Here is a 72,089-nt window from a genome sequence, read left to right on the forward strand (position 1 = left end):
TTGTCAATGGTTCTTCATAGTTTGCGGCCGCACATAGTATTGTGTGGTCCGCACTTTGCTCTTTTCTGCTTTGTTTTGGTCCTTGTCCAATTTTACTCCTTGAATTGATTTTCATCTCTTTTGCTCATTTCCCAATATTCCTTCAAGAAAGCATATTTCATTAGTTCTCGGGAATACCTTTAAGTATTTTGAGCTAAAACGAAAGTAAAAGAGTGCAAATAAGTGGTCAAAATCCCTACTTATCAACTCCCCCAAACTTAAACTTTTGCTTGTCCTCAAGCAATTAAGGTAATTCCCACCTCCACAAGGAAAGAGCTATTTCAACTGGCCTAAGTTGAATCAAACACACATCAATTGGGACCAACAATTACCCACACACTCATGAATCATCAACAAGCCTATGTTTTGAATGTTAAAGCACAAATAGCTCTAATGTGACGCTTGAGCATCAAGAGTTGACTTTATTCATCAAGGAAGTTCGCACTTTCATGTAGGTCACTGTGGGTCCCAAACTCCTCCTCCTATACTCTCCGAAAGCTCATCTCACTCAAGAATGAAACACTCAATGCAATGATTCGAGAAAGGTTCGCTCATCACTCTCAAAAGAATGTCACAAGCTCGGCTCTAAGTACCATATGCTTGCCCCTCTTGTAAATTACCACTAATGTAAGCTTACTCGGCCTGAAATCACGTAGGTCTTTTTTGGCATGTAATGAAGGCTTTTGGACTAAGGGGGAAATATTGAAATGGAACTGGTTCATCTTTCCTTTAGCACTCCATTTTCTCTTTTTGGCTCATACTTTGCCGACTCTTTGAGTCATTTTCTTTTTCCATAGGGGAACTAGAGAGACTTGACATCACTCTTTCTTGGTCATGTTATTCATATTCTCCTTCTTTGTTTTTTCCATGCTTTGCACTTTTGCTTTCTTTTGATTCTTTTCAACCCTTTCACATTATTCACTTTCTTTTTATGTTTTTCTTTTGTTCTTTCTTTTTTTTCTTTGCCTTTCCTCTTCTTCATTTCTTTTCTCTTTTTGTAACTTGATACCATCTTCAAACTCCTCGTCTCTCCCCCAAACTTATGTTTACGCCATTTATTTCTCATGAGTGCTAAAGAAAGCTCGGGTGCCAAGAGAGGGTCACTATAAAACGGCTAAAGGCTTGTAACATGGTTATCTAATGAAAAAGACTTTAGGTTCAAAAGGGTTGACTAGGAATAATATCACTGGTGGTTGATGGAAGGTTTCAAAACGGGTCAAGGAGAGCCTATAATCACTTCTCAAGCCAAACTAACTTAGAATTTCGCCTAGAAACACATTCGGGGCAAGTTCTAGACCATTCGCACGGGTACTTGGACTTGTAACAAAATACCTCACCTCTCACACAACCGGTTTGTTAAAGAGAATAGAGTCGAGGGCCCACAACAATCGCATTCAAGATTGAAAATCGCTAATGGTTCAACTAAACCTCCGGATGATTGCTTAAGTCAACACAAGAGTCACAAGGTCATTAACTAGAGCCATTTCTTTCCAAAAACTTATTTTTAACCATAAGCGTGTAATTAAGTGTGTTGGTACCAAGTGAAGCATGCTTGACCCTTATTCATTCATTAATACTACTGTTTCTACCTAAACATCAAGAACAAACTCGATCCCTTAAGAAGGTTGTCATGCCATCCATGGTCGGGAAGAGCCACCCCGTTCACACAAAACCCATCTTTGGAAAGAACCATGACATTAAGAAAATCAAAGGCTTATTGTTCACTCAAACATATGAAGAAGCTATGAAATAAACTACTGAAAGTAAGGCAAATGATTTTACAAACCGAGGGGAATAGAATATATACATCAAAAGAGAGGGAGGAATATATACATAATGAAAGAGAAGATAAAGATAAAAGAAAAGGAGTATTAAAGTTATTACAGGCCAATGTCATCAAATGTCATCAAATCAAACCAAAATAAACCACCCCCCTGAATAAAAATAAGTATTGTCCTCAATGCTTAGCAAAATCAGAATAAGGAAGGGTAGAGAGTAAAGAAAACTCCCTATGTGGTCTCAGGTTGACTGGCAGCATCACCACCCTCGGGCTCCTCTAACTGGATCTCATAATCATCTGGCTGGGGAACAACGGGGTTGGCTAACATCTGAAGCATCTCCTCGGCAGTGTGGGCAGCAAGGTCTGGCTCGTCAGACTGGCCAGCTGGTGCCTCTGCTGATGGTGCTGCTGGGTCTGCTGGTACTGATGGATCTGTCTCCATCAGTTGCTGCAATCTTTGCCACCTCCTTTCTCAATCTCTCCACTTATTTCTTTGAAGCCTGGGATTTCCTCCTCTTCTTTACCTGCTTGCCCAACTCCTTAATAGCTTCCCTATGAGCCACCAGTGTATCCATAATGGTCTTCTGGTTCTCCAGAATTTTCTTCAATGTTTCCTCCACTGACGGAGGAATTATGGTACTGTTGGGGTAGAAGATTGTGCTGCAACAACACTGGATATGTCAGACAGCTTAGAAGTGTCTGCCTGCATCCAGTTGTTGAGACTCACTAATGTCTAGGAGACTCGCAGCGCAGTGAGTAGATAAGTGGATGAGGTCGACACTGGTACTGATGCTGATGGTCTAGAAGATGAAGGTGGTGGCATGTCAGCTGTCCCGGTGGAAAGCCCAGCTGATGTGGAAGGCATGGGAGCTGTAGATGGCTCAACAGCAGACTCTGTAACCACAACCGATGGCTCATCAGACTGACCAACAGTGGTAGTGGCCTTACCCTTGAACTTTGGGTTGTCCGCACCTTACAGGGAGTACCATGAGAAGGGCTTTTTGTCCCTCACTTTTGTATCAAAAGTCCTTGGCTCCACCTTTGCATCGTTGAAATATTCTGTGAGGGTGTTGGGATATGGGTATGAGCTTTCACCTTTTCAGACAACCACTGTCATATTGGCCGACATGATGGCACCCACATTGATTGGGTACCCGGCCATAATAGATGCCACCAGAATTGCTCGGGGAATTGGAAGATTGTTCTCATTCAAGCTTGGATCAGTACGACTGCATACAAAGGTTTGCCACCCTTTTACTTCAAAATTTAGGGTGGCCCGTGTGATAGGAATCCCTGTTGTGATCCACGGTGGTGGTGGTCCTGGAGCAGCCAAAATCTCTGCTAACCAGGGGCGAGCTGCATCACCCATAGCAAGAGTTTCCAGGTACTGGATTGCCTCTACCTCCTCAAAGCCCAGGTAAGTGTTTAGAGTGCTGGGGTTGAATATGACTTTCAAATTTCTCACTTTGGTTATTTTGGTACCCTTCTTGATGTGAGCCACATTGGCATAGAACTCCCATACCAAGTGCTAATTTGCATCTATGACACTTTTGGTGAACCACTTCCACCCCTTTCGCACCCGGAAATATCTAAGGACATTTGGATTGTATTTATCCAAATCCTTCATTAAGAACTGTCGCTCAAGTGTGAGGGATCGCTGGGGACACCACTCTCTGAACCTTGTGAAGGCCGTTAAACTCACAAATATCCTCACACGCTTCCTTCTTCTTCGACCTCTCTAGGCCGCCCACTCAAGTGTCACCTCCTCTACCATCATCCGGGACATCGTCATCATCATCTACTGCAACTGGTGCAGGAGGAGTAGGTGTAGAGGAGAGCTCTGAACACTGGCTACCGGCATCGGAACCCTCAGAAGAACTTGCTGTAGTGGAGGGTTCGTTGCGCAATTGATATCTCCCAGTGGTTTATGGTGGTTGGGACTGGGCCTTAGGCTGTACCTCCACTGAATGACCCTCGGAGGCTTCCCTAGACGGGGCATATGAACTAGATTCTGAGGACTCTGTGGCCCTACCTCTCCTAGTAGTTGGCATTTTGGCGATGGCTTTTGATTGCACTCCAGTGGGTGAGTGCCCTTTCCTCGGCCTCGGGAGGGTTCACCTCTCCCTTTAGATGTATCGTCTCTACCTCGTGACCGAACCATTGTCTGCAATACAAGGCACATAAGTCAGTTAGAGTTCAAACCAGTGTAAACAGTTGCATTACAGTTGCAGGAAAATAGTCTACAGAAGAGACAGTGCGGACCGCACAATTTTGAGTGCGGCCGCAGACTGCCATGTGCGGACCGCACAATTTCAAAGTGCGATCGCACATCCTGAAGTGCGGACCGCATAATTTTGAGTACGGCCGCACATTCCCAAGTTCAGAACACTGGTTCTCTGAAGTTCCAAAGTGCGGTAGCACAATTTTTCTGCGGACCGCACAATTTTGAGTGCGGTCCGCACTTTTCATGCAACACATTTGCCCTAATTTAAGATCTGCGGACAGCACAATTTTGTATGCAGCCACACAATTTGAAATTAAGCGGCACTGACTTTAGGTTTTGTAGTTTTTGCACAATTTAGACATGGTATTTGCAAATAAACATGATTAATGATCTACCAGTCCCCAATGAACACACATGATATAACCCATACGATTTTAAACACACATGAATAGCATTTGAGATTTTAGGCCTACAAATAACTATACTAATCAAGAACAAAAATTAAGAAAAATGGAAAAATCTAACATGGATTGAACATACCAGTGATGAAGGATGCAAGTGAGAATCTAAACTTGATGAAATGAGTATGGAGTGTGAGCTATTTTGTGGTGCACTGTGTTTGCTTAGGTCTCAAGAACTCAGAGTGTGTAAAGTTGTGAATAGTGCTTAGAGGACCTATTTATAGGTTGACCAAATCAGTCAAAAGTTGCGCGGAGTGCGGCCGCACAATTTTGAGTGCGGTCCGCACTCTTTACCTGGACCTTTGCTGAGATTCTACGATCCGCACAAAAGTAAGTGCGGCCGCAGAATGGCCTATTCTCTGCAACTCAAAACTTCAGAGAGTTCACATTTTTGGGTCTCCAGTTATGCGGCCGCACAAAGAATTGTGTGGCCGCAGACTCCTTTCTGCGATTGCATTCATTATTGTGCGGTACGCACTTTGTTCAACACTTGACCAAATTTTTCGAACACAGTCCCTGCAATGCACACTCATTCCTGCAATTCACTTCAAAACCAGTTAGCTCAAAACAAAACCTATCTAACAAAGAAGAAAATGAAAAATGAAATGAAACATGGGTTGCCTCTTAAGAAGGGCCTGATTTAATGTTGCTGCACGATGCAGATTACTCTCAATCACTTGAAATGAACTAACACCACGACGTGGCCATCATCAACTTTGCCAAGATAATGCTTCACCGATGACCATTGACTCTAAACACTTCATCATTTTTATTTTTCAAGTCCAATGCACCGAAGGGTGTGTCATATGCACAACCTCAAATGGACCACTCCACTTAGACTTCAACTTTCCCGAAAACATTCGTAATCAAAAATTGAACAATAACACAAGATCACCTTCTTTGAACTCCTTGTTCCGAATGTACTTGTCATGGAGGTACTTCATCTTGTCCTTATATAAGGACGAACTTGAATATGCATGGTACCGAAATTCATCAAGCTCATTCAATTGTGCCACCCTCAAGTTGGCGGCGACATCCCATTCAAGATTAAGTTTCTTCAATGCCCACATTGCTTTGTGCTCAAGTTCCACCGGAAGGTGACAAGCTTTCCCGAACACTAACCGGTACGGAGACATACCAATCGGTGTTTTGTAAGCCATCCTATAAGACCAAATAGCATCATCAAGTTTCTTTGACTAATCTGTCTGGTTGGCATTCATTGTCTTTGACAAAATACTCTTGATCTCTCGGTTGGAGACTTTCACTTGCCCGCTTGCTTGAGGATGATAGGGGGTCGACATTTTGTGAGTGACACCATACTTTGTCAGTAAGGTATCAAAAGCTTTGTTGCAAAAGTGCGATCCCCCATCACTAATAATGGCCCTTGGAGTACCAAATCTCGTGAAGATGTTATTTTTCAAAAATGCCATCACACTTCAAGTTTCATTGTTGCGTAAAGCCATAACTTCAACCCACTTTGACACATAATCCACCGCTACCAAAATGTAAGTGTTCCCACAAGAGCTCACAAATGGACCCATGAAATCAATGCCCCACACATCAAAAAGCAATCTCCAAGATGGTGGTGAGAGGCATCTCATTTGTTTTTGAAATCCCACTGGCCCTTTGACATTCATCACAACGCTTGACGAGATCGCTAGCGTCCTTGTAAAGAGTAGGCCAATAGAATCCACAACTCAACACTTTTGTTGTTGTTCTAGCTCCCCCATGGTGACCACCATATGGTGAAGAGTGGAAAGTCTCAAGAATTTCCACTTGTTCCTCCTCCAGTACATATCGTCGAATCATACCATCGGTACAAATCCGGAAGAGATATGGCTCATCCAAATAATAGTCAAGGCAATCCCGTTTGAGCTTCTTCCTTTGGTTTGAAGAGAACTCATTCGGTACAATACCACTCCCAAGATAATTGGGTAAATCGGCGAACCACGACATCCCGGTCATTGGAATGGCTAGAAGCTTCTCGTCGGGGAAGGAATCATTTATCTCAAGGCCGTCATGTGGCCTCCCCTCCTCCTCCAAACGAGACAAGTGGTCCGCCACTTGGTTTTCACTACCCTTGCGGTGTTGAATCTCTAGATCAAACTCTTGCAATAGAAGCACCCACCACATTAACCTTGCCTTTGAATCTTTCTTGCTCATCAAATATCGAAGCGCCGCATGATCGGTGTGGGCAATCACCTTTGTACCCATCAAGTACGGGAGAAACTTCTCCATAGCAAAGACAATAGCAATGAGCTCTTTTTCCGACTGTGTAGTTGACTTGGGCATCATTCAAGGTCTTACTAGCATAGTAGACCAGATGGAAGATTTTGTTGTTACGTTGCCCCAACACTGCTCCAACCGCCATATCACTTGCATCACACATGAGCTCAAAAGGCAAGCTCCAATCCGGTGCGGTGATAATAGGAGTAGTAGTCAATTTAAACTTGAGCAATTCGAATGCCTTCATACAATCCTCGTTGAAATGGAACTTGGCATCCTTCTATAAAGGTTTACACAAGGGATACCACCTTAGAAAAGTCCTTGATGAACCGGCGATAGAACCCCGCATGACCCAAGAAACTCTTCACTCCCTTCACGGATGTAGGGGTGGGAGTTTAGAGATCACCTCTATTTTGGCCTTGTCGACCTCAATACCATGCTTTGAAATTTTGTGGCCGAGGACAATGCCTTCCTCGACCATGAAGTGACACTTCTCCCAATTCAAAACCAAGTTTGTTTCCTCACATCTTGCCAAGACCTTATCCAAGTTGTTCAAGCAATCATTAAAAGAGTTCCCGACCATGAAAAAGTTGTCCATGAAGACCTCAAGAAAGTCCTCCACTATGTCGGTGAAGATGGCCATCATACATCGTTGAAAAGTTGCCGGTGCATTGCATAACCCAAATGGCATCCGCGAGAATGCGAAAGTACCATAGGGACAAGTGAAAGTAGTCTTCTCTTGATCCTCCGGAGCAATAAGAATTTGATTGTAGCCGGAATATCCATCAAGGAAACAATAGAAAGCTCGACCGGCCAACCTATCAAGCATTTGATCAAGGAATGGAAGCGGGAAATGATATTTCCGAGTGACTTTGTTGAGCTTCCGATAGTCCATACATACTCTGCACCCGATGACCGTTCTTGTAAGGATCAATTCGTTCTTGTTATTTGTTACCATAGTCATACCTCCTTTCTTTGGGACACATTGCACCAGAGAGGTCCACGAGCTATCGGAAATGGGGTAAACAACCCCGGCATCCAACCATTTTATGATCTCCTTCTTCACCACCTCTTGCATTGCTTCATTTAATCTTCTTTGATGTTCAACGAAGGGTTTGACATCCTCCTCCAAAATAATCCTGTGCATGCAAAAGGCGGGGCTTATACCCCGAATATCGCCAATGTCCATCCTATAGCTTTCTTCCTCTTTTGGAGCACCGCCAAAGTAGAATCTACCTACACGTTAGTCAAGTAAGAGGAAAGAATAATCGGTAAAGTAGAACATGAGCCAAGAAATTCATACCTGAGATGTGGAGGCAATGGCTTTAACTCCAAAGTGGGAAGCTCCTCGATTGAGGGATTTGTTGGAGGAGTCTTTTGGTTCTTAAGATCTAAGGACAATTTTCGGGGTTCATAAGTGTACGACCCCATTCCTTGCAATGCATTTACACATTCCACATAGCCTTCCTTCTCATCATCATCATGATTAAGAAATACGGCTTCCAAAGTATAATCAACATTCATCACAGCACTAGCATCATGAACAATCACTTCGGTCACTAAGTCCACAAACGAACAAACTTCATTGCTATTCAGTTGCCTCATAGATTTACACACATGGAAAACCACCTTTTCATCGCCCACCCGGAAGGTGAGCTCACTGCTTCCACATCAATAAGAGCCTTCCCCGTAGCAAGGAAAGGTCTACCCAAGATAATAGACATCTCATAGTCCACTTCGTAATCAAGAATCACAAAGCCCGCTGGAAGGATGAACTTATCAACACGAACCAATACATCATCAATAATACCCAATGGTCTCTCCATAGTACGATCCGCCATTTGTTGCCTCATAGATGTGGGTCTTGGTTGCCCAATTCCCAAAGTTTTGAACACCGAGTAGGGCATCAAGTTGATACTCTCCCCTAGATCACATAGAGCTTTGGCAAAGTCGGCGCTCCCAATAGTGCAGGGGATTGTGAAAGCGCCGAGATCTTCCAATTTCGGAGCCATTGAGTGCACAATAACACCCACTTGATGCGTTATCTCGATAGTCTCACAATTCATTGATCTTTTCTTTGTCACCAAATCCTTCATGAACTTTGCATAACCGGGCATTTGTTCCAACGCCTCAACCAATGGCACATTAATGGATAAGCTCTTCATCATGTCAATAAACTTTTTGAATTGGTTCTTGCTATTTTGCTTGGCGAGCCTTTGAGGGTATGGAGGAGGAGACCTTGGCATTGGTGCCTTGGCCTTTGGAACTACCGGTTTCGGTATGTCAATCACATGTTCCCTAGACGGGTTTACTTCTTCTTGGGTCTCCTTCACATTTTCATCAATCTCAATTCTCACTTCTTCATTAGCTTGAGCCACATTGCTTGGAATTTCATTTTCTTGAATCACTACATCATCATCCACAACTCTTCTTTGGTTTGAGGTTGTTGCCTCCCTACCTTTTCCACTAAGTGTGGTTACGGCCATGGCATGTCCCGTGTTGTTCCCACCCTTCGAGTTCACCACCGTGTCACTAGGTAGTGCCCCCTTAGGACGAGTGTTTAAAGTTTGCGAGATTTTCCCTAATTGAACCTCTAAATTTTGGATTGAAGTGTTGAGAGGCTAGTTGAGCATCGGAGACGATATTTTTCTCCATCATCTGTTTGAACATATTTTCAATCCGTCCCATCTCATTATTGGAAGAGCTAGAACCATGGGATAGATAAGGAGGCGGGTTGCTTGGTTGGTGATACATCGGGGCCTTTGAAAGCCCGACCCCCAATTCCCTTGGTTATTATTCCAACCCCCTTGGTTGTTGCCTCCAAAGTATCCTTGATTGTTTCCACCCCAATTGCCTTAGTTGCCTTGATTATTGTTATTGTTCCAATTACCTTGATTGTTGTTACCACCACTCCAATTGCCTTGGGGGTTTTGATTGTTCCAATTTCTTTGGTTTCCTTGAGAATGCCATTGTTGTTGACTCGGGCCTTGAGAATTATTTCTTTGCCTTTGATAGTTGTTCACATATTGCACTTCTTCCTCTTTCTCATTGTATGATTCGTCTTGGTCAAACCCATTATCATCTTGCACAAAGTTTTCCACACGGTTTTGTACTTGTTGACCCTTTTGCCTTCTTTTGTTAACCATCATACTCACACCTTCCATTGCATTCACTTGCTTAGGATCTTGAACTTGTTGAAGTTGAGCTTTGGCTAATTGATTCACTGTGGTCCTCAAATCGGCAATTGCTTGCCCATGATCATGCAATTCCTTGTATAGGTGAATAATATTTGGATCACCTTGAGGAACATTAGCTCTACTTTGCCACGCCGATGAAGTATCCACCATTTCACAACCTTCGGTATATGGCATTGTCATGAAGTTCCTACCGGCAAGTTGGTTGACCACGCATTGATTGGTAGTGTTGATCCCTCGGTAGAAGGTTTGTTGAATCATAGCCTCAGTCATATCATTATTCGAGCACTCTTTTACCATGGTACGGTACCTCTCCCAAATCTCGTGCAAAGGCTCATTGGGTTCTTGCTTGAATGCTAGAATCTCATCCTGAAGAGTAGCCATATGCTCGGGAGAAAAGAACTTGGTAATAAATTTTTCCGCTAATTCATCCCATGTATGGATGGAATGGAATGGTTTGGAAATCTTTCTAACCAATCCAAGGCATTACGGGGAAATAGCCTCAACCTTAGAGCGTCCTCGGAGATGTTGGTCTATTTACTCCCCCAACAAGTATCCACAAACCCTTTTAGGTGCTTATATGCATTTTGACTTGGAGCCTCGGTGAATAATCCCTGTTACTCTAGCAATGTAAGCATCACATTAGTGATTTGAAAGTTTTTTGCCCTAATGCGGGGCGGGACTATTGCACTTGCATATCCTTTGTTTGGCAACACCCGATGTGGAGCCTCTTTTGGTGGAGATGGGGGAGGGACGAGAATATTATCATGAGGCGGTCGACCTCGCCTATTTACTTGAGGTTCAAGAGGAACCTCATCACCTTGGTCATCGTCCACTTCCTCCCCCAAAGGCAAATTTCCGAGAGGATTATTGTTGAGAGCCATTTGTGTACCTATAATCAATTCACAAAAAAGTTAGTAACGTGGAAGGAAAAGAAGACAAGTCACCCACAAAACCAAATATATAGCTCCCCGGCAACGACGCCAAAATTGATATCGCCCAAATTCACACCACTGATTGGGATTGTGAAGCGGTCGATGCAATTATAATTACCCAACGTGAGTCGGGGTCGATTCCACAAAGAGCTTATATTGGATTAGGTATATATCTAGACTAGGTGTATGACGTGCCCAAATTGCACTTCCACATAATTGGTTGTTTCTTCCTACTTCTAAAAAGTATACTATTGTTTGTAAATGAAAAGCTAAGGAACGATATTTTTGGTATTTTTTTTTCAAGTTGATAAAAGATCTAGGGTCGTGACTTCCACCTAGGTGGTTACCTAACAGATTGTGGGATTTAGGGCAGGTTTGATTGATCAGGGTGTAATATAGCAATCACACGTAATTACCCACTCTATACCCCACGGTAGTTTGAGTGGTTTTGCAACGCCTCTATCCCCGGGGCTAACTTCATCTAGTTCGGGAGCAGGTGCCGGTTCCTGTAATTGCCATGCCGCGCGTTCCTTTCCTTTGCTACTGGAGACCGAAATTGCATTCATCTCCCTTGCCGCCGGTTGGTCACCCCTTATCTGCTTAATTCCTTCAGGTGTTGGAAACTTCAGCAATTGATGATATGCTGATGGTACAACTTTCATCTCGTGCAACCATGGCCTTCCCAGAATGATGTTATATCCCATATCACCATCTACCACTTCGAAGAGAGTTGTTTTCATTACTCCTTCGGCGTTTGTGAGTAATAAAATTTCCCCTCGAGTTGTCACGCTCGCGAGGTCGAATCCGGCGAGGAGCTTTGTGGCCGGAATAATGCTTCCGATGAGTTTAGCTTGCTCCAATATTCTCCATTGTATGATATTAGCCGAACTTCCTGGATCCACTAGAACATGTTTAATCTTAAAATCTAGCACATTTAAAGAAATTACCAGTGCGTCATTACGTGGTAGCAATAATCCGTCTGCGTCCTCCTTCGTAAAAGTGATATCGTCTTCCCGGAGCCTTTTTCTATGGGTTATTGATACTTTCAACTTTTTTGCTGCCGAAAAAGTGACCCCGTTGATCTCGTTCCCTTCGAAGATCATGTTGATCGTTTGGTGCGAGGGATCATCTCCTTCTTTCGAGGGTTCCGCATTGTCCCGATTACGACCATAATTGTTCTTAGCTCGGTCACTCAAGAATTCTCTGAGGTGACCATTCTTCAATAATGTTGCCACTTCTTCCCTGAGGTATCGGCAGTCCCCTGTCCGGTGGCCATTTATCCCATGGTATTCACACCTTAAGTTGGGATCCCTCTGGCTGGGATCAGATCTCATTGGTTTCGGGAACAATGCTTCTTTGATGTTTCTCATGGCTGACAGTAATTCCACTATACTGACGTTAAAGTTGTATTCCAATAACTTAGGTATATATCTAGACTAGGTGTATGACGTGCCCAAATTGCACTTCCACATAATTGGTTGTTTCTTCCTACTTCTAAAAAGTATACTATTGTTTGTAAATGAAAAGCTAAGGAACAATATTTTTGGTATTTTGTTTTTCAAGTTGATAAAAGATCTAGGGTCGTGACTTCCACCTAGGTGGTTACCTAACAGATTGTGGGATTTAGGGCAGGTTTGATTGATCAGGGTGTAATATAGCAATCACACGTAATTACCCACTCTATACCCCACGGTAGTTTGAGTGGTTTTGCAACGCCTCTATCCCCGGGGCTAACTTCATCTAGTTCGGGAGCAGGTGCCGGTTCCTGTAATTGCCATGCCGCGCGTTCCTTTCCTTTGCTACTGGAGACCGAAATTGCATTCATCTCCCTTGCCGCCGGTTGGTCACCCCTTATCTGCTTAATTCCTTCAGGTGTTGGAAACTTCAGCAATTGATGATATGCTGATGGTACAACTTTCATCTCGTGCAACCATGGCCTTCCCAGAATGATGTTATATCCCATATCACCATCTACCACTTCGAAGAGAGTTGTTTTCATTAATCCTTCGGCGTTTGTGAGTAATAAAATTTCCCTTCGAGTTGTCACGCTCGCGAGGTCGAATCCGGCGAGGAGCTTTGTGGCCGGAATAATGCTTCCGATGAGTTTAGCTTGCTCCAATATTCTCCATTGTATGATATTAGCCGAACTTCCTGGATCCACTAGAACATGTTTAATCTTAAAATCTAGCACATTTAAAGAAATTACCAGTGCGTCATTACGTGGTAGCAATAATCCGTCTGCGTCCTCCTTCGTAAAAGTGATATCGTCTTCCCGGAGCCTTTTTCTATGGGTTATTGATACTTTCAACTTTTTTGCTGCCGAAAAAGTGACCCCGTTGATCTCGTTCCCTCCGAAGATCATGTTGATCGTTTGGTGCGAGGGATCATCTCCTTCTTTCGAGGGTTCCGCATTGTCCCGATTACGACCATAATTGTTCTTAGCTCGGTCACTCAAGAATTCTCTGAGGTGACCATTCTTCAATAATGTTGCCACTTCTTCCCTGAGGTATCGGCAGTCCCCTGTCTGGTGGCCATTCGTCCCATGGTATTCACACCTTAAGTTGGGATCCCTCTGGCTGGGATCAGATCTCATTGGTTTCGGGAACAATGCTTCTTTGATGTTTCTCATGGCTGACAGTAATTCCACTATACTGACGTTAAAGTTGTATTCCAATAACTTGGGGTAAGAAAGATCCCGTGACCTTGACGCTTCTTTATCCTGCAGTGATCTATTGTTCCGACCGCGATCAGTCCTTTTGTCAACGGTGAACCTGTCCGCTGTCCAGAAGCCTCTACCGCGACCTTCTGTCTGTTCGTAGGGCAAAAACTAGCCCCTCGAAGTCCGTCTGTCCCTGTCGTAATCGTCTTTTGATTTTTCTCTGTTCTTCTCCCGTCCTTTGGTCGACGATGGAAAACCAACCTGATCATCATCGATCCTTATCTTTGACTCGTACCGGTTGTGGACATCTGCCCAAGTCGTTGCTTGAAACTCAAGCGGGTTTTCCTTTAGTTTCCGAAAAGCATCTGAACTTCTCGGATTCAATCCCTTGGTGAATGCTTCAGCCGCCCATTCATCCGTGACAGCTGGGAGCAACATTCTCTCCTTCTGGAATTGGGTAACGAATTCTCGTAGTAACTCGAACTCTCCTTGCGCAATCCTGAATATGTCAGCCTTTCGGGCTTGTACTTTTCTGGCCCCGGCATGAGCCTTGATGAAAGAGTATGCGAGCATCTCAAAGGAGTTTATGGAATTCTCGGGTAATAGTGAATACCACGTCAAGGCTCCCATCGTGAGAGTTTCTCCAAATTTCTTCAGCAAAACAGATTCAATTTCGAGATGAGCTAAATCATTTCCCTTCATCGCCGTTGTGTAGGTGGTAATATGCTCCTGAGGGTCTGAAGTTCCGTTATACTTTGGCACATCAGGCATTTTGAACCGCTTCGGGATTAATTCTGGTGTTGCACTTGGCTTGTATGGCAATTGAGTATAATTCTTTGAGTCCGGGGCTTTCAGCACTGGTGGCGCGCCCGAAATTTGGTCTATGCGGGCGTTCACTTCCCTCATAAAGCGTAAAAGTTCATTCTTAAAAGATCGTTCTCGTTATTGATGTCGGATCTGCCCCCAGCCCCATCGAAGCCAACTTCGCCCCTAGGAGTGTTGTTGTCAATCCTCTGCATTGTTTGATTTGCGAGAGCACCGGGAGGAATCAGATCTCGTATATTCGCATTATTCGAAGCCCCCGACAGTGCATGCTTCAACTCCGTCATAACCTTATCTTGTCGCGTGAGGTAGCCTAGAATGATCGCCTGTTGCTCTTGCAAGACCCTTACCGCGTCAACGACATGTTCCTCATCAACATCATCGGGAGTTGTCTCCCGAACATGTCGAGGATATTGCCTGTCATGCACCGGTGTGGTGCCATTCCCCTCATTGTGGGTGTCACTGATTGAGTCCTCGAATTAAGGTTGATCGTGTTGTTAACACCGTTATCTTCCATTTCTTATGATTTTTTCTAAGACAAAATAATCAAAACACGCTAGTAAAAAAGGCAAGGATCAATTTAATTGCACGATTGTCTAGGCCCCACAGTGGGCGCCAAATTGTTTATCCGTAAAACGGTACAGTTGAATTTATACGTGATTTCTAGACAAGTGAATCAATTTGATCCTGAAATAATAAAATAATTGAAGAATTATGCAATACTTAGCCTTGAGATAGAGACAAAATAATAGAAACAACTAATTGTTTATCCGTAAAACGGTACAGTTGAATTTATACGTGGTTTCTAGACAAGTGAATCAATTTGATCATGAAATAATAAAATAATTGAAGAATTATGCAATACTTAGCCTTGAGATAGAGACAAAATAATAGAAACAGCAGTTTCGAAAACAGGGTTTCTGGTAGGGTTGTTCAAAACCGAACCGAAATCGTTAACCGAACCGATAACTTATTGGCTTATTGGTATCGGATTATCGGGGTAATGTATGGTGAACAGATTGAGATTTTATAATTAACGGCTTAACAGTTTAGGGGCGGATTACTCAATTTTCTTATCGGCTAAACCGTTAACCCGTTAAGAATTTTATATTTATACTTTTACCCTTATGTATATAAAGTACTATTGAAACCCTAAATGGCTAAATCCCTAATTTCTATTTTCTAATTCTCAATTGTCTTCAGCCACCATAGGCAGAGAAGTCGTCAGTCTCGTCTCTCTCTTGAATTGAAAACTGAAAAGTCAAAAAATCGAAATCTCTATGATTTATACGTGTATGTATGTATGAGTAGTCTTGATGGTATTAAAAAAATGATTAATACATATATGCCAATATTAGTAGTCTTGAAGACTCTTCAATTAAAAATACCGTTTGGTTAGATCTTAGATGGTATTAAAAATTTGGTATTGATTTGAAACTGTTTGGTATTGGTTGAATGATTGTTCAAAATTCTTTTATTTGGTTTAGACGATAATCGTCCGATAATTGTTAATCTGATACCAATACGCCTGTTGTCTTATTGGATGGCTAGCGGATTACTACATTTATAATCCAATAACCGTTAAGCCGAACCATTAAGCGTAATTATCCGTCTGATCCGCCCGGGAATAGGGTTTCCGTGCACAACAATAATGAAATAAATAAAGCAAGAAGATAAGATTGTATTAAGCTTTGAATAGAATGTAGCATAAGTTTGTCAGAAAATTCGTGTCCTCTACAATGATAACTGAGCTCACTATTTATAGCTACGTCTAGGGAAGGAGGTCCTAGGATCGTGCCCCTCTTTAATGTCAATTATGAGGGTCATTGATGAAGATGTAACGGTGAACATAAATGCCAAATTCCCTGTAATGGGCAATGATTCTTAATGCCACGGAATACTCTCTATTAAATGCTACTGGGCGAAGAGTATTTATCACATCTTTATGAGCGTTATTCTTTCCGGTGACAAACGGAATAGTTGCCTTTGGTCTTGGCCATCCCTCCGTCTTGGGTTCCACGTGTCCATTTTTTGGGTGGCCACGTGTCATAGCATATTTTACCCTATACACATCGTTTGGTAATTGCAAGATCAATCACTGTTATTTCTGCTCTACCTCAACGTAAAATTTGATAGAATGACCTTAATATTTGAGATTACACCTATAATTTTTCTTACATGACTTCAGAGAAAGTTTTCAAAGGTTGTATCTTATTGTGTAAATAAGATAGCGAAACACTTTTGAACAAACTAAGCAACTCATTTAAGTCTTGATATTAGCTTGTGAGGCTTGTTCACAATAGACTAGTCTTGGTAGAAATCCAAGTGTAAAAGGATCTTTTAAGCTTTGTTTTCTGGTCCAATTGATCTCAACGTTGACGTAATATACAATTCCAGATATTAGGCACAACAAAAGTGACTCAAGTCACCTCATACTTCCTTCATATGCAGCCAAAAGAAAAGAGTTTTGCGCTTTTGGTCCTTGCAAAATAGGATCAAATGTGCCACTTCAAATACATTGTAGGGATAAAAGTGCTACTTGTGAGAATGAAGGAGTCGACTGTGCAGTACTGAGAATGAGCCAACTGTCAAGTTAGTTAGGACAGCTGGCAGAGTTAGTTGATGTTGTTAGAGGTAGTTACCAATAGTTAGTGATCTTAGCTTAATTAAGTAGTGGTTAGTTATGTCTATAAATACAGAGTTTGTATGTGTTATTGTTTACAATAATTGAATATGCAGAAAAGTTTCTTTATTCATTTCTCTCTCCTCCTCCTTATTCCTTGCACGATACTGTTACATTGCTCCATTAATGGAGGCCATGACCTAGCTCAGTTGAAGCTCAGTTCACATGGCATCAGAGCAGTCGTGACTGGGAGTACACGAACACTGTAATTTTATTGTCAATTCTAGTAATTGATCTTCCTCTTAAGCTCAACGATGGGAGATGACAAGATCAATCACACTCATTCACTGTTTCTTCATCCTTCTGACACGCCGAGTTCAGTTTTGATTCCAATTCAACTCACAGGATCTGAAAACTATGGATTGTGGTAGAGAACGATGCGAATTGCACTTCTAGCTAAACGAAAATTAGGGTTCGTGACTGGTACTTTTAAAAAGGATTCCTTTAAGAAGGAACTACATGAGGAATGGGAGACATGCAATGCAATTATCTTCTCCTAGATCATGAATACAACATCGCAGAACCTAGTTAGTGGAATTGCTTATGCATTTGATGCTCATTTAGTTTGGAAGGACTTAAAGGAGAGGTTTGATAAGGTTTAATCGTGTAAGGATCTTCCAATTGCATAGAGAAATTGCAACAATCTCACAAGGAACAGATTCTGTGGACACCTATTTTACAAAGCTGAAAGAGTTATGGTCAGAGTATGATGCCTTGGTGCCTTCACCTGGATGTGACTGTGTGAAATCAAAGGATTATATCGTGCATCTTCATCAGCAGAGGTTGCTTCAATTTCTGAGTGGTTTCAACGAATCATATGATCAAGCAAGGAGACAAATCCTAATGAAGACAACAGAACCAACGCTGAATCAGGCTTATGCTCTGATTTGTGAAGATGAGAGTCAGAGGTCAAGTCCATATCCAGCCCTAGCTGTTAAAGCAGATACAAATGTTATGCAGGCTGGTCGAGGGACAATTCCTAGAGGAGAGCCAATTGCCATGCAAGTTGGTAGACGACAACCCTATAAAGGGAAGAAACCTTTCATGAGAGGTGACTATTGTCATAAAAATGGGCATTTGAAGGAAAATTGCTTTAAATTGATAGGGTATCGAGAAGACTTTAAGGCAAAAAGGCAGGTTGTGGCTAACAGTGCTACTGGTGTTCTTGAACGTGAACAACAAATACAGATGAATGGAGAAAAAGGAGCAAGCTATGATCAAGTAGCATGGCACTTCTTCACTGAGGATCAGTACATGCAAATACTGAATATGCTGAATAAGGATACTTCTGTACCACAAGTAAACATGGCAGGTACTAATGACTAATTGCTCTAATAGTGAGTGGATAGTTGATTCTGGTGCAACTCATCACATAGCTGCTTCATTAGACTTGCTGCATTCTAAAACTAAGTTGAAAGGTGAACAAAAAGAACAGGTACAATTGCCCACCGGTGAGAGAACTGACATTACACATACTGGTAGTGCAACCATTCTTAAGGATTTGGAGGTAAAAAATGTGCTATTTGTTTTCGACTTCAAATTTAATTTGCTGTTTGTATCCAAACTCACAAAGGAACTCTGCTACTCAATTCATTTGTATCCTGACTTCTGTGTATTTCAGGACCTTTGGAGTGGCAGGGTGAGGAGGATTAGTAAGGAAAAAGGAGGTCTATATGTGGTGAAGGATGCACACATAGCAAAAGTGTTGCAGCAAATGTCAACAGCCACCACTCAAAAGCCAGGATTTGATGGTCATCTTTGGCATCAGAGATTAGGACATGCCTCAGTTAGCACAATGAAGCATATCAAGTCTTTTCAGCATGCAACAGTAGATCTAAATGTAAATAAGGATTGTTCAGTTTGCCCTTTGGCTAAACAAAGTAGGTTGGCCTTTCCTAGAAGTTGTTCTAGAAGTGTTAGTCTTTTGCTATTGTTACATATGGATGTTTGGGGTCCTTATAAGTTCCCTACACATGATGGGAAGCATTTTTTCTTGACCATTGTGGATGATCATTCAAGATATACTTGGGTCCATTTGCTGCAATTAAAGAGTGATGTTATAGTAATATTGCAGAAGTTTCTTTCTATGCTCCGAACACAGTTCAATGTAGTTGTTAAGACCATTAAAACAGACAATGGAGGAGAATTTTTTAATAAACAATGGAGTACCATCTTTGATCACTATGGTATAGTACACCAAAGTAGCTGCGCATACACACCACAGCAAAATGGGGTGGTAGAAAGGAAACACAGACACATTCTAGAAATAACTTTCTAGCAAATTACCAACCAAATATTGGGGAGAGTGCATAACTACTGCTATATATCTTATCAATAGGCTTCCTACTGTTGTTCTGGATGAAAAAATACCTTATGAGTTGTTGTATCATACACAACCTTCACTCAACCATTTGAGAGGATTTGGTTGCCTCTGCTATGCTACTACTTTGGTGCATGGAAACAAATTTTCAGCAAGAGCCAAATCAGCAGTCCATCTTGGGTACTCAGAAACTCAGAAAGGCTACAAGCTGCTGGATCTCTCTACTAACCAGTTTCTTGTTTGCAGGGATGTTGTGTTTAAGGAGCACTTATTTCCTTTTATTCAGCCTTCCTTATGGAAACATTCGATGGTCCATGATAAGGGGAGTGTGCAGGTTAATCATGAACCATTTCCAGCTAATCATGACTTCCTACAACAAGAAGATCATGAAGGCATTGAACCTGCATCCACTTCTCATCCACAAGAAGCTGTAGTTTCACCAATAGAGGATTCAACTCCAATTCCAATTCCTGGTGTGGATAATGTACCAACTGAGGAAGTGCAGAATGGGCATGCAGCAAATGAGTATACACAAGGAGAAACAAGTACAGCACCAAGCTTACATGACATTGTAAGTGAGGAAGAGCATGATGCAATGTACTTGCCACAAGATGTAGACACATTACCAGAGATAGAGCCTGCTCTTGCAAGTGAAGAACCAAGAAGATCTAGCAGAAATGTCAAAGAGCCCTTGTGGTTGAAGGATTATGTGACACAAAAGAAAAATAATGGAACAACACTGTATCCTCTATCAGGCCACTTAACATATAGCAAGCTGTCAGCATCTTGCCAAAGATTTGTAGCAAAGATCTCTTCATTGACAGAACCTCAGAGTTTTGCAGAAGCATCTAAAGACAAAAGATGGGTGGAAGCAATGCAGTTGGAGATTAAGGCCTTAGAAGATAACAAGACTTGGGAGATAGTAGACTTGCCTAAAGGAAAGAACACCATTGGCTCAAAATGGATGTACAAGATAAAGTTCAAAGCAGATGGAGAAGTTGAAATATTCAAAGCTAGATTAGTGGCCAAGGGGTACAGTCAAAAGGAAGGTCTGGATTATCATGAGATCTTCTCACCATACACAAAATGGTAACTGTGAGAGCAGTCATTGCAATGGCAGCCTTAAAGGGATGGAACATGTACCAAATGGATGTTCATAATGCATTTCTCCAAGGAGATCTATATGAAGATGTGTATATGGAACTGCCTCGGGGCTTCAGAAGACAGGGGGAGACAGAAGTTTACAAGTTAGTGAAATCCTTGTATGGCTTGAAGCAGGCCTCAAGACAATGGAATATCAAAGTTACTGAAGCTCTTCTAGATGCAGGCTATAGTCAGAGTCTCTATGGTTACTCATTATTCACAAAGAAAAAGGGAACAGAATTTGTAGTTGTGTTAGTGTATGTTGATGACTTACTCATCACAGGAAATAATGAGGAATTTATTCAGGAGACAAAGAATGTTTTAAACATGAAGTTCAAAGTGAAAGATCTTAGAGAATTAAGGTATTTCCTAGGGATAGAAGTCATGAGATCCAATCAAGGGATCTTGTTGAACCAGAGGAAGTATGCACTTCAACTGGTGTCTGATCTAGGTCTGGGAGCAACAAAGCCAACAACCACTCCACTTGATATGAATCAAAAGTTCACCTCAGTTGAATTTGATAGACATGTTAGAGTAGCTGGAGATGAGATGTTGGCAGACATTTCAGCTTATCAGAGGTTAATTGGCAGGTTGATATACCTAACAATCACTACGCCAGATATCATATTTGATGTGCAGACATTGAGTCAATTCATGCAATCACCTAAGTAGTCCCACTGGGAAGCAACAGTAAGGGTAGTGAAATACATCAAACAGAATCAAGGAATGGGAATTCTGATGAGTAGCAGGCATGCAGACAATCTGGTTTGTTATTGTGATGCAGATTGGGCATCATGCCCTAACACTAGAAGATCAGTGACTGGGTTTGTGGTGAAATTTGGAGACTCATTGGTATCTTGGAAGTCAAAGAAGCAACAAACAGTTTCTAGAAGCTCAGCAAAAGCAGAATATAGAAGCTTAGCAGCAGCTACTGCAGAAATTGTATGGTTACTGGGACTTTTTGCAGAGCTCAATGTATATATCAAGCAACCAGTGGATATAATGTGTGATAGCAAAGCTGCTTTACAAATTGCAGCTAATCCCATATTTCATGAAAGGACCAAGCATATTAAAATAGATTGTCATTTTGTTAGGGATACAATCAAGGAAGGAAGAATCAAGACACACCACATTGGAACTAAGGATCAGCAGGCAGAACTATTGACTAAAGGGATGGGAAGAATACATCATGGAAATCTACTGGGCAAGCTAGAGTGCTCAACATCTTACACCCTCCAGCTTGAGGGGGAGTGTGAGAATGAAGGAGTCGACTGTGCAGTGCTAAGTAATGAGCCAGCTGTCAAGTTAATTAGGACAGCTGGCAGAGTTAGTTGATGTTGTTAGAGGTAGTTACCAATAGTTAGTGGTCTTAGCTTAATTAAGTAGTGGTTAGCTATGTCTATAAATACAGAGTTTGTATGTGTTATTGTTTACAATAATTGAATATAAAGAAAAGTTCCTTTACTCATTTCTCTCTTCTCCTTCTTCTTCCTTGCACGATACTGTTACATTGCTCCATTAATGGAGGCCATGACCTAGCTCAATTGAGCTCAACTCACACAGGGTATCATAGGGTAGGGGTCCAAAAGCAATATCACATAGTTGACACAGTCCTGAATATAACGTGAAACTAACTTTGACTAGGATTCTATTTGCAGGCTCAGTTTAAAAGTTTCATGTCCACATTAATTGACACATAACATTTGACCTTGAAGTCCTGCCACTCTATTTCTGTAAAAGCAAATTATTGGAAGGGGCCATATGAAGATGGATGTCTACCAAAATTCCCAACCAGAGTGCTAGAATGTTAGGCACACAAAGAGCACAAGAGTTGACACATTATGCTGCATAGTAGAAGTAAGATGTTTGCTAACTATAATGAAGCAAATCAGGAATAGTTCTGAAAATGCAGTTTCACTGCTTTATCAGGAGTTACTTTTCTGGATGTGCCATTCTATTATAATAGTGATGTTTAACTTTGGTGTATGAATCACCAACTAACAAAAGTAAATAATTTGCAATTGTGGTCTGCTGCAGGGTTGGTCTGGATGTGCTGCCCTAATGCTTAATAATACCCTCTAAGAACACAGAAGACCTGATCTTATTCTAGAATATTCTTTTAGATTAGAAATCTCAGAAACCTTGAACTTGTTTTTAAGGTTTTCCTTCTGACAAAATGAAAGATTTATACTGACCAATAAATGATGGAACAAATACTTATGTCATGGAGAGATATGTTTCCGTACTAGGTGTTTACACTAAATCAAGCTATCTAATCTTAGCAGTTAAAGGTTAAAAGTAAAAACAAATACTCCCTCCGTTCCAGTTTATGTGAACCTATTTCCTTTTTGGTTTGTTCCAAAAAGAATGACCCCTTTCTAAATTTGAAAACAATTTAGCTTGAACTTCCAATTCTAGCATTAATGAGAAGCTTTTATAACCACACAAATACTCTTGACCCCCTTTTGACTTGTTTAGGACCACAAATTTCAAAAGTCTTCATTTTTCTTAAACTTTGTGCCCAGTCAAATATGTTCACATAAATTGAAACAGAGGGAGTATCAATTAACTATGATTAAGTGATAAATGTGTATATTAAAATACGTCTTGCATTTATTGATTAGATGTAAACACCAAGTGTGAATAGGTTTTTACCCATAGTCAAGTGATAAGTAAAAGTGATAAGTAAAACAACTTCTTGATCATGATAATTACTATGAACAGAGGCGGATCCAGGATTTAGAGGCTCCGGGTGCCACAAATTTTGAACATAGCCATGTTACAATTTACATTATTTAAATATGGTATAAATTTAATCGGTTCGGGTTATTCGTCTTTAAGGTTACTATAGACAAATCGATCGAGCAAAACAAATATTGAAAAATTATAATAACTTGAAAAAAAACATAAGATTCAACTGGAGTATGTATTTTGTAAAAGAAAAAGGCTCGTTATTTGGATACTCAAGGCAAAAACTTATACTAATAAGTCTAAATATTAAAACAGAAGTAAGCTTACAGACATTATTCAATTTACTATTTTTTATAAAAATTAAGCTCACTCGATATTACATACAATTGTCCTACTTTAGAGCATTTTGATAACAAAATAAACTTTCATCCTTGATTAGAACCGTAACTTATTCAAGGATTTCTCTTTATATTTTTTGCTTTCGGCAAATAGATTTACGGAGTTGTGCTTCTGGAGAAAAAACTTAACTTTTTATCATCTATTCATAAATCATGGAGGAGTTGGGAAAGCGCAATAGTGGGTATTTTTTTTTCACGAGGAAAAAATAGATTTGTGAAAGATTTTTTTTCTATATTTAATGTTTAAAGTAAAAAAAAGAGAAGAAATTTTAAAACGAACTAATAAAACCAAAGAAGAAACAAAGGAATTTGTAGCGGTTAAATGCACCAAAGAAAGGCTTCTAAAATATTTGTGCCAAACTGGACTCGATCTCCCGCGGCAGGGGTGGAAATGACAGTGCCTTTCCGGTGGCACCTTGAATCATTTTGTTAGTGGGGGTGCCACTTAAATTATTTGTATACCTTCCTTCTATATATACCTTTGCATAGTCTCGGCCAAAACTTGCCGGTGGTGTACCACTCTATCCCTTACACATAGATCCGCCCCTGACTATGAGACTTGTGGAGAAGAATGTGAGTATAAAGACACTTATGCTTCTAACAATCACAATAAAGACGGTGATGCTTCAAGGTATGATTTTCTACATACTCTCTTGTGATGAACATAATAATGAAAAAAGTGATTATGAGCTTGATGATGAAACTACTAGGGATATTCTTAATTATTTTTTCCTTTTAACGAAGACAAGCTCCCTGCAAGCTGTAAGGGTGGGTTAGAGGAAGGGGGCTCTTGAGGTATCCAAACTCACTTAGAGACAAGACACAATGACTTGGGAAAATTTCACTCGAAAAGATTATCCAAGAGATCAATTTTTAAAGGTGTCATCCTCTTTCTCTAGAATATTCTTTTATAATGAAAATCTCAGAAACGTTGAATTTTTTTTTAAGGTTTCTCCATTTGACCAAAATATTATGGAACAAATACTTATATATCAACGAGCAATTAACTTAACATAATTACACAATACCAATTGCTTGATAAGTTAAAACTCTGGTTGGCTAACACCTTGCTGAATGATTTGCCAAATTAATAGATTTAAAATGCTTAAAGACAGAACATTAATTTATCATGTGTTACAAAACAACCACAGTAAACACATTCTAAGGTTATAATTCCACTCAATTGAAGTACATTTTTCTTTGATGTATTTGTCTACCTTTATAGTGAATGAGCACGTGTAATTATTAGCTTATGTACTTACCGTGGTTGTTTTATGTCGCACGGTTAATTGATGTTCTGTATTTAAGCAGTTTTAAGTCTATTAAGTAAGCCTGTTTAAGCAAATCTTTTAACAACTGAAGTTTTAATTTATCAAGCATTGGTAAAAACCTTAAAAAGAAGTTCAAGGTTTCTGAGATTTTCACTCTAAAAGAATATTTTAGAGAAAGCACAGGTGGGTGAAACCTTACATAATTGATTCTCTAGAATATTCTTTTAGAGTGAAATTTACCCAAGCCATTCAGTCTTGTTTCTAAATAACTTTGGAAAACTCAAGAGTCCTCCCCTCTTTGCAATTTGCATGAGACTTGTCTTCGTTAAAAGAAAAGCAAATAAGAAGGCCAACAAGAATATTCTATAATAGTTTCCTAATCATCATCATCATGCTCATCATAATTTGACAAGAGTGGGTTGCTCTAGTGGTAAGCATCCTCCACTTCCAACCAACAGGTTGTGAGTTCGAGTCACCCCAAGAGCAAGGTGGGGAATTATTGGAGGGAGGGAGCCGAAGGTCTATCGGAAACAGCCTCTCTACCCCAGGGTAGGGGTAAGGTCTGCATACACATTACCCTCCCCAGACCCCACTAGTGGGATTATACTGGATTGTTGTTGTTGTTGTTGTTGTTGCATCATCATGCTCATAACCAATTTCTTAATGATTATGTTGACCACAAGAAGAGTATGTTGAAGAATCATACCTTAAAGCATCATCATCTTCATAGTCATTGTTAGAAGCATAAGCGTCTTCATACTCACATTCTTCTCTACAAGCCCCATAGCCATCATCTCTATAGTAGTCGTCATCATCAAGAAGTTGAGTATTAATCACTTGTATATGGGTAAAAACTTATCCACACTTGGTGTGTATCTAATCAATAAAATGCAAGACGTATTTTTAATACACATTTATCACTTAACTATTGTTAAGTCATAGTTAAGTGATATGGTGCTAAGATTAAATAGCTTGGTTAGGTGTAAACACCTAGTATACTCTCCATGAGCTTTCTTAACCATGACTCTTAAGATAGTTCAACACTCAGACATATAGTAAAATCATCAAACTTAGATGTGGGTATGAGACGGTACAATAATATATTTAACACTTTCTAGCTTTTAGCTTGAGCAGCAAATTCATTTCACTTAGCTATAGAATACTGGTTGAACAGAGCAGAGCTCTTCAATAACAACATTCTTTTGGAGTAGCAAGATCAATCACTGATATTTCTGTCCACTACGAAAATTTGACCGAGAATGACCTCCAGATTTGAGATTACACTTATAATTCTTCTTACAAGACTTCAGAAAGTTTTCAAAGGTTGCATCTTATTGTACCAATAACTAATGAGCTAGCAAAGTCGAGGTTATGCATAACCAGTGACCTAAGCAAGCAGTAGAGAAACACTTCTGGACAAACTTAGCAACTCAATCAAGTCTTGATATTAGCTTGTGAGAATAGATTAGTCTTAACAGAAATCCAAGTTTAAGAGATCATTTAAGCTTCATTTTCTGGTCCAATTGATGTCAATGTTGAATTAATATTAAAATCGAGATATTAGGCACAACAAAAGTGACTCGAGTCACGCCATACTTGCCTCATATGCAGCCAAAAGAAAAGAGCTTTGCGCTTTTGGTCCTTGTGAAATAGGATAAAATGAGCCACTTCAAGTAAATTTAGGGCAAAAAGTGCTACTAGGGTATCACAGGGTAGGGGACCAAAAGCAATATCACATAGTTGACACAGTCCTGAGCATAACTTTAACTCCAATTCAAGCCAAGTTTGACTAGGATTCTATTTGCAGGCTCAGTTTAAAAGTTCCATGTCCACATTAATTGGGTCATCACATTTGATCTTAAAGTCCCACCACTCTATTGCTATAGAAGTAAATGGATGTGTACCATAATTCCCAATCAGATTGCTAGAATGTTAGGCACACAAAGAGCAAAAGAACTTGGAGACATTATGCTGTAAGTAGAAGAACGACGCTCGCTAACTTTTCTGAAGCAAATCAGGAATAATTCTGAAAATGCAGTTTCATTTCTTTTTAAGGAGTTACTTTTCTTGATCTGTCATTTTATTACAATGATGAATTTAACCTTGGTATATGAATCTCCAGGTAACTGAAGTAGAAAATTTTCAATGTGGGCTGCTGCAGGTTTGGTTTAGGTGCGCTGCCCTAATGCTAAGTACTAACCCCCTCTAAGAACACCAAAGACTCACATTCTATACAACATTGAAACCTTCATGATTGATTAACAGACTTTTTTCTCAAACTGATCGTCTAGGACCTACTAGAAGATAAATTATTAAAAGACACAGAAGTGAACTGGATGGAAACGGTGAACACATTCCTTTTGATATGAGCTAAAGAAGAATGCTACCATGACCTGCATTACTGAATACCATAAACAATAATTTTGTTTTCCAATATCATGAGTTTGCATTTCCAAAATCCATGTACCTGTACATATATTTGATACCAAGTGTCATTCCAGCGGTGGACTTTCCTCGCCAAACCATCTCGGGGGATCGAAGCCAGATCCTCCTGTCATGTTTGAAAATACACGAGCGACATACTAAGATATTACTCCAAGACTTATCAACAAAACTAATAGTATCTCACTCAAAGCTAAGAATAGCTCCTGTAAAGCTTCAGAGTGACCTCAGAATTTTAAGCCAACAATGAAACATCATTTTACCTAGAGGGTTACAGCGACAAAGACGCCATGCCGTCAAGACTGTCCCTTTAACAACACCATATTTCTTGTAAGCGATCATGGAGTATTCACTGCATGTTGGTACATAGCGACAACTTTTTGGCATTATTGGTGAGATTTCCCCTGCTTAATAGTCAATGGTTACACATTTCCTCCTGGTCTTTATGATATAAACGTAAGAATCAAAATAGCTCAACAGAATCAGGAAAACTAAAATGTCACATTTTAGCTAAAGCATACCAAGAACTTACTTTTATAGAACTTGAGCATTGACAATGCAGCTTTGACCCCCAAATTATCTTCTTCATCATCTAAATCCAAAAGGCAAGCACCAAATTTAACCATGATTATATTAAGGTAAACAAACACCTTAATTTAAAGTAAATTTATAAAAATATAGGGTGTTTAGCTTTATGAATGGCCATTAACTTTTTTTTTATAGCACAAAAGACATTAGATTAACGAAAAGTCAGTCAACTTCACAAAAGTATAAAAGTCACTAAACTATTTTTTGTAACAAAAAAATGAGTTAGTTTTACCTAAGTATCACATAAAGTCACTAGAAGGAAACAAATGAGACATTTTTTGTGATTCTTAGACAAAGTTGGGTGACTTTTGAGTTACATATAATCATTTAGCGAGACTCTGTATATTCAGGCAAAGTTAGTGGTTTTCTCGTCACAAAAAAAAGTTTAGTTACTCTAGATAATATAAAAAGTTGAATGAGCATCAATGAAACTAGTATTAATAGTTGGGGACAGCCGGATACCTTGAGAATTGCTTTCGCCGGAATCTGACCCACTAACGATACATAGGGCCCGACTCTGCCGCCTATGTTTCTACAAGAAAAGAGGGGAAAGTCTACATTATGATTAATTGAAAATTGAGAAGGTAAGAATTGGAGTTGTGAAATGGAAGGTACGTTTCTCAAAGGAAAGAAAAGACTTGATTGCTGCTTCCTGTAAGCTGATAAACTGGAGCTGGAATCTGTTGGAGAAAAGGGTTTGTTGCTGGCTAGGGACAAAGCTAGCGCCATTGATGAAAAGCTTTGAAGGCATTTGAATGGAATGGCTATAATTTGTTTGTTAAGTACTCCTTTAATTAGATAAGAAAAAAGTTTAACTTATATTGACCGAGATGACGCTATATTTTTTCTTTTTACATCATCAATCAGATCTTTTGAAAGATTGTATCGTTAACCTTTTATAACAAAAATTGAAAATTAGGTTGATTCCTTATTAAGTGTGAGCTGATAATGTAAAGCGAACTGATAGGAGCTTCAAAAATTAATCAAGTTACGTGAACAAATAATATTTTGTTATGAAATATAGCTCAAAGTAACAATATGGAACAAAGAAAAATAAGTTAAGAGATATACAGAGAAAGAGAGAAGAAATTTTATTTCTTCAATTGTGTGTATTTTTCTATCTATTACAAAGCCTTTATATAGGCATAAAAAGTGAAGAAAATATGTCATTGAATATGTCATTAAACATAGAAAATATGTCATTGAATATGTCATTAAACATTTGAGATGAAGATCATGGAGGAAGATTAGACATCCACCATAATTTGATATTTCTTTTAACACTCCCCCTTGGATGTCCATAGATAATGTGTCTCGTTAAAACCTTATTAGAAAAAAAAAATTCTAGTGAAGGAAAAAGAGTACACATGTTTAGGAATACGCTTTTTGGTTGCCTCATTAAAAACTTTGCAAGGAAAGAGTACACTACGTATTAACTCCCCCTGATGAGAGCATCAATTCATATCCTTGAGTCTTCGCATCCCAATCTTGTACACTAGTTTCTTGAAGGTTGACGTCGGTAGAGATTTGGTGAACAAATCAGCCATATTATCACTTGAACGGATCTGTTGCACACTGATATCACCATTCTTTTGAAGATCATGTGTGAAAAATAACTTTTGTGAAATATATTTTGTTCTATCTCCTTTTATGAATCATCCCTTCAATTGAGCTATGCATGCTGCATTGTCTTCATATAAAATTGTGGGTAGTTTGTCACACTTCAAATCACATTTATCTCGAATTAGGTGTATTACAGACCTCAACCATACACATTCTCGATTTGCTTCATGAATAGCAATTATCTCAGCATGATTAGATGAAGTAGCTACGATTGATTGCTTAGTCGATCGTCAAGATATTGCAGTGCCTCCACATATAAACACATAGCCAGTTTAAGATCGAGCCTTGTGTGGGTCAGATAAATACCCAGCATCGGCATAACCAACAAGATCGGGACTGCAATCATTGCCATAAAATAAGCCCATATCGGTTGTCCCTTTTAGATACCGCAACATGTGTTTGATTCCATTCCAATGTCTCCTTGTAGGAGCAGAGCTATATCTTGCTAAGGCATTAACTGAAAAAGTTATGTCAGGCCTTGTAGTATTAGAAATATACATTAGTGCACCAATTGCACTAAGATATGGTACTTCAGGACCAAGAAGCTCTTCATTCTTTTCTTGAGGTCGGAACGGGTCCTTATTCACATCAAGTGATCGAACAACTATCGGAGTACTTAATGGATGTGCTCCATCCATGTAAAACCGTTTCAATACCTTTTCTATGTAGGCAGATTGATGAACAAAAATCCCGTTTGCCAAATGTTCAATTTGCAAACCGAGACATAATTTTGTCTTTCCGAGATCTTTCATCTCGAATTCCTTCTTTAAATAATCAATTGCCTTCTGGAGTTTTGTAGGAGTTCCAATAAGGTTTATGTCATCAACATATACGGCAAGTACAACAAACTCCGTTGTTGTTTTCTTTATAAAAACACATGGACAAATGGAATTATTTATATAACCTTCATTTAATAAATATTCACTAAGGCGGTTATACCACATTCTTCCTGATTGCTTTAGATCATACAAAGATCTTTGCAATTTGATTGAAAACATTTCCCGGGATTTTGAATTATGTGCGTCAGGTATTTTAAATCCCTCAGAAATTTCCATGTATATCTCATTATCAAGTGAACCGTAAATGTAGGCTGTAACCACATCCATTAAATGCATGTCAAGCTTTTCATAGACAGCAAGACTAATGAGATAACGGAACGTTATAGCATCCATAACAAGAGAATACGTCTCTTCATAATCAACAGCAGACCTTTGTGAAAATACTTGTGCAACAAGGCGTGCCTTATATCTTTGTACCTCATTTTCTCATTTCTTTTTCGTACAAAGACCCATTTATAGCCAATAGGTTTAACACCATTAGGTGTTTGGACTACATACCTAAAAACTTCACGTTTCGCAAGTGAATCCAACACAGATTAGATTACTTCTTATCATTTTGGCCAATCACGTCTTTGTCGATATTCTCCAACAGATTGAGGTTCAAGATCCTCATTATCTTGCATAATGCTAGATGCAATATTGTATGCAAAGACATAATCCACCACTATATTCAACCGATTCAAATTTGTCTCAATATCGATTGGATTTATTGATAGTTCCCTATTTTCTTGAGTCTCAGGCTCATCGATATCCTCATGAATCTCATGATTGGTTAAATTATGGGTTTCTTTATGAGACTTTTTCGTAATGTCATCTTGATCATTTATTTTTCTTTTTCTAGGATTTCGATCATTAGAACCCAATGGTCTGCCACGCTTTAGGCGTGCTTTTGACTCATTAGCTATGACACTAGAAGATTGTCCAACATGGACATCAATATGGATTGGAATATTCTCTGCAGGGATATGCGATTTTGTTATCAGATCCGTAAATGCAACTGGCATTTGATTTGCTATTTTCTGTAAATGGATAATATTCTGCACCTCTTTTTCACAAATAGAGGCACGTGGATCAAAATGAGACAATGATGTATTTTTCACAAAATTTCATCTTTTGTTTCACCAATTTCTCCCCCTAAAATTGGGAAAAATGCCTCGTCGAATCGACAATCTGCAAATCGAGCAGTGAATAAATCTTCCGTTAATGTTTCAAGGTACCAAATAATAGAGGGCGATTCAAACCCAACATATATTCCTAACCTTCTTTAGGGACCCGTCTTGGTGCGATATGGCGGTGCTGCATGCAGATATACAGCGCATCCAAAAATTCATAGATGTGATATATTAGGTTCATGACCCAAAATTAATTGCAACGGGAAATATTTATGATAATTTATCGGTCTGAGACGAATTAGCATTGCTGCATGCAAAATGGCATGACCCCAAATAGAAGTGGGTAATTTTATTTTCATGATTAACGGTCTTGCTATCAATTGCAGACGTTTAATCAAAGACTGTGCAAGGCCATTTTGAGTGTGAACATGAGCTACAAGATGTTCCACTTTTATCCCAATTGATAAGCAATAATCATTAAATGCTTGGGATGAAAACTCAGCAGCATTATCAAGTCGAATAGACTTAATTGGATTATCGGAAAACTGTGCCCGTAATCGAATTATTTGTGCTATTAATTTTGCAAACGCCAGGTTGCGAGATGACAATAGGCACACATGAGACCATCTAGAAGATGTATCTATTAAGACCATAAAATATCTAAACGACCCACTAGGTGGGTAAATAGGTCCACAAATATCCCCTTGTATACGTTCCAAAAATGCATGGGACTCAATCCTAACCTTTGTTGGTGATGGTCTAATAATCAACTTGCCTTGATAACAAGAAGTGCAAGAAAACTCATTATTTAAAAGAATCTTTAAATTCTTTAATGGATGCCCATTTGAGTTCTCTATAATTCGTCTCATCATAATTGATCCAGGATGTCCCAATCGATCATGCCAAAGTACAAAAGTATTAGAATTAGAAACCTTTTGGTTTACAATAAAATGTGCCACAATTGCACTAATTCTTGTCCAATACAGGCCACAAGATAAAGATAGGAACTTCTCAATAACCCTTTTCTGGCCAGAGACATTCTTGGTAACGATGAGATATTCAAGATTATTCTCATCTATTGTCTCAATATGAAATCCATTTCGACGGATATCTTTAAAACTCAACAAGTTCCTCTTGGACTTGGAGGAAAACATTGCATTCTCTATGATAAGTATTATTCCCTTAGGCAGAGTTATAGTAGCTCTTCCAGAGCCTTCAATTAATTTTGTACTACCATATATTCATCAACATCTATATGGTGAATATCTCTTTTAAAGAGAAAGTTATACCATTATGGTCATGGTCAAAATTATATAACAGATTTGTTTCTTGCATTATTGTTGTCCTTTAATAATCACATTGCCAAAATATTTTGGCGTACAATAGGTACGTGACCAATGATCATTCATGCCATAATAATGACATTATTTTCTTATTTCATCTCAAACCCCCTTCTCGAGATGAGTGTGGTATATTTACTACCACTAGCACGTTCATATTCTTGCAAGAATGAATATGTATTCATAATGATTATCAAATTATTTTCACATTCACTTCAGGAATGGAACATAATAATCCATGCGTGCTTTATAAAATTTCATGCCATACCAATAGCAAACATCACTTTCACAAAGTGAAGGATTATTTTGAGAGCAATTATTATTCTCATTACCATAATGATGACGATTATAATTTCGTCCATTACCACGTACACGTCCATTCATACCTCCACGGTAACATCATGTCTTATTTTATACTTATGGGATGGGTTTTCCCTATTGGTGGCGATTGAATTTAATTTGCATATGCGAACTTTCATTAACTGGACTCAATCAAATAAAAAGTATCAAGCAAATATAGAAAAACACATAATCAATTAAAATCTACGTGTCCTTTATGATAATTATCCTACTTTAAGATGGAAGAGATATGTGACAAAATAGAAAGGAAAAATATATGCTCTCTCAAAAGTGTTCACTTCGTGTTTCTTAATATTAACACATAAGAACATAATACTTGTTATAGGAAAAATATTTATCGTTCTTTACACCAAAAATCCTTACATGATTTGATGAACTTTCAAGAAAAACTTTTTCGTAAAACAAGTTTGTTCATGTATGGAAATATAAATAGCAAAGTGTAAAGAAACTTGAAAACTAATTAGAAATGGCTAATCGTGATGGCTGAATATATGCTGGCGTTGTACACCTTATACCGTCATCGTTCTTACTATATTATTAACATTAAATGACGCTACCGGCACTGGCCGTATCATAACAACTCAGTTGGCTAGAACTTCGTGTTGATAACGTGTTATGAAATATAGCTCAAAGTAACAATATGGAACAAGGAAAAACAAGCTAAGAGATACATAGAGAAAGAGAGAAGAGATTTTATTTCTTCTTCAATTGTGTGTATTTTCCTATCTATTACAAGGCCTTTATATAGGCATAAAAAGTGAAAAAAATATATCATTGAATATGTCATTAAACATAGAAAATATGTCATTGAATATGTCATTAAGCATTTGAGACGAAGATCATGGAGGAAGAGTAGACATTCACCATAATTTGATATTTCTTATAATATATTTTATTTTTTTGAAAAAGAGTTAAAAAAAAAAAAAAAATCTATGTTCAAACGGAGCTTGTGAAAGGAACACAAAGGAGATTTCTTTACTTGTGCTTTTGGAAATTGATTGCTGCTCTCTTATTTCCTGTTTGTGATTAATAACTGTTAAAAGTAATGAATTATTTACGCATATTCACTTTGTTTTTTGTTTTTAAATCATAGTAATAGTTTCTCCCAAGCTGCTATTGGTCTTAGACTTTTCTTTTTTGCCTTTTCCTTTTAGTTTTTTCTCATTCAAATTTGTGTTACTACGTGTTACTACAAGGACATCTTACTTCTCTTTAAGTTTCCTCTCCTTTTTAATCCCTGTGCGTGCTACAATAATCAAAATCTCTTTCTGGAGTCACTGTTTTCAATCTACACTAGAGTGGAAAACCCATGAGCAAAAGGTGAAATAGCTTATAACCCATGTATTATCCTGGGGCGAATGTAGCGAAAATAGCTTATAACCCATGTATTATCCTGGGGCGAATGTACCCTTTCGCTGCGGGTCCAACTAAACTTATAATTTTCGACACGGAATAAAATTTTGTATGTAACAACCTACTAAAATTTCAACAAGTATTAAATTTGAACTCATAATTTTAACACTACAATGAGTGGAATATTAAAAATCTTAAAAGTTGAACCCATTAAATTTAAATCGTGGATCCGCCTAAGGTACTACCAATTATTTTCAATGAAAATATATCCCGATGAAATTTTAATGATTTTATTCATCAGTGGCACAATGCCATTCCCAATTATGCTGGAAAGGAAAACAAAATCCGTCCTACGATATTCCTCCAAAAAGTTGTTAACCTTACTCAGCCGTAGTTGCATGTATTACAACAATTGAGCTACATCAGAATGCTCTAAGTTAACTCAGAAAGGGAACTTCGTTTTGTACATGACTAAGTGAGCACTATAACCCATACTATGAACGATGTCAGTATCCTATGTGCAATTGCTTCAATTCTCTCATTACCTTCAACTACAGTATGACTGCCAATGGGAGACCGAGGATCTCTCAGTATCAACAGAAAACAAAACTTGAAAACCGCTTCTGTGTTGTATCTTTTAGCAATCCGTAACCTGGCTCTTCTTAGCTCCTTTAGACGAAGAGTAGCTCTACTTTACAAGGTAAAGCTAGACTTGCACAGCTCCCCCATGCTGCTTTGGCAATCAAACACTTCAGCTCTTGTCGCAGGATGTTTCAGAAACATTCATTTTGATGCTGCCGCCCCAGGTACGTCATCAAATCCTGTCCGAAAACGAAGGCCAGAACCAATATGTCTTGTGGAGGGGAATGGCCAGCAAAGGACATTTGGACCTAGAACCTGAATTGCCAAGGAAAACAAATTTGATAGAAATTAAACATCAAGGCAATAAAGTACGTGTGTCTCAACTGAAATTCTATAGCAAAACAAGAAAGATTGATATGACGATAAAAAGAGAAAGTTGAAGACTTGAAGGTTATCATGAGAGAAGAGAGAAGAACCGTGTGGAAAGAGACAAAGAAAGAGGAATGATCTCTTACTGATATCAAATTCTCATATGCACCAAGATCATATGGATGTGAATAGACATAACCTCCCTTTTCAGCAACACACATAGCTCTCACGCCTTCTTGGTACTGCAGAGTGTGAATAACATTATTAGTACTTGTAAATATAACATGCCACTGTAAGAATTGACTAGTCTATGACATTGTAATTAACAGACCTCAATTGTTGTCTTGTTTTGCAAAATCAGGTAAAAATGCCAACCCAGAAAAAAGCTCAGCGCCAAACTTAGAGGGACTAGTATAAGCCCCGAAATGATCTATTAACAGGGATAACACTTGATCAAATTGAGGAAAGGAAGATCAATAAAGAACGAAAAATTATTCATGGGAAATTACATATACAACTCTGTAAGAGCCTTCACTTTCCTCGTCATCCTTTGGAGAGTCTAAAGTTATGCTACCAACAAGCAAAACCTGAAGAAATGACAATAAGCTTGTTAAAGGTTGGGGGAGAACACAAAGTTGTCTAGATATTCAATTTATGCTTGATCAGCCATATGTACATAATAACAAGCAATGAATAAATAGATGTCAGCAACAACAGAAGATAGAACGTATAAGAAACAAAAGACAGTCATAGCATCCCAAGATCATATACAGTACAAAGAGCGCCAAAATACCAACTTACCAGGGAATATATGCAAGCAACAGCAGCATACATAACAAAGATGAAGAAGATCTTGTAGTTCGCGTGGCCCACACAATTATTCATCCACACGCAGTGATGATCCTTATATTCAACATAAAACACTTTTAACTCATATCCAGGACATCAAGAAAAGACATAAATGAAAATAGACTAGGCATACCATTCGTAGTACACATCTATTACATATACGACAATGATGAGCACGTGGAGGCTTATGAAGGGAACACTTTTGGCAGTATCTCAAATCACCACCCTGCAGATTAATTCACAAAAAGAAATTAAATCCATGAAGTTCCACATCAAACTTGATATTATCAAGTAAAGAATATTACTTCAGAGCCACTAATGAGAGCTTCATTCCAACCTTTTGTTATAAAAGCAAAAATTCAAGCAGAATATCAATCTCAGATAACAAAATATGTAATTTAGCAATTCTATTTGTTTATGGAAACAGTTTTTATATTCTGTTAACATTATCGTAGGATTTTGTAAAAGGTAATTGATTACCAGATGTTAAAAATGTTGAAGAACTATCAGGCCCTTAAAACTGCACCGGAAATGGAAGAATGATCGTCAAAACTATTACTGATTTATTAGAGCATCAATCAACTGTATTTCTTGCTAATCACGATAAACACATGATTAGCTATTAGAATATTCAAAATATAAGCGCTACGTGAAGTATACACAGGCCACACACATAAAAAATTGTCCGGTCTTAGAGTATGCTCTGCATTTTAAAATGCAGTCAGACAGCTAGATAGTCAGCACCTACAGAGATGGAACACATAAATTCTATGGTTAATCCGAAATGAAAGAACTAGAATGGTCCTTGAAAGTATCGGAAGTTCATTCATATTTGGAGCAAAGAAGATATTGTTTGTAATTATGTTCACGTCTCAGTGCATATAAAGAACTTTGAAAATCAACCAGAAAGGAAAACAACACAAACACTACTTTCAATTTTGGGACTTTTAAAGTGTGCGTCACATCTTTGCAATTAATAATTAATTACACACCACTTGAACAATTCAAGATTAGCCTCGTTACGACTTACGAGAATTCCCTTTGGCGAAACTATATCCACAAACTGACTTAGATACTAATTCTATTATAGTAGATATAGAATATAAGTAAAACTAAGAGTTCTATCTGCACATCATATAACATTTATTAGTTTCAGTTTTCTTAATCTGAAAAGATCCTACTTGCTTTTAGGTTGCCCCTGAATATGAGATGTTTTGAGGACAATTAACTCAGTCCAGAAGATAAATTTTATCCGTATAGTTTTGCTTGCTCTTTGGTGTAACACGAAATTGTATTAAGGCAAATTCTATCTTAGACTTCATCCAAAAAGATCTTTCCTACTAGTGTGTGCTGCTTCTAGTAATTACCTCTAACTCTGTATTTTTGCCAGTTATATGTCCGTTCCTGGCTCAATAACCAAGCTCCTTAATACATGGGGAATTAATCTCCGCAACCTTAAAAATTTGGCAATAAGCACAGTGAATCCCCAAACTAGCACACCAAAGATCTCTCCTTTACTTAGCATATGCTACAGAAATCATACATTATCCGCTAAAGCAAGATATTTGGACAGAATGCTAGTTTTTCCCTAAGTTTTCCAATTATTGAAAGGAAACTACCAAGCACATTAGATCTATGCATTTTTAACTGTAATGTAGGTAAGGAAGTACCACATCAGCGGATTTACGATTCAAAGAAGTAGTAGTCACTAAATCCAAATAAGGCTCTAGTAGTAGCAGTCTGGCATGTAAACTATTATCCTGTAGTCATTTTCGTTTCATAAAATCACTAAAAATGACTTCAACACTAAAACATTTCTTTATAAGGGCAGCTCGGTGCACAAGGCATCCCGTTCACGCAGGGTCCGGAGAAAGGCCGCACCCCAACGTGTGTGATATAAACAGTCTACCCTAATATAAGTATTAGGGACTGCTTCCACGGCTCGAACCCAACTTTATCGTTACTCCAAGACTACCCTTCACTAAAAAATTTCTTTAATACTTGAAAATACCACTAAACAATAAGTATTACTTATCTTTTTTTAAAATGGGTATCACCAAACTATATCTTACCCCCGATACTAACATTTTTATTAAGTTCTATACTTTGACGTGGTAAAAAATATTTACACAATCAAGTCATTAACATGCAATTGCAGGTAACATCTTATAATAAGCATTGTTCGGTAATGTAGAATAAATAGTAACCTACTATAATCCAATAAATTATACACTGTCTGCGTATATAACTTAAATTCTTACCATAAACATTCTACTCTTTTTCCCTAATCCAACCAAAAACTAGAAAATAATCTCTCAAAGTTTCATTTTTCACGGAGCAGAGAAATACAAATTGAAGATATTAATACAAGTATATATAGAATGAGATGAGAATTAGAAAAATGGCAGGACTGGAAAATAAAAGCTAATAATTCTAAAGAAAAAAAATAGAAATAACAACTAAAAGAAGTGAAAAAACCTTGCGCTTAATCTCATGAACGATGTTATCAGGGTCTTCAATGTCGGGTACAAATGAGCTGGGAACGTGACCCGGATCCGTGTAAATGGCAAGGGCATAATTGGAAATGCACATAGCAGCTACGACAGTGAAGAAGACGGCGTTAAGCATACCGGGGGACGACCAAAGCCCAAACCACTGATCAATGAAGACGAACACCGTTGAGAAGTAGATGAATGCAATGGCGGCTATCACGACGGTGACGTGGAACGAGAATCTGTTGCCACGTTTCATTTCCCGACGTCAGAAATCACCGCCGGGAGATAATTTAACGTTGGATCTGGTTGATACAGTGGGAGCGAGGCTTGTTTGGTGTTTGGGTCGAACTTTCTTTAATTTGATGTCCGGTTGGTCCAACTTCTTAACACAAAGTCCACCAAATACTATGCGAAATTGTGAATTATTTTACTACTACCAACCAATTCCATAGTTTTTTATTTTTTAAATAAATTCTTCAATCCCTCCCCCCCCCACCCCCCCAAAACACACATGTATAAACATAATTTCAATGACATACTTTAGAGTTATTGGGGTATGATGAATGAAGTGGAGGTTAGCATATGGAGTCTTGTGTGACAAGAAAGTGTCACCGATACTCAAAGGTAAGTTTTATAAAGTGGTGGTTAGACCGGCCATGATGTATAGGGCTGAGTGTTGGCCCGTTAAGAACTCACATATCCAGAAGATGAAAGTATCAGAAATGAGAATGTGCGGTGGATGTGCGGGCACACTAGGATAGATAAGATTAGGAATGCTAATATTCGGGAGAAGGTGCATGTGGCTCCCATTGATGACAAGATGCGGGAAGCGAGACTTAGATGGTTCGTACATGTTTAGAGGAGAAGCCCAGATGCTCCGGTACGGAGGTGTGAGCGGCTGGTTGCGGAGGGCACGAGAAGAGGTAGAGGGCGGCCTAAGAAGTATTGGGGAGAGGTGATCAGACAGGATATGGCGAGACTCCAGATTTCCGAGGACATGACACTATGATTCTGATTAGAGGAAGCTAAATTATTAGGGTTGTAGGTTAGGAGGTAGTTGAGTCGTGCCTTACTTCGTACCATTGTGGGACTAGCCATGTAGGATTTTTGTCTAAGATAGCTAGTGACAGTATTGTGGCTTACTATTTCGCTTTCTAGTGCATGTCCTATTTACTAGCTATCGCTTTTGCTTTGCATCTTTCTTCTAGATTTCATGGTGTTCTTATTTTTCTTATGATTGTTGTGGTGATATTAATATTTACTAATATTGTCTCCCTTTGCTTTGCATCTTTCTTCTGGATTTCATGGTGTTCCTATTTATCCTATGATTGTTGTTGTGATACTAATATTGTCTCCTTTTTGTCCTTTTGTCTTTTTATTTTTTTGAGCCGAGGGTCTTTCGGAAACAGTTTCTCTACTCCTTCGGGGTAGGGGTAAGGTCTGTGTACATACTACCCTCCCCAAACTCTATTAGTGGGATTTTACTGGGTCGTAGTTGTTGTTATTGTTGTTGTATGTTGGAGTTATAAATTTTTTTGTTGAGCTTTGTTTTATTAGGCTTTTAGTTGAGTTTAACTTCTAACATTTTTCTCTCACCGTAACTATAACAGATACTTTAGTTACTATCGACCAATTTTGTAGTCAATTTTCATAAATTCTTCTTAACAAAGTCCAATGTCGTTTTATTTAAGAATAACTGCGTACATAATACTTAAAGAAATTAAGTTTTATTCGTTAAAGTGTAAAAAATAATTACATGCTAGATGAATTAATTAATTACAAAAATTAAGTTTTATTCATTAATAATGAACATGTTAAGTATAGTTTGACTGATTTTGCTAAGTAGCTAGAGTTAGTTTTTAAGTGACATATTTATGTGAATAATGTTCTCCAGTTAAATTTCTTAGACAAAAATTATGATTACCATCAAATAGGTTACTGCCAGAACTAAATCTGCCTAAATGAACCTGTCTTGAACCTCTGATACCAGTTGTTTAGTTAAAACGGCTCAAATATACTATTGACATAGTGTGATATTGTCTACTTTGGACCGCACCCGTACGGTTTTTCCCAACAGGCCTCACACTACCAAGAGAATCAAACTCATTATAAATAACTTATTTTTCTTTTCTACTTTTCACGTGAGACTTTGTTCACACATACCTAATAATATTTCCTTTTGTCTATATATTTTTCTTCATTTTTTCCAATATTTATCTTCAAAACATTATTTAATTATACATTTGACTGAATTTTTTAAGATGAGTTTCAAAAAAATTTGAAGATGAGTTTCAAATTTGAAAAAAGTGTTTTTACCGCTTTTTCAAGTAAAAAATATTTTTCTCTCACAAAACTGTAATATTTTTTTAAGTGAAATAAATGTCCAGATACAATTTTAATTTTAAAATACCTTTTTTTTCAACTTTACTTCCGAAACTAATTTTTTGGGTCAAATCTCACATCTTTTATGTCCAAAAGCCTACTAATTTCTGTGCTCCTAAGCTATTAATTAATTGTACCAAATACCAATTGAGTCGGTGTCGTTTCGAATTCGTTGAGCTAGTTAGGTTGGTTGGAGGACGCCGTTTTTCGTTCAGTATTACGTCTTTGTTTTGTATTTTATTTTCAACGTCGATTATTTAATTTGTTTGTATAATTCTGCTTGCTGTATTGTACGTTCCAACCATCTGAATTTGAGGACTTGGGCAGGAACAAAATTTGCAATTTTAACAAATTCATTTACATTTCACTTTATCCGATCTCTCTCCCAGCTCTCGTGATATTGTCACTTTTTCACAGGAGATGACATTTGTGAGCTCAAGAAGAAGGTTCTTGTTTCCTATTTAACTTTCTCTGTGTATACAGGTGAAATCGAGCTCATGGTGTATCCCACCCTCTGACAAGATAAGCCAGGCTCGAGACACAGTGGCAAGGGATCGAAATCGAGCCAAAGATCCCACCGAGTTAGAATCCGGGGAAGATGCATGCCCTCGGAATTTCGAGGTCATGATTCCGGAATCGGTCCTAACCTCAAACAACTTCGAAGAATATTGTCGGACAATCAAGCATAACCAACAGGAGGCCGAAATATCCGTGACCGGCCGGATATCATGGCGGGGATCTCGACACCTATCGATAAGGAACCTGCTGTCAGTTAATCAGATTTTTTTTTACTTTTTATAGAGTTGTACCTAAAGTAGAACTCCCCTACTGTATAAAGGAGGTTTGATAATTCGTGAAAGACATTGTACCACGCACTCAAAAGTAATATATTATTATTTTCTGTCACTAGCTCTTGCTCCTTTTCATTGGTGTCGGCCGTGGTGAGCCCGGCTCGAGGGTGACTATTTCACTAAGACTGGAACTATCTTACTCGTGTGGTTTGAATTTAATTTACCTTTGTTTCTTTAATTCTACTTAATTTATTGCTCTGTATCAAATTAATCCGCATATCCTTAAAATCACTTATAAAATTCAATTGTTATCCGCATTTGAGGGTAAACAGTTTGGGCACCGTGAGGCTAAGGATAATAGCGGCGATTTGATACAAATTTCCGTAACATACCCTACTTTACACTTGCTCTTTGAAGTGCCTTTGATTTCAGGTCTGCGTTAACATGTCGAACTCCCAATCTGCCCCTCTAAACACGGATGCTAAGTCCGTCCCCATGGCGAGAACAACAATATAGCACCCGGAAACGAGATGCCCCCTGCCGATCCCAACGGAGTTCCGGTCGCGGACCCGATCGACGCCAGCTCATATGTGGCCATCAACACGAATTTGCCCACCAACCCCGAGAACAGCATCCGCGTGGGAGTCTGCTCGGTAGCTCAAAATATTCGTGACGGTGAAGGAGACGAGATCAGCTTGCGGGTGATCTTCGAAATATTGCAGGCGCAGCAGGAAGCGATAGCCCAACTGCAGAACCGAAGCCACGCTCCTAGTAGAGTTGAGCCCGAGTCATCCCGGAAAAACACTCGCGAAAATGGACCCGCCACAAATAGGACAAATGAAGTTGAACCCGGAACCAACCCCGAGATAATAAAGATGATTGAGGAATTGAAATAGCGGGTGGAAATGGGAGAAAAGAAAATCGAAGCCAATGACAAGAAGGTGGAGACTTACAACTCCAGGGTCAACCAAATCCCCGGAGCGTCACCAATAATAAAAGGCCTAGACTCCAAGAAGTTTGTTCATAAACCCTTCCCTTCGATCGCAGCCCCAAAGCCGATCCCTTAAAAGTTCCCCATGTCTGAAATTCCTAAGTACAATGGGACAACTGACCCAAATGAACATGTGACCTCATACATGTGTGCTATCAAGGGGAATGACTTAGAAGATGACGAGATCGAATCTGTCTTGCTGAAAATATTCGGAGAGACCTTGTCAAAAGGAGCAATGGTATGGTATCACAACCTACCTCCTAACTCTATTGACTCATTTGCTATGCTTGCAGATTCCTTCATAAAAGCACCACCGGGGCTATCAAGGTCGAGACCAGGAAATAGGACCTTTCAAAGTGAAACAGAGGGATAATGAGATGCTCAGAGAATCCGTGTCCCGGTTGTAGATGGAACGGATGGACCTGCCTCCGGTCGCGGACGACTGGGCCGTTCGGGACTTCACCCAAGGACTCAATACTCGAAGCTCGTTGGCTTCGCATCAGTTGAAGCAAAATATGGTAGAATATCCGGCCGTGACTTGGGCCGATGTGCATAACTGATATCAGTCAAAAATTAGAGTCGAAAATGATCAGCTCGGGAACCTTTCCGGGTCCGTCTATCTTATCCGAGCCAGTGACAAGCCCAAAAGAGACATTGATCGTGAACCAAGGCCAAGTAGGGACTAATATCAACTGTATATTGGTGATCGCATGAGTAACGGATCGAGACGAAACCCTGCGAGAAATGAAAAGAGAAGCGATCGGAGTCAAAATAACCCGGGACTCATGAGCAAAAACGGTTTTGATAGACCCATAGGGCCCAAGGAAGCACCGAGGTTATCAGAGTACAACTTCAACGTCGATATTGCTGCTATCGTAACCGCCATCGGACGCATCAAAGACACCAAGTAGCCTCGACTTCTACAGTCCGATTCAGCCCAAATGGATCCTAACCTAATGTGAAAATAACATGGCACTCAAGACCACAGAACGAAGGACTGTCGACAATTAAGAGAGGAAGTAGCCCGGTTATTCAAAAGTTTACATCTTCGAGAATTCCTGAGCGATCAAGCCAAGAACCATCTCAAGAATAGAGATTATAATAAACAGATCGAGCAGGAGGAATCTCAGCACGTCATTAACATGATCATCGGCGGGGTCGACGCTCCCCAGGGGCCGATGCTGAAGCGCACAAAAGTATCCATCACAAGGGAAAAACGAACCTGGGATTACGTGCCGGAGGAAACCTTGTCTTTCAACGACGCGGATGCTGAAGGGATCATGCAACCCCACAACGATACACTGGTAATATCTGTACACATAAACAAATCTCGAGTTAAGCATGTATTGATTGATCCAGGTAGCTCGGCCAACATGATCAGATCGAGGGTTGTTGAACAGCTCGGTCTACAAGATCAGATCGTGCCTGCAGTCTGAGTTCTAAACGGATTCAACATGGTATGTGAGGCCACTAAAGGGGAGATAACATTACCGGTAAACATTGTCGGGACTATTCACGAAGCTAAGTTCTATGTAATCGAAGGAGACGTGAGGTACAATGCTCTGTTCAGAAGGCCATGGATCTACAACATGAGGGCGATACCCTCGACTCTGCACCAAGTGATAAAATTCCCAACGCCAGGAGGGATAAAAATAATTTACGGAGAACAACCGGTTGCAAGAGAGATGTTTGCGGTCGATGAAGTGGTTCCGATATCCGTACTTGCAACGATAAAAGGTCTGGGTTCGGCCGCTAAGCAAGAAGCCAAATAGCAATTACCTACATCGGAGCCGACCCAACTGGAGAAGTAGGGGAACGATGACGATGATGATTACGGGGTTCCTAGGTCTTTTATAGCCCCCGACGATTTCGATGCTACCAAATCGACATTCGAGGAACTGGAGCAAGTCATACTGATCGAGTACTTGCCCGATCGAAAGGTATACCTGGGCACGGGGTTGAATCCCGAGTTCAGGAAAAACCTCATTCAATTCCTTATGGCTAACATAGATTGTTTCGCTTGGTCCCACCTTGATATGATAGGGATCCCGCCGGAAATAACCACTCACAAGCTAATCCTGAGCCCAAAGTTCCACCCGATCAAGCAGAAGAGGAGACCCAGTCCGAGGTCAAGCATACATTCATCAAGGACGAGGTATCTAAACTTCTTAAAATAGGATCCATCCGGGAAGTTACGTACCCGGACTGGTTAGCAAACGTAGTAGTAGTCCCTAAAAAGGGAAACAAATTAAGAATGTGTGTAGACTATAAAGACTTGATTAAGGCATGCCCCAAAGACTCTTTCCCTTTCCCCAACATCGATCGCATGATCGATGCGACGACCGACCACGAGATCCTCAGTTTTCTCGACGCCTATTTCGGGTACAACCAAATTCGGATGGACTCGGACGATCAGGAAAAAACATCTTTCATAACTAAGTATGGTACCTACTGCTATAACATAATGTCATTCAGACTAAAAAATGCGGTGCCACTTACCAACGCCTAGTAAATCGGATGCTCGAAGAACAAATAGGAAAATCAATGGAGGTTTACATTGACGATATGTTGGTTAAGTCCCTGCTAGCAGAGGACCATTTAAAACATTTGCAGGAAACCTTGGCATATTGAAGAAATACAATATGAAGATGAACCCGGAGAAATGTGCATTCGGAGTCGGGTCCGGGAAATTCCTCGGGTTCATAGTATCCAACCAGGGAATCGATATTAATCTCGATAAGATCAAGGCCATCAAAGATATCACTGTTGTGGATAACGTCAAGATCATTCCAAGATTAACCGGACGTATAGCCTCCCTGGGGCGATTCATCTCGAGGTCTTCCAACAAGAGCCACCAGTTCTTCTCACTGTTGAAAAAAAAAAACTTCTCATGGACCCCGGAGTGCCAACGAGCCTTGGAGAAACTCAAGAGGTATCTCTCGATCCCATCTCTGCTTCATACTCCGAAGAAAGACGGATGGATATACCTATAGTTAGCAGTATCCGAGATAGCGGTAAGTGGAGTCCTGGTTCGGGAAGGGAAAGGTACGCAATTCCCAATCTATTATGTTAGCAGGACTCTAGGCGATGCCGAAACTAGATACCCTCACCTAGAAAAACTGGCGCTCGCTTTACTAAGCACCTCTAGGAAAATGAAACTGTACTTTCAATATCACCCCATATGTGTTGTAACTACTACCCATTGAGGATGTAATGCATAAACCCGAACTCTAGGGACGATTGGCCAAATGGGCCATAGAGATCAGCGGATACGATATCGAATATCGACCCTAGACTGCCATTAAATCCCAAATTTTAGCAGACTTTGTGGCCGACTTTATGCCGGCCCTAATACCCGGGGTGGAGAGAGAGTCGTTGTTAAACTCGGGGATCTCTTCGGGAATTTGGACCCTCTTTACGGACGGTGCCTCGAACACAAAAGGGTCCGACTTGGCATCATATTGAAGCCACCAACAGGCAATGTAGTTAGACAATCTATTAGGACTGTAAAATTGACTAACAACGAGGCCGGATATGAGGCCATGATTGCAGATCTCGAACTGGCCAAAAGCTTGGGGGCAGAGGTGATCGAAGCTAAGTGCGACTCCTTCCTTATGGTGAACCAAGTTAATGAGACATTCGAAGTTAGAGAGGAACGAATGCAAAGATACTTGGATAAACTATAGATAACGTTACATCAGTTCAAGGAATGGACTCTACAACATGTACCTCGGGATCAAAAAAGCAAGGTTGATGCTCTCACTAACTTGGGATCGTCAGTCGACGACGATGAGTTCAACTCGGGGGCGGTCTTACAACTCATGAGATCAGTAGTGGAAGATGGTCACGCTGAGATAAACTCAATAATCCTAACTTGGGATTGGAGAAATAAATATATAGAGTATCTAAAAACTGAAAAACTGCCCTCGAACCCTAAGGAATCGAGGACGATGCATACGAAGGCGGCCCGATTCAGCTTGTCCGAAGACGGTACCATGTTCCGGAGAACATTCGATGGCCCACTCGCAATATGTCTAGGACCAGGAGAAACCGAGTATGTTCTAAGGGAAATCCACGAAGGCACCTGCGGAAATCATTCGGGCGCCGAATCATTAGTTTGGAAAATAATCAGAGCCGGCTACTACTGGAGCGACATGGAAAAAGATGCAAAGGAGTTCGTGCAAAAATGCGATGGATGTCAGAGGCATGCTCCGATGATTCATCAGCCCAGGGAGCTGCTATACTCGGTCTTGTCACCCTGGCCTTTCATGAAATGGGGAATGAATATCGTCGGCCCCTTTCCATGGGCACCTGGTAAGGCTCAATTTGTATTGTTTATGACTGACTTTTTCTAAATGAGTGGAAACCCAGGCATTTGAGAAATTCAGGGAGAAGGAAGTCATTAATTTCATCTGGGACCACATAATATGCCGGTTCGGAATATCGGCCGAGATCGTGTGCGATAATGGAAAATAGTGCATCGACAGCAAAGTAAGCAAGTTTTTCGAAGACCATAAGATCAAAAGGATCCTACCAATACCCTATCACCCTAGTGGTAACGGAAAAACGGAGTCCACGAACAAAACCATACTCCAAAACCTCAGAAAGAGATTGACCGACACCAAAGGAAAATGGAAAGAAATCTTTTTCGAAGTCCTATGGGCATACCGTACGAGCTCGAAGTCTAGTACTGGGGTCACCCTTTCTCGTTGGTTTACGACGCCGAAGCTCTAATATCGGTCGAAGTGGAAGAATCGAGTCTCAGGTTCCGATATGTGATCGAAGAGTTAATGACGAGACCATGAATACGAGCTTGGAAATGTTAGATGAAAGGCGCAAGCCACCCTCGTCCGGATGGCCGACCAAAAATAACGGATCGAGAGGTATTACAATCAAAAATCTAACCATCGACACTTCATTGTTAGGGACTTAGTGTTAAGGAAGGTCATACTAAGCACCCGGAACCCAAACGAAGGGAAGCTGGGGCCAAACTGGGAAGGCCCGTATCAAATTATCGAGATCATCGGAAAGTGATCGTACAAACTCAGAGCAATGAATGGTGAGAGACTACCGAACAACTGGAACATAACTCACTTGAAACGATACTACTGCTGAGGTACGACCCTATTCATTTTTGTTTATTTACATTTTGGACTAACACTTCCAGGTGACCGTCAAAGAACGATACAATTTTTAGGCCTAAAAGCACGCGTTGCACTCTTTTTCCCTTGAACTGGTTTTGTCCCAAATGGGTTTTCCGACAAAGTTTTTAACGAGAAAACAGTGGATTGTGCTAACTTAGAATCGAAGACCGGTTATGCACCGGTGTCAAGGATCACATCAATATTATCCTACACCCTCGGATAATGATTTTAGCAAGGAAAAAATTTTGTGCTCGAATAGTCTAGGTTCGATTGATAGGATTTATTGTAAGGGCCAAACGGTCAAATGAACCGTGCCCAACATAGACCGCCCAAGCCTTGGTACAAAGCTGGTACACATGTGTAACCTTGCATATTACGCACAAAAATGAAATAAAGTTTCTACCTTGTGGATAAATATTTTGTCCCTTAATTTTTTTTCTTTCTTATATTTGGTTCCCTAAAGACATCGAGCCCAAGGGCCCCCTCGCTCAGGGACTGCATCCCAAGGCATGTTCGAACGGCTCGGGATAACTAAGCCAGGGGCACAAAGCTTATTAGGCAGTGCCCGAACTCTAAAGGCTACGACCATCCCCATTCGAGGACTATTGTCTTGGGTAAACCCGAATGACTCGGGGTAACAAGACCACTGGACAACACCCGAACTAGAAAGACTATGTCCATCCTAAAACGGCTTGGAGACATCCAAGACTTGTAACCAAAACATAAGGCCTTCAAAATTTTTAAGGCGGTTCAAAAGGCTACCCTCGGCAAATTGTAATCTAAAATATTCTAAGTACTTTGGGGAAAGCTTCCGATCATACCAAGCCCCCCACAAGTTTTAAGAAAAATAATATCGAGAATAAGGCTTGTTCCAACCTCCGAACAAGACCTAATTATTACGTGCTAAGGCATTCAATATCTTTACGATCATAAAGAAAAGAGCGAAAGGAAACAAGCTTAAAAACTGTCGAAGGGAAAAAGAGCCATATATATATATATATATATATATATATATATATATATATATATATATATATATATATAAGATCTTTACAAAGGCAAAACGGCCTCAACAAAAGTACAAAGGTGCAAAAATAAAGAAATATCTACTAGGCACCTAAACTGGCTGGTCTTCGTCGGAGCCCGCCTCTGTCCCTAGATCCGCCAGAACCTTCGGAGTCTCCTTCGTCCTCGGGATACGCCAACTTCTTAGCCTCGGCCTCGAGCCTCTTAGCACTTTCAATCTCGGTTGATAAGTCAAAACCCCAAACATGAACCTCCTCGAGGGCCACCCTTCGGGACTGCCACTTCACATATTCGATTATGTCTTTCAGGAAGTCCTGGGCTGCCTAATCATCGGTTCTGTACTGGGACACTATCTCATTGGCATCGACTTTGGTTATTTCAGCCACCAACTTTGCCACTTTAAGCTCCTTGGCGAGGGTCTCTCGATCTGCAACAGCCGAGCTCAGTTGAGATTGAAGCTCCTCAATTTTCTGGGACCGTGCCTCAGCCTTCTCTTTCATCACTCGAAGTTGGGACTCCGCCGAGACCAATTGCGCCCGGGCAATTTTCTTTTCCGAGTCCAAGCAGTCCATCTTGCCTTTCCACTCTTCGGCCTCGACCTTGATTGCAACCATCTCGGCCCGGAGTTGGTCGATCCTATCAATCTTCTATTTGACATGCGGGTTCTGACCATTAGTCACCGTTTCTAGCTCATCGTCACTAACCTCAAAGATTTTCACCCGTCTAACCAGGTCGGCGTGTTCATTTCGAGCCGCTTCCAACTCAGCTCGAAGGCCCTTAGTGTAAGGCCCCGTAAAATTTAGCAAAGGAATTTGGATTGAACAATGCGCTGTGGAGTAAAGAAAAGTTTTTTGGCAGAAAAAGGCATTTTTGCTGCCCACTATGCGGTCACAGAATCACTCTGCGGGCCGCAGAATGGCCGCAGAGTGAATCAGTAACTGGGAAAGTTTGGAGGAAAGTCTGCGGTGCATTACGCGACCGCATAACAGGTCTGCGGGCCACAGAACTTTCGCAGACCCAATCCGTATGTTCCAGTTCAGGGGCACCAATTGTGCGGCCGATTTGCGGACCGCATATCCATTCTGTGGTCACTATAAGACCGCAGTGTATGTTTCGAAACTCTATTTTTTTGATTTTTATAACCTGACCCCATTTTGATAAATAGCCTTTGGGGATCATTTTGAACTTTGAAGGCAAAAATCTGATATTTTTAGAGAGAAGTGAGAGGGTTCTAGCTAAAGGAAGAAGCTCAAGTGGTTTGTTCATCAAGATCTTGTCCAAGCTTTGAAACCCAACAAGGAAATCTCACAAGATCTTCACTCAAGAGGTAAGGTTCTAACCCTAGTCTTCAATTTCAAGTTTGGAGTAAAAGATGGGTGATTGGGAGTATGATTCTTGGGTGTGAGAGTATTATGTATACATGCGTGAAACAATAAGGTTTGTGGGAAGATTGTTGAGCTCAAATGGGTAAAGATTGGGTTGTGGAATGAAGAAAATCTTGTAGAAGAACCTTGTAGTCAAATTTGCATACCTGGTATTTGATGAAATACTCAAATGAGCTGACACCATGAATATCTTCCTAATGTGTGTTCAATTTTGTTATGTCTCAAAATAGATTGGAATTTCTAGGATTTTCGGAACATTGTAGTAATTTAAGGAAAGCTCAAATCGAGGTATGTTGGCTAAACTACTTTCTTAGAATCGAAGTCCACAATGTTCCGTAAGGTTCAAGTATGGTTGTCTCAAATTCCTAATTCCTATATTCCGGGTTATCCCTTATTAACTTGACTATTCCGAATGAGCCTTATGTCAAAAGATATATGTTCAAAGTATGAGTTGCGTACTAAAATGTTATGGCTTTGAGTCGTATTTCAAATGAAGGCTAGTATGCCAAATTGTGTGAGAAAAACTCGATATGCTTAAGACTCGTAATTGGTCACATGTGTACCTAAGGTCTTGATTAAAAATGTCTTGTTGTTTATAATATATAAAGATGATTGAAAATAAATAAGTGAATTGGGGATATAGAGTGTGGCCAACGTGCCAAGAATGAAAGTTATACTTGTGGCTAGTGGTGCCAATAAAATTAGATGATGTGAGAAAGATTATGAAATGAGCTTTGATTCAACTGTTTTAAAACGACTTCGAAAATAGAATTGCCTAAAAGCTTATGTACTCAAGTCGTACCCATATGTGGCTATTTTAACAAATGCTATACTTCGTAAGTATTTTTCAATGTGTTTTGCATTCTTACATATTCGTGAGTGGAAATTGTGTATTGCCATTTTTATTTTGGGAAAAAGTATTTCAAGAATAAATGGTGTGCTACTTGTTTATTATTTTAACTTGCGCTTCGATTGCCAATCATTTTACTCCATTTCTTGGAAAGAAATCTATTGTGTTTAAAGCCTTAATTTCTAATAAACTTAAAGTTGTGGTTTTCGGAATATTATAATTGTTGATATTTGTGATGATGATCCATGGAAGGAAATATATGAAAGCGTGGAATATGAAATATGGCCATTGTGCCTTGAATAAAGAATCTTGTGAATGGCCAAAGAGCCAAGGAAGTGTTGTTGTTGTGATTGATTGCAAATACTAGTGGATATTTATAAAGTGTGAAAGATGATGAGGTAAATATATTTGTGCTTTTGTTTCCCTTATGCGCAAACCAAAAATATTTTTGGGAGTATCATTAGTAAACCGAGGAAGGGTGGGTCATAAGGCCCATACCCGAAACTACACGTGCCGGTGTAGGAGTAGATTGTGATTATTCCCCTTATTTGGGATGTGATTGATGGGTTGATATTATTCTCCTTAATTGGGATGAAACTGATAATGGTTGTGAATTGAAAAAGTCAACTCACACGACATATGTGGGAAGGCAGCCTAGCTGATCGGGTGAAGATCGGACGCCATGTTGCGCACATGGTGGTACTACTCTTGGTAACACTTTTTTTCATATCACATGTCAAACCCTATTGTTTGTGGGGAGATGGCCTAGCCGATAGGGCGTGATCAGACTCCATGCTTAAAGCACGGTAGTATATCAGTGCTAATGATCTCCCAACCAAAAATATATATTATTTTCGTATTTTGAAAACTGTTATGTTTAACTGGGCATTTGGATATTGTTGATTGTGACTTGCTGCTTCTATGGTTTTCCCTTTCTTATATGGGCATTCTATTTTGAAATAGGATAGTTAGCTTTACATACTAGTACTATTCCATATGTACTAACGTCCCTTTTGCCGGGGGCGTTGCATCTTCAATGGATGCAGGTGGTTCATCAGCGAGTAACTTTGGTCCTCGGTAACAGTTACTCCCTATACAACAAATTTTGGTGAGCCCTACTCTATTCCAGACCTAATATCATTTGATGTTGTACTTGTGTTTTGAGGTATAGTTGGGGCCTTGTTGCTGACATTCCCATATTACTCTTCTGTTATACTTAGAGGCTCCGTAGACAGATTGTGGGTTGTGTTTGATGTGGGGAATTGAACTAGAAATGTTGGTATTTGGCAAACATGTTTTTCATTATATCTATAAACCTGTAATATTTTGGAAATTATGAATGAAGCTACTAATGGAAATGAAATGGGGGTTGTTAATGAAATCTTTTCAGTGTTTGATTAATGGAGTGCATTTCCTCTTTATTCATGGATGAGTATGGGTAGAAGAAAATCTAACAGGCTTTCTCGACCGGGTTCACTCGGTTGAGTGTCGGTTGCGCTCCCCGAGTTTGGGGCGTGACACTTAGCCTCTCATTCACATTGCTCGCTGAGATGTTTGTACGTGTATCTCTTATCAGTAAGCTCTTTGGCTTCTGCCTCGAGTTGGATCAACTCGTCTCGGTACCAGAGGAAGGTCACGTGGTAGAGCACCGAGGCCTGAAAACACGAGGAAAGATATTAGGGTTATCAAAAAATTAGTTCGAATATTAGAAGAAAAATTGGAATCATCAGGGATTATCAAGAGTTACCCGGTTCAACGCCTGTTGTGCCTCGTTGAATAGGCATGGCGAATCTATCTCATTCATTTTGGCATGGTCTTCCTCCGTAATCAGGCACCAGAGGTAATTAGCTATCCTTACGGGGGCGGAAAGAACCCGGGCGTCCTCCGGAATGGTGATGATAATTGACCGCTTCTGACTAGGATCAACACTCGGGGCAGGGAACCGATTAATCAGCCTGGGGCTCGAGTTAGGCCCACCTGCCCCCGAGGACAGACTTTTCCTTGGTACCTCTAAGTCACCTAAACCAATGACATCCTCCGTGGCGGTGGAATCCACGCCATCAAAAAAGCAGCGGAGGTGTTCGTCTGCTCCATAGGCCCCCTCGTTGGGGCATTCTTTCACTGTTTGGGCCTCGTTAAACATGGACTCGATAAACAAGGGTGAATTGGTGATGTGTATCACATCGAGTGCCTCCTTCGGGGAACTGCCTGCATCTCGGGAAGCCTCAGCCCCGGCCTTCTCACCGACCTTCATGGCTTGAGGCAGATCGGCCTCATGAATATATGGTTTAACGACCCTGTTCTCTCCAAGGGGCAACGACTCACATGCCACAAAAATGATAGGCTCTTCTCCCTCGAACTCGTCCCTCAAGCCGATAGAGCAAGTCCAAAGCTGGTGCTCGGGAGCTGGTGCTTTCCTTTGGCTTGCACACTAGCCTTCTTCTTGTTTTCTTTTTCTCTGAGCTCGGGGAACTCGGAGCCCTCCTCCTTTTCCTCTCTCCGGCCTGTCTCAGAGCATGAGACTCAACTGGTAAGCCCTCGCCACCGACTGGAGGTCTAAGCTCGACATCCTTAGGCAAGCCTGCAAAAGGAAGTAAAGGAAATTGGGGCTTAATGTTAAAAGAAGAAGCCTAACACAACATACTCGGGAAATAAGTCTCACCATGAGAACGTGCCTCCCAACGGCCCTTCGAGAGTTTGCGCCATGAGCGCTCGGAGTAGGGCATCTGTGAAACGATACCCTGGACCTACTCCTTGAGTCGAGGGACAACATTTGGGACCCGAGCGACGGCTGCACCACCACAAATACCGGTAAGGAAAATAAAAGTAAACATAAAATCAACATTCAAAGAAAAGGTCTACTTACGTGATGTATTCCACTTCTCGGGGAATGGCCTGCATTCAGCCAAAATCAAGTCTGAAGTCCTCACTCAGACAAAATGGCCCTACCAGCCTCGATCCCGGTCCTCATCGATACTTGAGAATGGGGCTTTAATGGCCCGACGCACAAGCTTTATCATCCCATCCGGAAGATTCGGGGACTGTATAAGTGGAGTAGATGATCAATGGTGAACGAGCACCCATCGATTTTGTTCACAAAAATCGGAGGAGAATCACGATCCTCCAGAGTGCTGGATGAATCTGGCCTAGGAACACGTTGTACCTCTTGCAAAAATCCAAAATGACTAGGTCTGCCAGGCCCAATATAAAGGGATAAGTGTAAACACTTAGATATCCCTCAACATAGGTAGTAATGGACTCCTAGAAGCCGGGGACCACTATGTCTTTATCGGCCCAGTTGCAATCTTTTCGGACCGTAGGGAGGACCTCTTCGGTAATTGAGCAGATGTATCTCTATACCTCCTCACACCGACCCTATACGGAGGAAGGATTTTCAACCTTGAAATCATCATTGACCGAGCATCCCCGGGGACGAACATTTTCAAGGGGGTTCGGGTACTGGTTCATCAATGGCCACGCTTGGAGCGGTCTCCTCGACCTTAGTAGCCGACCAAAAAGTAAAAGGAGCTTCTTTCTGGGGAACGGACTTGGAAGTCTTTGCAATTCTTTTAGAAAGTAAAAATGGAGGAAAATCTGGGAAAGATGAAGAAAGAAAGGACGTTGAAGGATTAGACTTGTTGGCTTGAGAAGAAGTTGGGTATAAATTCTTGCAAAGAACCTCGAGTAACCGGGGTAAAAGTGCTAAAGAGTATTGAAATCCCGAGGGTATGAGGGTAGAGGGTTTGATGTAAAGTAAAATGAACAAAGGAGGGGGTGTTTATAGTAGTTCAGCGACGTTTCACGTCTAGGGACGGCCGACCGGTGACTGACATGCATTTATTGCCATTATGACTTGACTGGCGAGATGTTTCAGATGTTTTGTCGTTTCTGTCGCGATGTGTTGAAGTAAGAATCAGAAGCTCATGTCGTTTCCTATCATTTACTCTACGAGAAACGAGGGGACTATCTGTATACGGATGAAATCGAGCTCATGGTGTATCCCGACCTCCGACAAGATAAGCTAGGCTAGAGACATGGTGGAAAGGGACCAAAATCGAGCCAAAGGTCCCACCGAGTTAGAATCCGGGGGCATGACTCTTGCCCTCGGAATTTTGAGGTCATGATTCCGGAATCGGTCTTAGCCTCGAACGACTTCGAAGAACATTGTCGGACAATCAAGCATAGCCAACAAGAGGTCGAAATATCCGTGACCGGCTGGATATCACGGCGGGGATCTCGGCACGTATCGATAAGGAACCGACGGTCAGTTAATCAGAAGATTGTTTTACCTTTTTTAGAGTTGTACCTAAAGTAGGACTCCCCTACTATATAAAGAGGGTGTGATAATTCATGAAAGACATTGTAACACGCACTCAAAAGTAATATATTATTATTTTCTCTGTCACTAGCTCTTGATCCTTTTCATTGGTGCCGGCCGTGGTGAGCCCGGCTCGAGGGTGACTATTTCACTAAGGCTGGAACTATCTTACTCATGTGGTTTGAATTTAATTTACTTTTTTAATTTAATTCTACTTAGTTTATTGCTATATATCAAATTAATTCGCGTATCCTTAAAACCACTTATAAAATTCAATTATTATCCGCATTTGAGTGTAAATACTCTGACTTGAATTAAGAGGGTAAACTTCGATATTATAATTAGGCACTTTTCAAATAGTCTTTGCAGAGAAAAAATACACTACACTTAAATATTCTTTTATACAATCAATGTTGTAACCCATTATATTAATTTAACTATTATTTTTGTTAATATTTTAATTGATGCTTATTAAGAGATTATGTGAAACAAAGATATAGACTGGGTAAATAAAAATGAAAAAGAGGTGTTTTGATTTTATCAAATTTAAAAGCTTTTTCTACATCTATATAATCTACTATTTATCTATAATTATCTTTATAAATAATTTTATTGCATAAAATACTTTTTACACTATTAGTGCATAAACTTATATTTACGATGTACCTTGTATATAGGTAAAACCGAACCCACTAAGCTTCCCGGGTTCCCGGTGAGGCAAACGGAGCAGGGACGTGACCGTAATGAATCAGAGTCAGATTGAGGAACCTCTCGTATCGGGGCTCGAGCAAAACACCTGCCCTCGGGCGCATCGGGACCACGTCCCCCGATATCGGTTCGAGCCTCAAGACTTCAGAGAGCATTAATAGATAACCACACATGACAAACAAATGTTCGTGCCCAACTGGATATTACGACATGAATCGCGGCCCGTATCGGCAGAAAATCAGTGATTAGCAAAATGAAAGATTTTTTTACCTTTTTTAGGATTGTACTTAGGGTAAAACTCACCTACTATATAAAAGGGAGGCTTATTATTTACTAGACACATTGTAACACGCATATCAAGGCAATTTACTTCAATTCTCTTTGTTGTTCAAAGTTCTTATTTTTGTTCTAAAGTTCTTCATAAGTGCAAGCTCGGAATCGAAGGCAGGTTCCTCATTGAGCTATTAACCGAGCCCGAGATCACTCTTATCATTAGTTTGTCCATTTATTACGTCTTTTATTTGCTTAATTTAACGTTATTAATCACTTGTATTGAATTAACCCGCATATCCTTAAACCCACATATAAATTCAATTGTTATCCATTTTTAAGGGTAAACAGTTTGGCGCCCACCGTGGGGAAAAGGGATAATAGTGGTAATTTGATACAAATTTCCATAACGCACTCTGTTTTACGCTTGTTCTTAGTGCCCAACAACAAGGTGCCTCATGTTGACCCAAATGGAGTTCCGGTCACAGATCCAATCGATGCCAACTTTACATGTGGCCATCGACGCAAACTTGCCTACAGACCCTGAAAACAACCTTCGCGGGGGAGCCCGATCGATAGCCTGGGGTACACACGATGGTGAAGGCGATGAGATCAACTTACGGGTGATCTTCGAAATATTACAGGCTCAACAGGCGGCGAAAGCCCAGTTGCAAAACCAAAGCCGCTCCCCCAGAGGAGTTGAGCCCGAACCATCCGGGGAAAATACCCGTAGAAATGAACTAGCCACAGAAAGGCCGGGTGAAGTTGAACCCGGGACCAACCCCGAAATAATAAAGATGCTTGATGAACTGACAAAGTGGGTGGAATTGGGAGAAAAGAAAATCGATGTCAACAACAAAAAAGTGGAGACCTACAACTCCAGGGTTTATCAAATCCCAAGAGCACCCCCGATATTGAAAGGCCTAGATTCCAAGAAATTTGTCCAAAAGCCTTTCCCTCCGAGCGCAGCTCCGAAGCCAATCCCAAGGAGGTTCTGTATGCCCAAAATTCCAAAGTATAACGGGACCACAGATCCAAATGAACACGTGACCTCCTACACGTGTGCCATCAAGGGAAATGACTTAGAAGATGACGAAATCGAGTCGGTTCTGCTGAAAAAGTTCGAAGAAACCCTAACTAAAGGAGCACTTATATGGTAGCACAACTTGCCCCTTAATTCCATTGATTCGTTTTCTATACTTGCAAATGCCTTCGTAAAAGCTCATGCCGGGGCCATCAAAGTCGAGACGAGAAAATCAGACCTCTTTAAAGTGAAACAAAGAAATAACGAAATGCTCAAGGAATTTGTAAATAGGTTTCAAATGGAAATAATGAACTTGCTCCCGGTTGCGGATGATTGGGCCGTTCAAGCATTTACTCAAGGACTCAACCCCCAAAGCTCATTAGGTTCACGACAGCTAAAATATAATTTAATATTGTACCCGGCGGTTACTTGGGCTAATGTCCATAACAGGTACCAATCGAAAATAAGAGTTGAGGATGATCAAATCGGGCCCCCTCAAGGTTCGTGTATCCCATCAGAACTAATGACAGGTCTAAAAGAGTCATCGATCATGAACCAAGACCAAACAAAGATCAGTATCAACCGTATAGCGAAGATCGAAGGGGCAGCAGATTCGGACATAACCCTGCGAGGAATGAAAAAAAAGCGATCAAGGTCATAATAGCCGGGGACTCATGAGCAAAAACGATTTCGATAGGCCACTCGGGGCCAGGGAGGCACCGAAGTTATCGGAATACACTTTCAGCATCGATGTTGTCGGCATCATATATGCCATTGGACGCATCAAAGATACCAAATGGCCTCGGCCATTGCAGTTCGATCCTGCCTAAAGAGACCCCAACCTGATGTGTAAGTATCACGGCATTCACGGCCACATGACCGATGACTGCTGACGGCTATGAGAAGAAGTGGGTCGGTTATTTAATAACGGGCACCTCCGGGAATTTCTGAGTGATCGAGCCAAAAATCACTTCAGGAATAGGGACACTAACAAACAGACCGAGCAAGAGGAACCTCAACACGCCATCAACATGATCATTGGTGGAGTCGACGTCCCCTAGGGGCCAATACTGAAGCGCACTAAGGTGTCCATTACAAGAAAAGAGAAAACCCGAGATTACATGCCAGAGGGGACCATCTCTTTCAAGACAAAATAGTGCCTGCAGTCCGGGTCTTAAACGGATTCAACATGGCATGTGAAACTACTAATGGGGAGATAAACCTGCCAGTAAACACCACCGGAACCATTCAGGAAATGAAGTTCTACGTGATCGAAGGGGTTATGAGATATAATACTCTATTCGGAAGGACATGGATTCACAATATGAGGGCAATGCCCGCGACATTACACCAGGAATTAAAGTTCCCCACACCAGGAGGGGTCAAGATAGTTTACGGAGATCAGTCGACCACAAAAGAAATGTTCGTGGACGATGAGGTGATCTTGATGTACGCACTCTCGACATCAAAGAAACTAGAGTTGGTTAGGAAGGAAGAAACTAAATAGCAATCACTGACACCGACCCCGACCGAACCGAAGAAGCAAGAGTCAGGCGAGGATGATGATTACAGAGTTCCAAGGTCGTTCATCGCCCCTGAAGATTCCGTTGCCACCAAGTCGACGGTCGAGGAGCTGGAGAAAGTCATATTGATCAAGAACTTGCCCGATCAAAAGGTAAACCTGGGCACGGGGTTGACTCCTGAGCTCAGGAAAAAACTCATTAAATTACTTATAGCTAACGCAGACTATTTTGCTTGGTCCCATCTAGCTATGACAGGGATCCTGCCAGAAGTAACCACTCATAAGCTAAGTTTGGATCTAAAGTTCCACCCGGTCAAACAAAAAAAGAGGCCTCAGTCCGAAGTCAAGCATGCGTTCATCAAAGACGAGGTATCCAAACTCCTTAGAATAGGTTCCATTCGGGAAGTTAAGTACCCAGATTGGTCGGCTAACGTAGTAGTAGTGCCTAAAAAGGGAAATAAATTTAGAATATGTGTATATTACAAAGACTTGAACAAGGCATGCCCCAAGGATTCTTTCCTTTACCTAACATCGATCGCATGATCGATGCAACAGCCGAGCACGAGATACTCAGCTTTCTCGACTCCTACTCCGGGTATAACCAAATCAGGATGGATCCGGTCGATCAAGAAGAAACCTCCTTCACCACTAAATTCGACACCTATTGTTATAACGTAATGACGTTCGGACTAAAAAATGCCGTTGGAGACATCCGAATCCCGTAATCAAAACGTAAGGCCTTCAACAAAATTCTAAACCTGTTAAAAGGTCACCCTCGACAAAGGCATAGTATAAAAATATTTAAGCAAGCATCTTGGGGAAATTTTAAGTCATTCCGAGTTTTCACAAGTTTTGAGCAAAAATTGCATCGAGAACAGGTTTTGTTCGGGCCCCCGAAAAATGACTTATTACTATGTTTTATTCTGTGCTAAGGCATTAGAAATATTTGCAATTGTAAAAAAATGCTAAGATAATAGACTTATAAATTGCCAAAAGGGAAAAAAATTATATTTTCCGGAATATTCTTTAGAGCCCTCGAAGCCCTCTTCACCTCGGGGTTCAGCTAGCTTCTTGGCCTCGACCTCAAGTCTTTTTTCCTCCTCGATATTGGTAGATAGGTCAAAACCTCGGGCATGGATCTCTTCGAGTGTCTCCCTCCGGGATAGCCACCTCACGTACTCATCAGTAGTCTTCAGGCAGGCCTCGACTGCTTCAACATCGGCTTTTTATTGGGCCACCATCTCATCGGCATCGGCCAAGGTTACTTCCAGCCTGGACCTCGTTATTTTGAGCTCCTTGCCAAGGGTATCCCGTTAAGCGATGGCCGAGCCTAGTTGTTCTTGGAGGTCCTCAATTTGTTTAGCCCGTGCATTGGCCTTTTCCTTCACCACCCAAAGCTAAATTTCCACCGAAGATAGCTTGGCCTGTGCGTTCTCCTTCTCCGAGGCCAGCAAGTCCATCTTGTTTTTCCACCCACCGTCCATTACTTGGATCTCGTCCATCTTCTTGCGGAGTTGGTTGATCTGGTTGATCTTCTGCTGGATCTGTGAAGTATAGTTGTTAGCCTCTACGACTGGACCTTTTATTATAACTTCAAAAACCTTTACCTTTTCCACTAAGTCGGCGTGCTCCTACCTTAAGGCCGATGCTTTTTTTCTGAGCTGCTTCCAGCTCGGCCTGAAGGTTCTTGGCGACCCTCTCTTGCTGCTCGCTAAGAAGCTTGTACATGTCCCTTTTTTGGGCAAGCTCCTTGATCTCGAGCTCGTGTTGATTGACCTCAACCCGGTACTGAAGGAAACTCTCATGGTGAAGTACCGAGGCTTGCAAAAGGGCAAACAACGTGAGAAACATCAAACATAGATAACAATAGATAGATGGAAGGAAGCCATGTCCTACCCAGTTCAGTGCATGTTGTGCCTCATTGAAAAGGCATGGCACGTTCACCTCATTCATTTTTCCTGGTCCTCCTTGGTCACCAGGCATCGGAGGTAGCTATCTACCCCCACAGGAGCAGACAAAACCCGAGCATCTTCCGGGACTTTCAGTATAATCGATCTCTTACGACCGGGGTCCACACTCAGAGCGGGGAACTGATTGATCAATTTTGGGCTCGAGCTCGGCCCTCCAGCTTATGAGGAAGTGTCTTTCTTCGGAACTTCCTGGTCGCCCAGCCCGGAGAAGTCTTCCAAAGCAAACGAGTCCACACTATCGAAAAAGAAGTGAAGGGGATCTTCCGCACCTTGGACCCCTCGTTGGACATTTCCTTTCTCTCTTGGGACTCCTAAAGCATAGACTCAGTGTAAGAGGGCATCCTCGAGATCTCAATTACACTGGACCCTTCTTTTGGAGAGAAACTGGCATCCTGGGAAGTTTTACCCCGGGTATCCATGTCGGTCTTTTGAGTTTGAGAGTGGTCGATCTCACGAGTCTCCCCCTCGGATGCATCTGAGTCCCCAGGATAGGTCGTCCCATGGGTAAAAAAAATAGATTCATTCTCCGGCTCGTCCCTAAGCCGGAAAAGGGAGTCGGAGTCCAACACCCGGGAACTGGAGCCCTTCCTGGGCTTGCAGAGCACCCGTTTTTTTGGTTTCTTCACCTTAGAGCCCGGGGAGCCCGAGGGTTTTCTCTTCTTCTTCTTTTTTCCCTCTGTGGAAGCAGCGGAGGGATCAACGGACGGGGACATATCCTCATCCCCTTCTGAAGTCCTAAGTTCGGCGGTCTTAGGAAAACCTGCAATAACAAAAAGGGAAGAAGAGTTAGTATAATGAAAGGTAGAAACGTAGTATTGGCTACTCAAAAAGAGGCCTTACCATGAGAACGAGCCGCCCATCGGCCCTTCGAAAGTCCTCTCCATATGCGCTCAAAGTACGACACCTAAGTACAAATTCCCTCGATCCATTCCTTTAACTAGGGAATCGCATTCGGAACCCGAGCAACAGTTGTACAACCATAAGCATGAATGAGAAGATAGGAATAGAAGAAAAAGAATTTTGATGTTTGAAGAGAGATTGCACTTACGAGACGCATTCCACTTCTCAGGGAATGGCATGTATTCAGGGGAGGGGATCAGATCCTCAGTTTTCATTTGGACAAAGTGTCCCTACCAACCCCGGTCTCGATCTTCGTCGATACTCAAAAAGGAGGCCTTACTGTCCTGGCGAGTAAGCTTGATTAGTCCCCCTCGGAACATTCAGGGACTGTATAATCGGAGCAGGTGGTCGATCGTGAATCGACGAGACTCGGTCTTATTCACGAAATAGCGGAGGAGGGTCACGATCCTCCATAATGATGGATGGATTTGCCCGAGGCACATCTCGTACCTCTTGCTAAAGTCTAGAACGATCGGGTCCATCGGGCCCAGTATGAAGGGATAAGTGTAAACACTTAAGTACCCCTCCACGTGGGTAGTAACAACGTCCTCGGGCCCGGGGACTACTACGTTCTTGCCTTCCCAATTACAGTCCTTACGAACTATGGGAAGAATATCTACAATCACGAAACATATGTATCTCGAGACTCCTTCACCCGGTCCTGTTTGCGCTAAGGCTTCTCGACTTTAAAGTCATCTGCAATTGAACTGGCCCCGGGGATGAACGCTATCAAGGGAGGCTCATTGGCCTGTTCGTTAGCAACCACAATAGGGGAAGCCGTTTCGAGGGCGACCACTTCAGGGGCAACCGCTTCAGTACCAATGGCCGATTGAGAAGATGAAGAGGCAACTTCTTGAGGAACGGTTTTCGATATTTTGGCCATTGTCATCTGGGGGGTGTTTGAAAATTTGAGGAAAGAATGCAAAGTTTTAAAAAAATGGGTTTTGAAGATGAAGAACAGAATATGAAGATTTGAAGAAAATTTGGGCAGAAATCTGGAGATTACTATGGAAACCGAAGAACAAGGATGAAGATATGAAGGTTTGATGATGGATGGAAAGCTCGAAGGTAGTGATTTAGTCAAAAAGTAGAAAAAGGACAAAGGGAGGAAGATTTTATAGGGAAACAACCGATGCTTCACATTTGGGGCCAACCTTCGGATGAGCAATACGTGTATGAAGTCAGAACGACGCGACTAACGGGACGTTTCGGCTCCCTCATTGTAACGTACAGAGGAAGGAACCAGAGTCATCTGTCGTTTCTCATCGTTTTGGCAAGCCTACTCTTTGAGAAACGAGGGGACTATCTGTATATAGGTAAAATCGAACCCACTAAGCTTTCTGGGTTCCCGGTGAGGAAAACAAAGCAGGGACGTGACCATAAGGAATCAGAATCAGGGCGAGGATCCTCTCGTATCGGGGCTCGAGCAAAACACCTGCCCTCGGGGGCATCGGGACCACGTTCCCCGAGACTGGTTCAAGCCTCAAGACTTCGAAGAGCATTACCAGATAACCGCACACGACTAACAAAGGGCCGTGATGTCCGTGCCTAACTTGATATCACGACGTGAATCTCGGCTCGTATCGGCAGAAAATCAGTGATTAGCAAAATGAAAGATTTTTACCTTTCTTAGGATTGTACTTAGGGTAAAACTCTCCTACTATATAAAGGGGAGGCTTATTATTCATTAGACACATTGTAACACGTATGTCAAGGCAATTTACTTTAATTCTCTTTGTTATTCAAAGTTCTTATTTTTGTTCTAAAGTTCTTCACAAGTGCTAGCTCGGAATCGAAGGCAGGTTCCTCATTGAGCTATTAACCGAGCCCGGGATCATTCTTATCATTGGTTTGGCTATTTATTACGTCTTTCATTTGCTTAATTTAACGTCATTAATCACTTGTATTGAATTAATCCACGTATCCTTAAAACCATATATAAATTCAATTGTTATCCGTTTTTAAGGGTAAACATATCTAATTCGTTCAATTTGCAATTCGTGGTTGTCGAGTGATGACCTCATAAGACCAAGCAAGAGGAGCAAGCAGTGGAAAGGAACAAATTGTTTGAAGTAAAAGATTCACTGATTATTTCTTTTATTTTTGCAAAACTTGTGGCAAAGGACTCCTCACTTTGAATTTCATTACAAGCGAAGGGGCATAATCAGAAATTCAAAGAACATTAGACGCTCTTAGCAATATTAATAAATTATACAATGTAAGAAAAACACGAAAAATTAATGAAGAAAACAAATTAAAGAGGATTAACACTTAGGAAGATCAGCAGGTGGAGGAGGAAGCTTCTGTTTGCGGCCTTTTCCATCCATTACAATCCAAGCCATTTTCAATCCCCAGCTTGTGTGAACTTCAAGGTGACAATGCATAAACCACACTCCTATATATAAGACATTCAAATTTCACATAAAAAATTTAACTAATTTCTTCTTCCTCTTCTTTTAAAAATTTCACGTGTAGAGGACCAACATTCTAGTTAGTTCATGAAAAATGAGTTTAGCTTTTAAGTTTTATATATGGACGATGCAATATAATTTGTACACAAACATGTCAAGCGCATTGGATTTATTGTGGATGTTCCTGCGGGAAAGGCTATGCTAGGGCGTGTGATCGATGCCTCGCGGAATTGGAATCCAAATATAACATCCTGACTTTACTTATTTTATGTAAAGAATTCTATCTTTCGGCGAGTCTTTTTCTACTTAGAAATGTTTTTTTCTTTTCTTTTTCTTGATGAGGAAACCACATAAAAGAAAATTAAAACAACTACTGATCAGAATAGCACAATTAAGAATTAACAGGATCTTGACTAGAATTAACAACTATTCATCAGAATAGCGTAATTAAGAATTAAAAAAGGTACCTGGATTGTCGGCAAGGAAGCGAATGGCGACCCAGCCACCAGCTGGCACACCAACAGTGTTCCTTTCAGCAGGGTCAACGAGGTTGAAATTAACAGGATCTTGACTAGGATTGTAATTTCCAAATCCTTGACCAACAACAAAGAAATTGAACCCATGAAGATGAAGAGGGTGACTTTCAGCACCAAGAATACTAGTGTCTTGTAAAACCAACTCCACTCTAGTATTATAAGAAAGCACTACAACTTTTGTGCCACTTGTCACAAATATATTGGTTGGTGGGTTGCCTGTGTAATTAAATTTGAATGTTGGGTTGGCTGGAAAATCAGTAGTATAAACACCATTTGATTGGTTGAAAAAGTGAGCTTGAAGTAATGCTATATTTGGCTGAACAAAGGAGACATTATTAATAGATGCTGCAAATTTCGTATTATTTGGTCCTTGACATGTTTGGTTCTGAGGACATGGATGTAATCCTAGTCCAACAGTGAAAAAAAATCGACTATCAATATTTTTTGGAACATTAGCTGGGAATTTTGCATTTGCTAGACTTTTGATTTTCTTGCTAAAATTTGTAACAAAATTTGTGTCATTGAAAATAGGGAGTGTAGGTCTTAATACAGGAAATTTGTTACTTTTTTTGGTGGAGGGTTGATTTTCATATTCCAAGATTGCGGTGGTTGTTGTATTGTCGAAGGCGGCGGGACCGGAGGAGTAAGGCCGCGCCGCCATGAGAAAGGTGGCGTTAGGGTGGTGAGTCATGGTTTTTAGTAGGAGATTTGTAGTTTGTCCTGGAGTTATTAAAATTATATTTGTCTTAAATGGTTTTATATAAACTGCATCAACTTCTACAACAGTAAGGGTGTGGTTAGCTATACTGAAGAATAGCTCATCATCGAGTGCAGCATTGATTAATCTCAATAGATATGTTTTCCCAGGTTTCACTTTCAATCTGAATGTATCTGCAACATGAAAATCTGAGTTACTTTTTCATGCAGCTAAAAATCAGACCAAGTGATGGTCACGCGAAGAGATTACATTATTACAACTAGAAACAAGATAAATGGTATGTATAATAATTCCAACTTTTTAAATATAATTAGACATATTTAGAAAATGAAGGGAACCTTGGAGCAACGGTAAAATTGTCTCCGTGGTGACCTATAGGTCACGGGTTCAAGCAGTACAAACAGTCATTAATGCTTGTATTAGCGTAGGCTGTTTACATCCACACCTCTTGTGGTGCGGCCTTCCCTCAGACCCGTGTGAACACGGAATGCCTTGTGCATTAGGTGCCCTTTTTAAGTATATTTTGAAAATATGTACAATATTATGGTCAAATAAATCCTCGAATAGTAACAATGTTCAGAGGCGGAGCTAGCCTATAAGGTGCGCGTTCGGCCGAACTTAGTCACTTTTGCTTAAACGGTACTGAATTTGTACAAGAAAATTAATTAAATATGTATAAATATTTAATTACGAACCCAGCAACTAAGACGAGTTATGAATCCGTAATAAATTTAGAACCCATAAGTTTCAAATCTTGGCTCCACTTATGACAATGTCATATAATTAATTAAAGTTAAACAAGACAGAGTACTATTTTTATTTACTTTTAGTGGAGCAATTGTAGAAAAGTCCAGGAAGACCGTTGATAGTATGAGCATCCGAAATATTTGGAGCTCCACCAGTTTGGAGGGCTTGATTGATATTTGTTTCTGTATCGTCATTCCACCATTCACCTATAATCCAAACACAAGGAAGACACATAAAATTTTACTATCCTAACAATAAGCTAATCATGAAAATATATAGATCTATGTTGTCCTGACTCTTCAAAAGTATTGTGCGTGTCATGAGTTCCACCAAAATTAGTTTGGTTCTTTTGAAAGATCTGATACAGATACGACAATAGTTTTGGAGAGTTTGAGCAACACAAATATATATATAAAATCAAGTTGTGTACCAAAAATGATAGGAACTTCTTTAAAGGGTTGAGGAAAAGGATAAGCGACGCCTTTCTTGGGAAGGATAACAATAGCTCCATAGACTGTAACTCTCAGCCATGAGATGTGAGCATGCCAAAACAATGTTCCCCTTTGCCCAGTAATAGTGAAATTGTATACATAGTTTTGGCCCGTTTGGATAGGGCATTGTGTAATATAAGCTGGTCCATCTGCCCATGCGCTTCTTAGTTGTCTCACTCCATGCCTGTCATGCATTTCACATATTATATGATAATTACACAATTACTTGTACAACATATCAAACAATGTACACTGACAGCGTAAAAAAACAGTACAGTGCACAATGCATCCCACGTTCACCTAGGGTCCAGGGAAAGGCCGCACCCCAAGCAGAGGCGGACCCATGATCTTACGCGACGGGAGCACAGTATTCTGCTCAATCAGTGCACCCTAAAGGCTTTTAGTACTCAGGGTACCAAGCGCTTTAAATTAACTATTTTCAAGGTATACACATATACATATACAAGATTTCTGTCAAAGCTTACAGGGTCCGGTGACCCCCCACTATAACACATAGGTCTGTTTCTGACCCCAAGAGGTGTGATGTAGACAGTCTATCCTAATGCAAGCATTAGTGACTGCTTCCACGGCTCAAACCCGTGACCTGTAAATCACACTGATAGTGTAATAGTCAAAATTAACTTCTCATGAATATTAATGCTAAGAGTTTGTTACATACCAGTGAATAGAGATATTGTACTGAACATGATTAACAACTTTGATGAGAAGTCTGTCTCCTTCCCTAGTAGTGATTGTAGGTCCTGGTAACTGGCCATTGACTGTCACAATACTCTTTGTTTGACACAATCTTGTAACATTTTTCATTTGAATCTGTAGTAACATATGAAGTGTAAAATAAAATAAAATAAAAATAAACAACAAAATATAAAGAATATGAAAAGTGATAGGGCACTATTATGTACATTAAACTTGTATTGTCTGGTCATTCGGCCTGCATGCTTTGCAAGTGCTAGCTTATGATCAGCTAATGCCCAGAAAGTTATAATAAGTAAAAACAAAGAACTCTTCAGAAAAAATGACACCATCTTCAAATATTTTGATTTTGTTTTTCTTGGTGAGGATTTAATGTGTTGAAATCTGAACTCTTTTGGATGGTGATGAAGATGCAAGTGAAATGGGAAGAGCGTTTATATATAATGTATGTAAGGGTTTGGTCAAAAGGTTACTTATAGGAGGTGATTATCACTCATACTGACCTGCTTAATATAATTAGGCTGTTGGTCCAACCAAACTTTTGAGTAATTTTAAATTCTGATTATTTTCTTAATCATATTGATTACGGTTAAATATCCAGTAAAGTTTCTGTATTTCCATATATACTGCTCATATGTGCGAGTTTTCTTATTCATTTTATGAAACTCCAGAAAATATTTAAGGCTCGTTACTTTCTTTCTTTTTTGGTTTATATTAATTTCGCGTGAATTAAAATACACTTTGGCTTAAAATTGTTCGAACCTTTGTGTGAATTCTAGGTTGTTAGGAAAAATATAATAAAATTAAACAACACACTTGGGAAAAATAGGATCCCTTTGCTAAGTTACTTGGATTTATTACTTTCTTTTTCGGGTAAATGTAAGAGGAGGCTAACCTAATTCAAGTTCCTGTGACCCCATATACTAACTGTTTAAGTTTTGAGAAATGAAATTATATGACAAAGAAAAATACAGAAGTTTACTAAAATAAGTCGTGCATGTATGGTTTGGAGATTGGCCAAGAATCAAGAAAACTCTCAAACAGGTTAATTCGAATATAGAAAAACTTGAATGATCAGTTTGTGAATTATTATTAGAGCGACTAAACAAGTCTATTTCAATGTCATAAGTGGCAACTGAAAATCTGTAGTTTGAGTGAAAATTAATATACTCAAAGTAATCCCAAGTAACGAAAGGGATTGACTATCATGATTAGCCAGAAATGGAAAAATTTGCATGAAAAGAAAAAAAAGAATTGGAAAATTTTGTGGCTAAGAGGAAAAGAGGAACGTTAACCAGTAGCATTCAGTCTCTAGCTAAGTCTCCAACCATAATTACTTATCAATCAAGGCATCCCCTAATGGCTTTAAGCCTTTAACCTAATAACAAAGTTTAACCTCATGTTATGTTAGTACATGTGCTCTCGCGTGTATTCTTACCATCCATATACTACCCAGAAATTATCACGTCAAAGTTTAAAATTTTAAAAAGTATAATTAGTTTGAATTCTTAAATGTTGTGAAAGTTATGCCGAAACAAAATAGTGTCAAACAAAGTTGTACATCTAAAAATGAAAAAAAATGTATCATGGAGAGCCTCTATCTATCTATCTATCTATCTATCTATATTATTATAAAAGTATGAATAAAATATTGGATTACAAAAATAACCTTTTAATATTAAGCATAATAACTCACAATAAAAGGACATAATTAAAATTTTAGACATTAGACTTGTAATCCTATTAGTTTTGGGACATAATACTGCACGTTATGAATTCTAATAGTATAAATATTCTCGGGCATTAGATATATAATCAAATACTACCTTACTTATGTTGTCCAGATATTATTCGCCAAAGAAGCATTTGCAACACTGTAATTATCGTAATAATTAGGTTTTACGAACTAATCCAATTACTTTTAGGATATACTTCTTAAAAAATTTCTATTACTAATTTAATTTAAAAACGTATTATATTGTCCAAATCCATTTAGAAACATGAGAGCCTATATTATTATAAAAACATGAATATAATATTGATAGACCAAAATAGCCCTAAAATATTAAACAGAAGAACTCATAGGGAAAGGACAAAGCTGTAATAACTTATTTTTTTGGACTACAATAACTTTTATGTTAATTTTTTTAATATTTAATATTTTAAAATTAATACAATCTTGTCTATTGAATTCTTATTAAAAATATGTAGGAAGGTTTAATAAAATCAATTTCATAAGAATCCTCCATATTGGTAATACTATACCACTCTATAATATTCAATACCAAAAAAAAGTAATGCTAATCGGACTGCATAAAGCGTTGAAATTGAGAAAACAAAATCCCCATGATAATATATTATTATATTATATTATATTTGAACTGCTTTCCTACTAAAATAATTATTTTTTTATTATTAATTTTTTGTGTAATATAGAAAAATATACCTAATTATTAAAGAACAAATAAGAAAAATTTTAAGAATTTAAATGTGTGAGAAAAGAAAGAAAAAGGTTGGTAAGAGTCAATACCAATAATGATTTTGCAAACATAGAGATTTAAAAGTAGAATGTCAGATCGATAAAATTTGTGCTAGATAAAATTATAATTACGGTTAAATATTCAAACATGAGATGAACTAATATTAAGAATCTAAATCAACAGAAAATAAATTATATTTTATGTTAAAACCAAATAATCAAATCTTTCAATTAATTATTTAGCAAGATAATCCAATTAAATTATTTTTAAATTCATCATATGAGTAAAACTATTTTTCAAGTTAAAAAAAATCTTAGGGTACATGAATTTATTCCATAAAAAGAGTGTTAGAGATTAAAAAAAAATAGATCACAAAGTAAAAAAGATTAGTATAATATTAAGAAGGCCATACAAGTGTTTAGGGAAGCACAATCAAAGCTAAATCCTAGACAAGAATAAGCTTTCAAGACTATATTATAAAAAATCAACTCTGGTATAGTGGGATTATCCTTTGTAGATGCCTCCAGCGAAATCGAAATAATATTCCTATGTCATGCATTTCTTGCAAATGTCAGAGTAAGAGGCATGATATTGTTAGCAATAAGATCAAGTGGTGTACTAGCAACAATTTTATTATGAGGTCATACTACTCACTTTAGATTTGATATACCTCTTCAAATAACTGAAATAACCATCACAAAATATATCAAAGCAGAGCAATAGTGCTAAATTTATAAGGAAAGCAAAAATGAAAATATGGGATGAAGCGTTTTTGACTAATCGCCTAGAGTTTTAGAGATATATTGGATATCGATGAATCGTTTGGTGGAAAAGTAATAGTTTGGGACGTGATTTCTGTCAAGTACGATCAATAGTTCCAAAATTGTCCAAAGTAGAAACTATAAAAGTTAGCTTGCCAAAATTATAGTTATGACCTCAAATGAAAAATATTCAAATGACAAGAAATATAAAAGTAAGAACAAATCCAACATTCAGTGACTTCTTGCTTCGTGTCGGAAACGAAGAAGAGCATCCAATGAAAGATGATTTGGTTCTTTTAGAACACATGGTTATCAACTCCAATGGTAATATGTCACGACCCAAAATCCAACTAGCCGTGATGGCACCTAACCTCACCTGCTAGATAAGCCAAATAACAACAATCTGATTCAATTAACATTTAACTGACTATAATACACTCCCCAAGGACTGGTAGTACAAATCATATGCTTCTAAGATTTGAATTTACAAAGTTGGTATGAAATAAATATATCATCTGTTCGAAATGTACATAAACCGATTTTTATAAATCTAAGGCTACCATAAATAAGAGGAAGCTACGACCGAAATATAGGTACATCTTCAAATCCATCTCCCGTCGATCACAGCAACATCAACATCCAATATCTGCACGCAAGGTGCAGAAGTATATTATGAGTACAACATACCCCATGTACTCAATAAGTAACAAACCTAACCTTAAATTGAAAGTAGTGACGAGCTGGGACAAAGGTCAGGGTCCAACACCAATAGCCAACAACAGTTCACATCAACATAATAGAAGTAATAAAAAAAAAGTAGTTCAGAGATAGAATACTCAGCTCATTCACAGTTCCAAGAAAAAAATAGTCCTGCTTTTCAAATATATCAGTGAAAACCCAAATCCTTTACCGAAATCACCAATTTATGAGTAAGTTTGAAAACTGTGATTTGTCCCAAAACTTTCAACAAGTAATTGTTTCATTTTTTAAATAACATGAAAATATATCTCTATGCCTACATGTCAATATATAGGAGAAGTCACGAATGATGCAATATAGTACAACATGAGGAAAAATGCATCTCTATACATGTATGTCAAGTGTGCATGTCAATGCGATGCAACTCAGTAATAAAACCATATGCATACTCTC

At 39.8% G+C, this 72,089-nt stretch overlaps 3 protein-coding genes across 5 annotated transcripts; all 3 read right to left on the reverse strand.

The window, feature by feature from the left end:
• Positions 1-23,436: 23,436 nt before the first annotated feature.
• Positions 23,437-28,677, reverse strand: LOC107768320 (UPF0161 protein At3g09310). Of its 3 annotated transcripts, none has more exons than XM_016587440.2 (6): positions 28,492-28,676; positions 28,339-28,408; positions 27,821-27,880; positions 27,552-27,692; positions 27,314-27,397; positions 23,437-25,642 (listed from the first exon to the last, which is right to left on the reverse strand). In XM_016587440.2, the coding sequence occupies exons 1-5, from the start codon at positions 28,603-28,605 to the stop codon at positions 27,339-27,341; spliced, it is 444 nt and encodes a 147-aa protein (XP_016442926.1). In that variant the 5' UTR covers positions 28,606-28,676; the 3' UTR covers positions 23,437-25,642; positions 27,314-27,338. The 3 variants fall into 3 exon arrangements, with proteins under 3 accessions (XP_016442926.1, XP_016442927.1, XP_016442925.1); XM_016587441.2 differs by lacking the exon at positions 23,437-25,642 and adding an exon at positions 27,098-27,239 and having other exon boundaries at positions 28,492-28,677; XM_016587439.2 differs by lacking the exon at positions 23,437-25,642 and having other exon boundaries at positions 27,098-27,397.
• Positions 28,678-34,838: 6,161 nt separating this feature from the next.
• On the reverse strand, positions 34,839-39,190 carry LOC107768319 (putative protein S-acyltransferase 16). Its single transcript, XM_016587438.2, has 7 exons — positions 38,782-39,190; positions 36,437-36,529; positions 36,256-36,357; positions 35,964-36,041; positions 35,786-35,884; positions 35,601-35,696; positions 34,839-35,400 (listed from the first exon to the last, which is right to left on the reverse strand). Exons 1-7 carry the CDS (start codon positions 39,052-39,054, stop codon positions 35,287-35,289), a joined length of 855 nt encoding a protein of 284 aa, XP_016442924.1. The 5' UTR covers positions 39,055-39,190; the 3' UTR covers positions 34,839-35,286.
• A 24,985-nt stretch (positions 39,191-64,175) lies between these two features.
• Positions 64,176-67,929, reverse strand: LOC107830773 (laccase-4-like). Its single transcript, XM_016658416.2, has 6 exons — positions 67,906-67,929; positions 67,662-67,813; positions 66,922-67,166; positions 66,569-66,697; positions 64,958-65,917; positions 64,176-64,474 (listed from the first exon to the last, which is right to left on the reverse strand). The coding sequence occupies exons 1-6, from the start codon at positions 67,927-67,929 to the stop codon at positions 64,344-64,346; spliced, it is 1,641 nt and encodes a 546-aa protein (XP_016513902.1). The 3' UTR covers positions 64,176-64,343.
• Between the last annotated feature and the right edge of the window lie 4,160 nt (positions 67,930-72,089).

Source organism: Nicotiana tabacum, chromosome 24 (genome assembly GCF_000715075.1).
Source record: "Nicotiana tabacum cultivar K326 chromosome 24, ASM71507v2, whole genome shotgun sequence".
Classification (NCBI taxonomy): Eukaryota; Viridiplantae; Streptophyta; class Magnoliopsida; order Solanales; family Solanaceae; genus Nicotiana; species Nicotiana tabacum.

Bases quoted from the DNA above. Each gene is read 5' to 3' on its own strand.
- LOC107768320 (XM_016587440.2), bottom strand. From the start codon at position 28,605: ATGGCGCTAGCTTTGTCCCTAGCCAGCAACAAACCCTTTTCTCCAACA. The intron at 28,409-28,491 runs GTACCTTCCATT...CTTTTCTTGTAG, and splicing joins TTTTCTTTCCTTTGAGAAAC to AAACATAGGCGGCAGAGTCG. The intron at 27,398-27,551 runs GTAAAATGATGT...CAAACATGACAG, and splicing joins TTGTCGCTGTAACCCTCTAG to GAGGATCTGGCTTCGATCCC.
- LOC107830773 (XM_016658416.2), bottom strand. From the start codon at position 67,929: ATGACCAGACAATACAAGTTTAAT. The intron at 66,698-66,921 runs GTACACAACTTG...TTTGGATTATAG, and splicing joins AGAAGTTCCTATCATTTTTG to GTGAATGGTGGAATGACGAT. The intron at 65,918-66,568 runs GTAAATAAAAAT...TTCATGTTGCAG, and splicing joins CTACAATTGCTCCACTAAAA to ATACATTCAGATTGAAAGTG.
- LOC107768319 (XM_016587438.2), bottom strand. From the start codon at position 39,054: ATGAAACGTGGCAACAGATTCTCGTTCCACGTCACCGTCGTGATAGCC. The intron at 35,885-35,963 runs GTAATTTCCCAT...CCCTGTTAATAG, and splicing joins GCTCTTACAGAGTTGTATAT to ATCATTTCGGGGCTTATACT. The intron at 35,401-35,600 runs GTAAGAGATCAT...TTGGCAATTCAG, and splicing joins CATATGAGAATTTGATATCA to GTTCTAGGTCCAAATGTCCT.